Genomic DNA, 72,089 nt, shown 5'->3' on the forward strand with positions numbered 1-72,089 from the left:
AAACTCCAATAGTGATGAAAGTGGCATTTAACACCACGATATCAATAAAATCAAGCATTGTGTATTTTAGACGTTTCCTACATCGATTTTAGGTTTGGTAAACAAGAATCTTTAAACTCGAATTTTAATTTGACTGAAGAAATATTTTTTGCAACTCATACATATTACTATCTTATGGTATTGTGGCTGAAATATTTGTCGCTGGACATAAATCAGCTTCATCAAATAATACCTCTCTGTGAATACCTGGTAGAATCTATTAACTGGAACTTCAAATTGACTAAAGCAAAGTTTTACCACACATCTATGGTACTATCTTTTTATATTATGATTGATATATTTGTCGCTGTACATGACGCACCTTCATCAAATGGTAATTCTTTGTGAATGTCTTGTGGAATAGTAAAATTTATTGAGAAATATTTTAAAGTGTTACCTTACTTTGCTGTTTTAAGCAAGTGCATGACAAAGAAGTATTATAAGACTTACATACAGGATTGGAAGGGTAAATGCATGATAAATAGTGGGGCCTACGTTTTAAGGTCTTTCAGTCCAACACAATTTAAGGTTGGTGACCTTTCATGTTTAACTTATAATCAAGTTAAACTTTTAAATTAAATAATAAGTCCGTTTTCAAACTTGAGGTAGAAACTTTTATATATACCATTTGGTGTCTTTATAACAAAGGGTGTGTTTTATGTCCAAGAGTTGCTAAAATTTCTAGGACTATATCGCAAAGTCATTATTTTGATGCATTATTTCGTAGCAAGGTAAATGTGTAGTTTTGGAAGCATAGCTTTCCTGCACTGGCTGTGTCCTTTATATAATATGTGCAAAAATGACAAAAAAAGGCCAGAGTTAAGTCCCTGCTAAACTGAAGACTACAGGTTTCAGCTCTAGAGTCCCCAGTGAAGACATTTCTTTTATGCAAACACACAGTTTAAGATTTACAGTGAAAAGAAAACATTAAATCTGTAGCACATCTTGACACGTACTTGTGCATGTGTGTTTACTTATTATCATCTGCTTAGTGACAAGAAATGAAGTTATTAGACACATGTTAAAAGTCGCTCTTTTAAGGTTACGATTAATGTTAAGCTGTTTAAAAAGACAGAGTTGCCATCCATACAATTCTGACACTTAGTCCTACAATGCAATCTGTATAAGTTAATATTTTACAAGATGATGATACAAATCACTAAATAATAAATAACATAACTTACAATTTTAAGCCAAAAATGTTCCCCTAAAAGACAGTACTTCTAGTTTACAATCATAAAAATGACATGGACTATATTTGTAGATAACCGATTTACGTGCGGCCAAAGCAGGTCGGGTTTTGACGGCGAAATAAAAAAACATTTCCTTCTTTTTTCTACTTAGTCCCTTGCTCTTCTCTTCCGCATTTTCTCACTTTATAATACATAAAATAACACATGTACTGCATGTTTGAAAGTTTATAGTGTGCAGCCAAAACAATTCAGAATGTGGGGTAAAAGTCAAAGGGACAGCAACCTAGCAATCAAAATAACCAAACGACACGTGCACGCTAAAATGTGAAATAGGATATACACGTTTGCCTCAATGAGACAGCATCCCAGCGACTAAAAATATACACACGAACGAAATTTTCACTTGCCAGATGCTACCATTTGTATGAGTGGTTTTTTTTTTCGATTTGATTTTATTTTCCACATATGAAAACTGTCCGCAGTGAAAACTCCAATAGTGATGAAAGTGGCATTTAACACCACGATATCAATAAAATCAAGCATTGTGTATTTTAGACGTTTCCTACATCGATTTTAGGTTTGGTAAACAAGAATCTTTAAACTCGAATTTTAATTTGACTGAAGAAATATTTTTTGCAACTCATACATATTACTATCTTATGGTATTGTGGCTGAAATATTTGTCGCTGGACATAAATCAGCTTCATCAAATAATACCTCTCTGTGAATACCTGGTAGAATCTATTAACTGGAACTTCAAATTGACTAAAGCAAAGTTTTACCACACATCTATGGTACTATCTTTTTATATTATGATTGATATATTTGTCGCTGTACATGACGCACCTTCATCAAATGGTAATTCTTTGTGAATGTCTTGTGGAATAGTAAAATTTATTGAGAAATATTTTAAAGTGTTACCTTACTTTGCTGTTTTAAGCAAGTGCATGACAAAGAAGTATTATAAGACTTACATACAGGATTGGAAGGGTAAATGCATGATAAATAGTGGGGCCTACGTTTTAAGGTCTTTCAGTCCAACACAATTTAAGGTTGGTGACCTTTCATGTTTAACTTATAATCAAGTTAAACTTTTAAATTAAATAATAAGTCCGTTTTCAAACTTGAGGTAGAAACTTTTATATATACCATTTGGTGTCTTTATAACAAAGGGTGTGTTTTATGTCCAAGAGTTGCTAAAATTTCTAGGACTATATCGCAAAGTCATTATTTTGATGCATTATTTCGTAGCAAGGTAAATGTGTAGTTTTGGAAGCATAGCTTTCCTGCACTGGCTGTGTCCTTTATATAATATGTGCAAAAATGACAAAAAAAGGCCAGAGTTAAGTCCCTGCTAAACTGAAGACTACAGGTTTCAGCTCTAGAGTCCCCAGTGAAGACATTTCTTTTATGCAAACACACAGTTTAAGATTTACAGTGAAAAGAAAACATTAAATCTGTAGCACATCTTGACACGCACTTGTGCATGTGTGTTTACTTATTATCATCTGCTTAGTGACAAGAAATGAAGTTATTAGACACATGTTAAAAGTCGCTCTTTTAAGGTTACGATTAATGTTAAGCTGTTTAAAAAGACAGAGTTGCCATCCATACAATTCTGACACTTAGTCCCACAATGCAATCTGTATAAGTTAATATTTTACAAGATGATGATACAAATCACTAAATAATAAATAACATAACTTACAATTTTAAGCCAAAAATGTTCCCCTAAAAGACAGTACTTCTAGTTTACAATCATAAAAATGACATGGACTATATTTGTAGATAACCGATTTACGTGCGGCCAAAGCAGGTCGGGTTTCGACGGCGAAATAAAAAAACATTTCCTTCTTTTTTCTACTTAGTCCCTTGCTCTTCTCTTCCGCATTTTCTCACTTTATAATACATAAAATAACACATGTACTGCATGTTTGAAAGTTTATAGTGTGCAGCCAAAACAATTCAGAATGTGGGGTAAAAGTCAAAGGGACAGCAACCTAGCAATCAAAATAACCAAACGACACGTGCACGCTAAAATGTGAAATAGGATATACACGTTTGCCTCAATGAGACAGCATCCCAGCGACTAAAAATATACACACGAACGAAATTTTCACTTGCCAGATGCTACCATTTGTATGAGTGGTTTTTTTTTTTCGATTTGATTTTATTTTCCACATATGAAAACTGTCCGCAGTGAAAACTCCAATAGTGATGAAAGTGGCATTTAACACCACGATATCAATAAAATCAAGCATTGTGTATTTTAGACGTTTCCTACATCGATTTTAGGTTTGGTAAACAAGAATCTTTAAACTCGAATTTTAATTTGACTGAAGAAATATTTTTTGCAACTCATACATATTACTATCTTATGGTATTGTGGCTGAAATATTTGTCGCTGGACATAAATCAGCTTCATCAAATAATACCTCTCTGTGAATACCTGGTAGAATCTATTAACTGGAACTTCAAATTGACTAAAGCAAAGTTTTACCACACATCTATGGTACTATCTTTTTATATTATGATTGATATATTTGTCGCTGTACATGACGCACCTTCATCAAATGGTAATTCTTTGTGAATGTCTTGTGGAATAGTAAAATTTATTGAGAAATATTTTAAAGTGTTACCTTACTTTGCTGTTTTAAGCAAGTGCATGACAAAGAAGTATTATAAGACTTACATACAGGATTGGAAGGGTAAATGCATGATAAATAGTGGGGCCTACGTTTTAAGGTCTTTCAGTCCAACACAATTTAAGGTTGATGACCTTTCATATTTAACTTATAATCAAGTTAAACTTTTAAATTAAATAATAAGTCCGTTTTCAAACTTGAGGTAGAAACTTTTATATATACCATTTGGTGTCTTTATAACAAAGGGTGTGTTTTATGTCCAAGAGTTGCTAAAATTTCTAGGACTATATCGCAAAGTCATTATTTTGATGCATTATTTCGTAGCAAGGTAAATGTGTAGTTTTGGAAGCATAGCTTTCCTGCACTGGCTGTGTCCTTTATATAATATGTGCAAAAATGACAAAAAAAGGCCAGAGTTAAGTCCCTGCTAAACTGAAGACTACAGGTTTCAGCTCTAGAGTCCCCAGTGAAGACATTTCTTTTATGCAAACACACAGTTTAAGATTTACAGTGAAAAGAAAACATTAAATCTGTAGCACATCTTGACACGCACTTGTGCATGTGTGTTTACTTATTATCATCTGCTTAGTGACAAGAAATGAAGTTATTAGACACATGTTAAAAGTCGCTCTTTTAAGGTTACGATTAATGTTAAGCTGTTTAAAAAGACAGAGTTGCCATCCATACAATTCTGACACTTAGTCCCACAATGCAATCTGTATAAGTTAATATTTTACAAGATGATGATACAAATCACTAAATAATAAATAACATAACTTACAATTTTAAGCCAAAAATGTTCCCCTAAAAGACAGTACTTCTAGTTTACAATCATAAAAATGACATGGACTATATTTGTAGATAACCGATTTACGTGCGGCCAAAGCAGGTCGGGTTTCGACGGCGAAATAAAAAAACATTTCCTTCTTTTTTCTACTTAGTCCCTTGCTCTTCTCTTCCGCATTTTCTCACTTTATAATACATAAAATAACACATGTACTGCATGTTTGAAAGTTTATAGTGTGCAGCCAAAACAATTCAGAATGTGGGGTAAAAGTCAAAGGGACAGCAACCTAGCAATCAAAATAACCAAACGACACGTGCACGCTAAAATGTGAAATAGGATATACACGTTTGCCTCAATGAGACAGCATCCCAGCGACTAAAAATATACACACGAACGAAATTTTCACTTGCCAGATGCTACCATTTGTATGAGTGGTTTTTTTTTTCGATTTGATTTTATTTTCCACATATGAAAACTGTCCGCAGTGAAAACTCCAATAGTGATGAAAGTGGCATTTAACACCACGATATCAATAAAATCAAGCATTGTGTATTTTAGACGTTTCCTACATCGATTTTAGGTTTGGTAAACAAGAATCTTTAAACTCGAATTTTAATTTGACTGAAGAAATATTTTTTGCAACTCATACATATTACTATCTTATGGTATTGTGGCTGAAATATTTGTCGCTGGACATAAATCAGCTTCATCAAATAATACCTCTCTGTGAATACCTGGTAGAATCTATTAACTGGAACTTCAAATTGACTAAAGCAAAGTTTTACCACACATCTATGGTACTATCTTTTTATATTATGATTGATATATTTGTCGCTGTACATGACGCACCTTCATCAAATGGTAATTCTTTGTGAATGTCTTGTGGAATAGTAAAATTTATTGAGAAATATTTTAAAGTGTTACCTTACTTTGCTGTTTTAAGCAAGTGCATGACAAAGAAGTATTATAAGACTTACATACAGGATTGGAAGGGTAAATGCATGATAAATAGTGGGGCCTACGTTTTAAGGTCTTTCAGTCCAACACAATTTAAGGTTGATGACCTTTCATGTTTAACTTATAATCAAGTTAAACTTTTAAATTAAATAATAAATCCGTTTTCAAACTTGAGGTAGAAACTTTTATATATACCATTTGGTGTCTTTATAACAAAGGGTGTGTTTTATGTCCAAGAGTTGCTAAAATTTCTAGGACTATATCGCAAAGTCATTATTTTGATGCATTATTTCGTAGCAAGGTAAATGTGTAGTTTTGGAAGCATAGCTTTCCTGCACTGGCTGTGTCCTTTATATAATATGTGCAAAAATGACAAAAAAAGGCCAGAGTTAAGTCCCTGCTAAACTGAAGACTACAGGTTTCAGCTCTAGAGTCCCCAGTGAAGACATTTCTTTTATGCAAACACACAGTTTAAGATTTACAGTGAAAAGAAAACATTAAATCTGTAGCACATCTTGACACGCACTTGTGCATGTGTGTTTACTTATTATCATCTGCTTAGTGACAAGAAATGAAGTTATTAGACACATGTTAAAAGTCGCTCTTTTAAGGTTACGATTAATGTTAAGCTGTTTAAAAAGACAGAGTTGCCATCCATACAATTCTGACACTTAGTCCCACAATGCAATCTGTATAAGTTAATATTTTACAAGATGATGATACAAATCACTAAATAATAAATAACATAACTTACAATTTTAAGCCAAAAATGTTCCCCTAAAAGACAGTACTTCTAGTTTACAATCATAAAAATGACATGGACTATATTTGTAGATAACCGATTTACGTGCGGCCAAAGCAGGTCGGGTTTTGACGGCGAAATAAAAAAACATTTCCTTCTTTTTTCTACTTAGTCCCTTGCTCTTCTCTTCCGCATTTTCTCACTTTATAATACATAAAATAACACATGTACTGCATGTTTGAAAGTTTATAGTGTGCAGCCAAAACAATTCAGAATGTGGGGTAAAAGTCAAAGGGACAGCAACCTAACAATCACAACATTTTGGAAGCAAACTTTACAAACAACTGACATTGGCAATTTTGTAACTTCTTATTTCACACATTTTGATTGGTCTAACTGTATGCTATTTTGTAATACCAAAGAATTCCTCCCGCCCAGATCATTGGTGACAAAAAGTATTTTTAGCCAAAAAAGTCATATACGACATTTAAGAAGCCCAGCGACTAGACTGGTTCCCGATCGCAATAGTAAGTATGTTACTCATATAACAATATGAGAGAGTATGGCTAATAGCTAATAACTGGAACGTAGTCCAGGGAACTAGGATACCCAGCGACGAAATACCAATATAAAAAGTGATATTTTCCGGAAATTTACCTACTTTGACTTTACATTTTATACTATGATTTTAACTTCCTGGAAAAAATGTAAATAATGTTGAAACTTTGTTTTGAAGGTAATCTTAGAAACGTACTGAATACACATCAAAATTGACCAGTCAAGGTACAGAAGGATATATAATACGTTTATCCTACAATGCATGTTTTATCCATCATACATCTATTTGTAAACAAAGGTCAACATCTAGTACGAGTGTACATTTTGCGTTATTTTTAAGGGGGGGGGGGGGGGGGGGGGGGGGGGGGGGGGGGGGGCAAGGGGGGTCCCCATAACAGCTAAACAGTGAATTGATTTGGTGAATAACAGATAACAAGGAATTGAAAAGGGACAATAACAGATAACAGTAATTGATATAATTCCGCTTACTGTTTTGACAGATTCCCGTATCCCACTTACACTATGTACCTAAGCAATTCTCATTTTTTTGTAATTTTCTGGGTCCCGCTAGACTCCATTTCCCGTTTTCACGGCACAATAATCCGACTTTCACATGTCATGCTTTACCAAAAATCAGCAATCCCGTGTCACACTTAGACCCAAATGAGACCCACTGAAAATATGGTGGTCGGGGTTCTCTTTCATGTAAATGAAAAGACAGGGCGTAGCACTTATAATATAAATGCTAAAAGAAAAAGATGTATAATTCCCAAAGCCATAATTCAAACCAATACCACTTAGTAATGTAAAACAATTCAAAAAAAAAAAACTAACTGCCTAATTTATCCACAAAATAGTGAACGAGAAACTTAGTAACACAGTAACAAACTACAACCACTGAATCCAGGCTCCTGACTTGGAAATAGGTCCATACAGAATGTGCCGGACTGCGTCAACTTAAGCATGCTAGTTGGTGTCCAATTCTCCCCTAATCAGGGACAGTGGTTTAATAGTACAACATAAAGATTATTATGTGGTCATTGAATAAAAATAATCTATAGGGTGCAGACAACGGAATTTATTACAAAGGATAATAATAATATATACTGGAATGGTCCTGAGTCCAATTTATGTGATGTATGTTACTGAAATTCTTCTGCAAATACAGGGCCACCCGATATTACCAGTAGAAAGACCCCAATAGATATACATTGTAAGAGGATGTGGTAACACTATTTTCAGTTATTTTCAATTTCTACGGAAGATTGGCTGTCAAAATGCTAACATTTCAATTTTCAATAACAGTTAACAGCAAATAGATTCTCACAATAACAGATAACAAAATAGATAAAAGTCCTATAACAGCTAACAAAGAATAAGACAATAACAGCTAACAGTAAATATATTTTCAGAATAACAGATAACAAAGAATTAAAATGCCCCATAACAGCATAACAGTTAAACCCCTTGCCCCCCTTTTAAGGTGTGATGGAGAACATCCAATACAAATATATATATATATATACTTTTTAACTTTTTTTGGTCTTTTGGCAAATGTTGTTTGTGCTGTATTTAGCCCCTTCTACAACGGAATTTGTTTTACATGCACACGTATAAAAAATGCGGTTTTTATCTAGGTTTGAACGTAGTTTTCAATTTAGACTTTTTTATTATGAGCCAGTTTTGATTGGAACTGACAAACGTAAATGGTATGGCAAAATATGAGGCCATATATATATTATTTTCAATCATGTAGGTCTTCATAAGAAGTTTGCCACTCTGATACTTGTATCATTGCTATAATTGGAAATTGACATGTATCACCAAGATTGTAATTCTATTCTGAAGATTTTTTGTTGTCCTGTTTGGTTATTGACATATGCCACACACCTACTTTTATAAATAATAGTTGATAAATAAAGTTTTGTGTTCAACACTTGATACAATTCATCTTGCTTCTGGTACAAGTCTCTTCAATTTTATGTTGAACTTAAACAAACATTTGAAAGTTATGACAATGACTTCAAAATAAACATGCCAAATTAAACCCTGAATGAACATGTACCCAATATATTGAAAAGGTGGAACCAAATATTATGTAGATCAGGTTATATTTTGTGTTGGTTATTTTGTTTACACCTGACAAATTAAAAAAGACTAAAAAATGTGTATGGCAATAAATAACTACATTGTATGTCACTTTTGTATGAAATTCACCATAACCAATACATTTAAAATTCAAGAAACATAATGCAAGGAATGCAAAATTACATTTTTTTCTCTCATGCCATTGCACTGACTATAAACAGATAAACTGGTAAATTTAACTTGAACACTCCTTCATCTTCTTCTTTGCTAACGACTGGATTCTTTAAAAGAATGTTATAAGTCCACTAGACGGAGTATGAGTCATTAGTGCATTAATGTGAAGCATTACAGAACTCTCAACTCTTTACATGTGCCAATTAAAAAACAAGAAGACATACCAGGTACACTTTATAATGACTCTCATTCAATCATTACTTCTTTTTTTTCTAGATTGTATACCAAGATGAAAGATGACAAGAACATTTGAATTATTGGCTGGTTGGACACTGATCACAGTGACCTCTATAGCTTACATCTATTACACAGTTTGGATTATTGTTCTGGTAAGGCAGCAACCATTTGATTTTCTGGGGGGGGGGCTATGGTTTTTTTTGGAAAAAAAAGTTTGTTTCCAGGTTTTGGTGAAGAAGAAAAAAATTTGTTTTGGACCCTGAGAAAAAAAAATTGTTTGTTTCACCCTTAGCTGCCACTATACAACAGAATGTATGTAATGCTAAAATTGAAAGAAAAAAATTGTTTTCGGTTTGTCGCTAAAAAAATTAATTGTTCCTCGCTGAAGGCGAAAAAAAAAGTTTGCACAGAAAAAAAAACCATAGCCCCCCCCAGAAAATCAAATGGTTGCTGCCTAAGATATATTGTAAATTCTTATAATATTGAGTTTTTTTTTTAATTGTGATTAATTTGACTGGCAATACAGTTTTATTAATCTAGCATTTTTATCATCCTTTAAAAAAAAAAAAAAAAAAACACAACAAGAAATGCACCCAACAATTTCTGAATTTTCAGTATGGAAAATTTCTCAAAATTTAACGCTCCTAACATATTGATGAAAATGACAATCCTATGATATTCACAACATTGGTATCTATAAGGAAATATTTTGCTAACAGTTTAAAAAATTGTAAAAGTAAGAAAAGTTGTAAGTGAATTAACATTTTGCTAAATAAAAAGGATTGAAGTCAGTTCTTTGAGGAGTTTCTCTGTCAAACTATGTATCTCATTATGTGAACCTACTTATAACTGAGTCTAATGTTCCTTTATAAGCTAAACAAGAATTCCCAATGTTCACACATTTTTGGGTTACTGGACTTAGAAATCAATTGATTCAAAACATGGTGAAAGTGACATATTATGCGTATACAACATAACAAATACCAGTAACTATAAAAAGATCTCAAAGAAAATTGAACATTAAATTAGTAGGTGGAGCACAAAAGTTAAAACATTTTTTTTTTAACTGAATATTAAAATAAAATGGCTGTTTATAGCTATAATAATGCACATTGTTTATGTAATCATTGTTATTTTCAGCCCTTCGTTGACAAAGATCAAATCTTCCATCAAGTCTTTCCAGACCATAAATATGCATTAGGTATTCCACTGCTGATGGGTGTCATGGGATTAGCTGCTACAGGTAAATATGCATTAGGTATTCCACTGCTGATGGGTGTCATGGGATTAGCTGCTATAGGTAAATATGCATTAGGTATTCCACTGCTGATGGGTGTCACAGGATTAGCTGCTATAGGTAAATATGCATTAGGTATTCCACTGCTGATGGGTGTCATGGGATTAGCTGCTATAGGTAAATATGCATTAGGTATTCCACTGCTGATGGGTGTCACAGGATTAGCTGCTATAGGTAAATATGCATTAGGTATTCCACTGCTGATGGGTGTCATGGGATTAGCTGCTATAGGTAAATATGCATTAGGTATTCCACTGCTGATGGGTGTCATGGGATTAGCTGTTACAGGTAAATATGCATTAGGTATTCCACTGCTGATGGGTGTCACAGGATTAGCTGTTACAGGTAAATATGCATTAGGTATTCCACTGCTGATGGGTGTCATGGGATTAGCTGTTATAGGTAAATATGCATTAGGTATTCCACTGCTGATGGGTGTCATGGGATTAGCTGCTATAGGTAAATATGCACTAGGTATTCCACTGCTGATGAGTGTCATGGGATTAGCTGTTACAGGTAAATATGCATTAGGTATTCCACTGCTGATGGGTGTCATGGGATTAGCTATTACAGGTAAATATGCATTAGGTATTCCACTGCTGATGGGTGTCATGGGATTAGCTGTTACAGGTAAATATGCATTAGGTATTCCACTGCTGATGAGTGTCATGGGATTAGCTGTTACAGGTAAATATGCATTAGGTATTCCACTGCTGATGGGTGTCATGGGATTAGCTGCTATAGGTAAATATGCATAAGGTATTCCACTGCTGATGGGTGTCATGGGATTAGCTGCTATAGGTAAATATGCATTAGGTATTCCACTGCTGATGGGTGTCATGGGATTAGCTGTTATAGGTAAATATGCATTAGGTATTCCACTGCTGATGGGTGTCATGGGATTAGCTGTTATAGGTAAATATGCATTAGGTATTCCACTGCTGATGGGTGTCATGGGATTAGCTGTTATAGGTAAATATGCACTAGGTATTCCACTGCTGATGGGTGTCATGGGATTAGCTGTTATAGGTAAATATGCATTAGGTATTCCACTGCTGATGGGTGTCATGGGATTAGCTGTTATAGGTAAATATGCATTAGGTATTCCACTGCTGATGAGTGTCATGGGATTAGCTGTTACAGGTAAATATGCATTAGGTATTCCACTGCTGATGGGGGTCATGGGATTAGCTGCTACAGGTAAATATGTATTAGGTATTCCACTGCTGATGGGTGTCATGGGATTAGCTGTTATAGGTAAATATGCATTAGGTATTCCACTGCTGATGGGGGTCATGGGATTAGCTGCTATAGGTAAATATGCATTAGGTATTCCACTGCTGATGGGTGTCATGGGATTAGCTGTTATAGGTAAATATGCATTAGGTATTCCACTGCTGATGGGTGTCATGGGATTAGCTGTTATAGGTAAATATGCATTAGGTATTCCACTGCTGATGGGGGTCATGGGATTAGCTGTTATAGGTAAATATGCATTAGGTATTCCACTGCTGATGGGTGTCATGGGATTAGCTGCTATAGGTAAATATGCATTAGGTATTCCACTGCTGATGGGTGTCATGGGATTAGCTGTTATAGGTAAATATGCATTAGGTATTCCACTGCTGATGGGTGGCATGGGATTAGCTGCTATAGGTAAATATGCATTAGGTATTCCACTGCTGATGGGTGTCATGGGATTAGCTGTTATAGGTAAATATGCATTAGGTATTCCACTGCTGATGGGGGTCATGGGATTAGCTGCTATAGGTAAATATGCATTAGGTATTCCACTGCTGATGAGTGTCATGGGATTAGCTGCTATAGGTAAATATGCATTAGGTATTCCACTGCTGATGGGTGTCATGGGATTAGCTGTTATAGGTAAATATGCATTAGGTATTCCACTGCTGATGGGTGTCATGGGATTAGCTGCTATAGGTAAATATGCATAAGGTATTCCACTGCTGATGGGTGTCATGGGATTAGCTGCTATAGGTAAATATGCATTAGGTATTCCACTGCTGATGGGTGTCATGGGATTAGCTGCTATAGGTAAATATGCATTAGGTATTCCACTGCTGATGGGTGTCATGGGATTAGCTGTTATAGGTAAATATGCATTAGGTATTCCACTGCTGATGGGTGTCATGGGATTAGCTGTTATAGGTAAATATGCATTGGGTAGTCCACTGCTGATGGGTGTCATGGGATTAGCTGTTATAGGTAAATATGCATTAGGTATTCCACTGCTGATGGGTGTCATGGGATTAGCTGTTATAGGTAAATATGCATTAGGTATTCCACTGCTGATGGGTGTCATGGGATTAGCTGCTATAGGTAAATATGCATTAGGTATTCCACTGTTGATGGGTGTCATTGTATTAGCTACTATAGGTAAATATGCATTAGGTATTCCACAGCTGATGGGTGTCATGGGATTAGCTGCTATAGGTAAATGTATTTTCATTTGTTTGAAATCTAATGTCATATTCATGATATTGGTGAAAACATTTTGTTAGGTTTTTTTTGTAATTTTTCAAAAGCCCAAACAAGATATTTTGTTCTGTATGATTTTGAAGTCATTGGCACATTTCTAGATTATTTCATAATGTTTTAATCTATATTCAGCATAAAACAAAGCTACATGTAATTCTCCTCTATGAATGAATTATATATAACCATCATCAAGACATCCATTTTTATGAAACCTTGAAAGGTTTAACTTTCCATGCTTTCAGTAAAGAAATGAATGTGTGCCGTTCATACTGTTATCCTTTCCCATCAGAATTAATGAAATTTTATACAATATGAATAGAACTGTAAATTCAGAAATAATTTGGATGTTTTATTGTCTGATGGGAATAATGATAGAATGACAAATAAAATGTTCAAATATTTCTTGCTGCTTTGAAACCCATTAGTTGCCTACAGCTGTTGTCTGCTCTTTGATCTGGTTGTTTTCTCTTTGAAACATTCCATTCTCAATTTTATTATAACAAAATACGGATTCATGTTGGTGGTGATTCAATTCCTGAGTGTAACAACCCACCAAAACAATATACATTGTGTAGTATGTTTCTTCAAAGCACTATTAACAACTGGGATTAGCCCATTTTGCCTTTTTTCAATAATGTGTAAAATAAACAACTGTAAGGAGAACCTGGTTAATTTTAATTATTACTTATGTTTGTTATTGTAGGTTTATTTGTATTACTGACTTACAGAGGACAGAGAGTTAAATCAAACTGACAGATTGGTTCTTTACAAAATGTACAACAGATATTCATTGAAACATTTATGTCTCATTATAGTGCAATATTCTTTTATTTTTCCAATAAAATATTAACATAAACATGTTCACTGTATTGCTTTAAAGTGTTGAACACAAATATATATGACATTTAGAGTTGGAGCAATATTAAAATAATACACAGGTACACTTTACATGTATTGGTAAGTTAATCAACATTTCTTTCTTAAAAGTAGGTTAAAATATACAAAATGCGGCAAAATGTCTATATGAAAAACCAGATCATTTTGGTGTTGGAAAGGACAAAAGTGACTGCATAACTCGTCTTGGTGTTTCTATTGGCTGTTGTGATTCTTCTGTAAGAAAAAAAACACATTATATATGAGCTTATTTACATGAAAGTAGAACTACATAAAACTTGTTATACGTTTATGTACGAGAAGATTATTAATTATAGTAAACCCTTCCTATAGTAAATTTCAAGGTGAATGCAAGAAAATTGTCAATACAAAAATGTAGTAAAAAGAGATAAAATTGAGAATGGAAATGGGGAATATGTCAAAGAGACAACTACCCGACCAACAGCCGAAGGTCACCAACACGTTTTTAGCACACCTAGAGGTAGTCCTCAGCTGGACCATAAATAAAATTTTAAGGTATACATCAATGAGACAGCAACCTATAGACATAATCAATAGAAATATATAAAGTAACATATAATTCTGCGCAACTAAAGATTAAACTTCAAGCATCTTTTCAATTTGACATAGCATCCGTTAGCATAAATTCTTAAGTTGCCAATATCTGCCTTTTACAGAGACCTTTCTAAAGTTTACCTTGAATCTATGAAAAGTAGATGTTATTATTATCTCAACAAAATAACTATTCAACAACATAAAAGATCAAAAGATAGAGCCAATTTAAACAATAGCCAATCAATATATCTTTATTTTTTAGAATTTGTATTTCAATCTTAAAATGATTTAATGAAGGTAAATGTGACCTAATTATAGGGTGGACCCATGTCACAGATAAATGCATGACCAAATTATAGGGTGGACCCATGTCACAGAAAAATGCATGACCTAATTATAGGATGAACCCATGTCACAGATAAATGCATGACTTAATTAATGGGGGGACCCATGTCACAGATAAATGCATGACCTAACTATAGGATGGACCCATGTCACAGATAAATGCATGACCTAATTATAGGGTGGACCCATGTCACAGATAAATGCATGACCTAGTTATAGGGTGGACCCATGTCACAGATAAATGCATGACCTAATTATAGGGTGGACCCATGTCACAGATAAATGCATGACCTAATTATAGGGTGGACCCATGTCACAGAAAAATGCATGACCTTATTATAGGGTGGACCCATGTCACAGATAAATGCATGACCTAATTATAGGGTGGACCCATGTCACAGATAAATGCATGACCTAATTATAGGATGGACCCATGTCACAGATAAATGCATGACCTAATTATAGGGTGGACCCATGTCACAAATAAATGCATGACCTAATTATAGGATGGACCCATGTAACAGATACCCATGTCACAGATAAATGCATGACCTAATAAAGAACCTTAGTGAGCATGCTCACATACCCCACGTCCCCACATTGTCATTGGAGAAATTAAATAAGTGTAAGGAAAAAATTGTATAATAAAAAATATTGAATAATAATTTCCTGTCAATATCCACATCTACATGCACAGTATGTCCTTATTATCTGAAAAGGTTTCATGAAATTCTGTTGAGTAGTTTCAGAGGAGTTGGGATGACTAACTGTTGCAGTAATACATTAAAGTAAATAAGTTCAAAGGGGCGTAACTCCTAGAAAAAAAAATGAATCGCAATTTCCAGTCGATATGCACAACTGCATAGTATGTCCTTATTAACTGAAAAGGTTTCGTGAAATTCTGTTGAGTAGTTTCAGAGGAGTTGCGATGACAAACTGTTGCAGTAGTACATTAAAGTAAATAAGTTCAAAGGGGCGTAACTCCTAGAAAAAAAATTGAATCACAAAATCCCGTCAATATGCACAACTACATAGTATGTCCTTATTATTTGAAAAGGGTTTCGTGAAATTCTGTTGTGTGGTTTGAGAGGAGTTGCGATGACAAACTGTTGCAGTAGTACACTAAAGTAAATAAGTTCAAAGGGGCGTAACTCCTAGAAAAAAAATTGAATCACAATTTCCCGTAGATATGCACAACTACATAGTATGTCCTTATTATCTGAAAAGGGTTTCGTGAAATTCTGTTGTGTGGTTTGAGAGGAGTTGCAATGACAAACTGTTGCAGTAGTACACTAAAGTAAATAAGTTCAAAGAGGCGTAACTCCTAGAAAAAAAATTGAATCACAATTTCCTGTCGATATGCACAACTACATAGTATGTCCTTATTATCTGAAAAGGTTTCGTGAAATTCTGTTGAGTGGTTTGAGAGGAGTTGCGAAGACAAGAAACAGGACTGACGGACTGACGGACTGACAGACGGAGGGGTCAAAAACATTATACCTTCCGCAACTTGTTGCGTGGGGTATAATTATAGGGTGGACCCAGGTCACAGATAAATGCATCAAGTGACAAAAGATCTTTTCTACCGACCGTGCAAGGGCTGTTTAGCCAGTCAAGGTCGTTAAAAACTTCCATTTGTTGATCTTTTCTTCCATTCATTAATTGTAGTTTGTAAGATCTGGGCTTGCGTCATAGAACTTTCAAGTAAGATTATCATACTCAGACTCTGAAATCATCAAATTATAGTAGTGGATTTAAAGTTGAAAGCTTACATTTTGTAATGGAAGTACAGATTAAAGTTTTATGAGGGAAAGGCCAGATCTTTATCCATAGTCATTTTTGTGTAAAATGAAGGTCCAAGTTACCAAAATTAAGTGTGGATGCATCAACAAGTAATTCCACCATTATAGTGGATTAAATCAGGAACTTATTGCAATGGAGACGTATTGTATCTGCAAGCTTCTACTCCTAACTTTGTTTGGTGGGAGGATAACAAAACATAGTTTTATAAAATAAATGGATAACACCAAACATGAGAATTTACAATACTTACTCATGTGTAGAACTTGTTTGTTGATGACAGATGATACATGTTTAAAGGCTGTGTCTAATCTATTGACAACTCTTGTATGTTCATGCACCTGCAATTAAAAAGGTATAATACATTTGAATTTCATTATGACACCAGTAAAGTTTTTAAATAAATTTAACTTGAACCTACAAATGTATAAATGATTCAATATTTACCAGCCTATTACTCTCTACTCTAAACATTGGCCTTTATCTTCCTGTTTACTAAATACTTTTATATTTTTAACGATATGGCCTTTTATGAAATAATTGTCACATTTATCTAAGGAATTACGATCAATACTTTCCTGAAATCTGTTATCAGGCTTTATTGAACATGATTATCCATTTATCTTTAACTTTATTACAAAATTCATGTAACATATCAAATTATAGCAGTGAACCTTAACTAAAGAAGTATAAAATTCTGACACTTTATTTCTATCTTTTTATACTCAATATATGAGCTAACTTGCATTTAACTATCTGAGATTATAGTAAGTTTTAATAAAGTGTTTTCCTGGAGAGTCCAATAAGTCAAACGCTAAAAATCTATTACTGAGGTAATTAAATAAAAAGATAATCGAATGTATGAATTGACAGAATCTTTTCAGGTTTTCTATTCAAAATTCTTTGCAATCTAATTCAAAGGTATCAAAGATGTATCCCTTGGTAAAACACCTGTCATTTTATACATTACGGTGTTACTGTTAAAAATTGATGGCAATCCATCTATGAAATATATATAGTCTTAAAATTGAGAATGAAAATGGGGAATGTGTCAAAGAGACATCAACCCGACCATAGAAAATAAACAACAGCAGAAGGTCACCAACAGGTCCTGGGATAACCTCCCTTTAAAAAGACAAAATTTCGTAATATTCATCTATGACATATTGCATCTATTTGGACAAAAATTTGTCCTTCTTTGGACATTATTTCATCCAAATCATCATTAAATCATAGAATATTGTATTAGAGCCAGTATTTTATACGACAATATTTTTCTTGATACTTATACCTACCAGTAAAGATGTCTTTTGACATTTTTGATTTAAATCTGTCAGTAAACTGTTATAATCTAATCTGTGGCATAGATATTGTCCACTTTGTGCTTTCAGTGTACCAGAGATGTCTAACTCTGTTAGGTGTGGTTGTTTGGACAATCTGAAGAATAGAATACAGAACTCACACCATTGGCTTTCAATTCGTGTAAAAATTTAATTTTGAAAATAATAACGTAAACATTGTAATATGACAGTTCTGATAGGATCAATTTTATACAATTCTTTTCCCTGCTTTAAATTGGCAATACTGATTAAAATTTTCTTGAAGATTTTGTTACATTGTTGATAATTAAAATGGAACAGATCCTGATTCATGTGCTATAGCTTTTCAGGACTGCTTAATTTATTGATAAAATTTTGACATTAATATACGATCTCCCAACATTTTAATACATCTCCCTCTGATGCAGTGTTTCCCCTATTAATACTAACAGGGAGTTTGAAACATCATAGGTTTCAAGAACAAATAGCACCGCATTTTAAAAAAACAAACTAAGAAAAAATCATTGCCATGATGCCTTGGGAGAACCCTGCTGGATGCCATAATGCTCCAAGACCCTTGGGAGGACCCTGCTGGATGCCATGATGCTCCAAGACCCTTGGGAGAAGCCTGCTGGATGCCATGTATGTTTATATGGAACTTATCCAATACTGTTTTATTTAGATACTTATATACTATAGACTCCTTTTAATTTGTGTGATATCAATTTTTGTTGATTTCAAAGGTAAAGATAAACCACAAATTTAAATGTTCAGAGAAGTTCAAATTTCTATAAGAGTGTTTGCAGAATGGCAAAACTGCAAAATCAAATATACACAAAAGTACAATTTTCCTCCATCCACCAAAGAAAAATAAACGAATACACAGTAGTTGTTTCATCTGTGGTCTTGCTGGATTAGGTACTTATAATTGGAATTTCAACTAGGTGGAATTATTGTTATTTTTTAAATTAAAACAAGAATGTGTCCAAAGTACACAGATGCCCCACTTGTAATATCATTTTCCATGTTCAATGGACCGTAAAATTGGGTAAAAAATCTAATTTGGCATTAAAATTAGAAAGATAATATCATAGGGAACATGTGTTCTTAGTTTCAAGTGATTGGACTTCCACCATCAAAAACTACATTGACCAAAAACTTCAACCTGAAACTCGCACTTTCATTTTCTATGTTCAGTGGACCGTGAAATTAGGGTAAAATGTCTAATTTAGCTCTAAAATTAGAAAGCTCATATCTTAAGGAACATTTGTACTTAATTTCAAGTTGATTGGACTTCTTCATCAAAAACTACCTTGACCAAAAACTTAAACATGTTAACTTAAAGTGGGACAAACGGAGGAACAGAAAGATGCACAGAAGAGAAAACTTAATGCCCCTCTACTATCGTAGGTGGGGCATAACAAGAATGTGTCCCTAGTACACAGATCGTTTTCTATGTTCAGTGGACTGTGAAAATGGGGGGAAATCTCTAATTTGGAATTAAAGCTAAAAAGATCATATCATAGGGAACATGTGTACTAAGTTTCAAGTTGATTGGACTTCAACTTCATCAGAAACTACCTCGACCAAAAATTTTAACAACAACTTTAACCTGAAGCGGGACAGACAGACGCACAGACCAGACAACATAATGTTCATTAATGGGGCATAAAAAAGCATTTGGCATGGTACAATACAAATGATGCATCCAGTAAAGGGGCACAGCACCCAACAGAAACATTGTGACTAGCAGGGGATATTTTAACAGTATCATTTTGCAGAAAACCTGTTCAATACGCATCAGTCTATCCAACCCTTTTTTTTTTGTCTTTATCACATTAAGTATAATAATACATACTGATCACATTCAGATACTTTATTTTCTGTTTCTGTTACCAGCTGATCCCATTTGTTTGTTTCTTCTTGCAGCCTACAAAAAGAATTATCAATTTAGATTAAAAAAAAGAAAGATAATAGTCATGTCCTTTGCATTTTTTCAATTCTCTAAGGGACTTAAGTTTTCCAATCCCTTGGTTTTAATATCCCCGTTGTTTGTGTATTGTCAAATTATTTTATGTACTGTGGATAGAAATCTCAACTAAACTTTTATAGCTGACTATATGCGGTATGGGCTCTGCTCATTGTTGAAGGCTGTACTGGCCTATAATTGTTAATGTTTGTGTCATTTTGGTCTTTTGTGGATAGTTGTCTCATTGGCAATCATACCACATCTTCTTTTTTATAAACCTTACCTTTTTCATTTTTGTTTAAATAGGTCAATATGCATAATCCATGTCATGCAGATCAAAAAAGGCAAAGAAACAATGTTTTGTACATATATCTAAAGGTTTATGAAATATATAATGGCTTGTTTAGAGGCTGAGACATTTTATCATGTGTGCTAAAATTTCAGTGTACCATATAAAATCAAATTTTCTGAATTCAGGAAACACCTTTTTAATGAAGTTTTTCAAAGTCTATTTAATAATTTTTCACACATTGAAAATCTGTGGAAACAAGAGTTTTTAGCCAATTTGTAATAACAGCAAAGTTTTGCATCTTTTATTTTATGGTCCTCTTAACAGCAATAATAGCAAAGAGCAGTTATTTCTTTTAAGGTGGCTCGTGGGTACAAAAATTTTAGCAAAAAATTTAACCTTTATATTTTCATTACAAATTTTATTTATTACACTATTAGTTGTTACTTTATGATATGGTACAAAAAACAACCCAAAAAATTGATTTGGTTTGGCCCCAGATGACTGTAAAAATTGAAAAAGCTCCAAATTATCTCCCTTTGGTGCAAAAACGCCATTTTTTGGCCTTAAATTTGAAATATCTTTTTTAACTCATCGATGACCTATATTTTTTATTATTGTTTTCAAATAAGCTGTACATAAACTAAATAATTGTAAAATTTAAGCGATTTCTTATATTAGGTTATTTTTTTATTTCGATATTTCCTCCTTTTCTCCTATTAGTTCAACAGAAAAAAAGGACATTAACAAAAATGTATGATTCTTCCAGAGGCAGATTTTAGCTTAAATAAACGGTGACCCCATTTTTTTATTTCATTTTTCTTTTAAGTATATGATAAAGTTCATTTATGAAAAAATATATCGAAATCCTATGTTAGGGAAAAAAAATCATTTATACCCAGGAGCCCCCCTAAATAGCAACATGTTCTTTATAGGTATTTATTTGTTTACAATGGCCTCACTTTGAGATCTTTATGCAAAGATGGCCCAAATAATGACCCCTTACAATGCTGTTACTATTTCTTAAATTCACCTTGATATTTTTGCCTTCATTTCTTCTATAGCAGAGTCCAGTTCTGAGTTGATGGGATTTGGTAGCATACTGGAAAAGAAAACATTATCTTATTCTACAATCAATTAAATTTAATTCATTCAATAAAATAGTGGAGTTATTCTCATAACAAGAATGTGTCCATAGTACACGGATGCCCCACTGGCACTATCATTTTCTGTGTTCAGTGGACCCTGAAATTGGGGTCAAAACTTTAATTTGGAATTAAAATTAGAAAGATCATATCATATTGAACATGTGTACTAAGTTTCAAGTTGATGTAACTTTTTAACTTCATCAAAAACTACCTTGACCAAAAACTTAAAACTTTAACCTGAACTTTGCACTATCATTTTCTATGTTCAGTGGACCATGAAATTGGGGTCAAAACTATAATTTGGCAATTTATTAGAAAGATCATATCATGGGGAACATGTGTACTAAGCTTCAAGTTGATTGGACTTCAACTTCTTCAAAACTACCTTGACCAAAAACTTTAACCTAAAGCGAAAGGACGCAAAGACGGACGAACGAACAGAGGCACAGACCAGAAAACATAATGCCCCTCTACTATCGTAGGTGGGGCATAAAAATAAAGAGATGTGGTATGATTGCCAATGAGACAACTATTCATCAAAGTTCAAAATGAAGTTGATGTAAGCTATTATTCTCATGATCATCATAGTAATGTCTTACAATAGTATATTGAACTGGTCATGGACTGTAAATTACTGAAAGCACATGTGGTTTTATCAAGCATCTTAACTTTGCCATGTGTGAAAATAAGGAGAAGATTTAAGTGGTTGCGATATTATTGAGTTATATCATAATGTTGATTCATAGAACACAATATCATTTTGCCAAGTTTACCACATTTTAAATTAGGCCTAAATATAACAACAATCGACAAAAGATAAGAATTCATGAATATCTTATAGGTTTTTTGCCCAGTGAGCTGGAGCTTTTACTACTATTTCTCTTTTGCTTAGATTTCCTACATACTATTAAATCTTACTACTAAGAAAAGCTTTACATTCTATTTACCTTTCTTTTTCTGAAGCTTCTTTAAAAACACCTTTGACTTCCATGTCTGCAATCTTTCTAAGAACAGCCTCTTCCACTAAAATTATTCATATTTTAAATAGTTACATTTATTATTCAGAATAAAATACGTCCTTGTAACAAAACTGAATTATAGTTTCTACTGATATACACCTTATCTCTCAATGTAAAAATAAATATCCCTTCCTCCCTTCTTCAACAGTTTGATCTAAGGTACATGATATGCCTGTCCACGGACAACTGCATTGTATGTAGGCTTAATAAATGTTACTGAATCATCAAAACAATATGTACAAAAGTTTTTTTAAAGGATTTGTAACTATTTCTGTCTTTTTTGTTTTTTTTAATGATTATAAAGTTCTTGTAACTCAATAATGACTTACATGAAAATCCTCAAATTCATAAAGGGTAGCTTGTTTTTCTTAAAACTTATTTTGTGTAACAATCTTATATGAAGCTCAATAGTGTGCTAGGGTTCATCTCTAAAGTTCATCATAGAAAATGGTCATTATAAAATTAAGATGATGTGGTATGATTGCCAATGTGACAACTCTCCACAAGATACCAAATGATGTAGAAGATTAGCAAATATAAGTCAGCATACTGTCTTCAATAGTGAGCAAAAACATTGGGAATTATTCACTTTGCGCAGGTGAATGTCATATACAATGTCCACCAAGCCCAGCAAAAAACCTGATATAAACATTCTGAAATTATGATTTTCTTGAGAGTTACTGGCATGACTAGTATACATGGTATACGCCTCCGGGTGCGGGAACTTCTCGCTACATTGAAGACCTGTTGGTGACCTTCTGCTGTTGTTTTTTCTATGGTCGAGTTGTCTCTTTGACACATTCCCCATTTCCATTCTCAATTTTATATCATTGCCAGAAATAATCCTAGTAAAGCAGATAATAAATACCCAGTCAACTATTTATTTTATACTGGTACCTTCTCTTTTATAAGCACTGAAATCTCTACAACCAGTCATTTGATTTTCCATCTTTTTAAGAGTGTACTGAAATATAAGAATAATAATTTTTTAAAGATGATATACTTTCAAGATTAAAATACAGTGACCTATAGTTGTTAAATTTTATGTCATTTGGTCTCTTGTGAAGAGTTGTCTCACTGGCAATTAGATCATATTTTCTTTTTTATGCAAGGTTTCCTTCCAAACAAATGTAGACCAGTCATAATGACCTAATTATTACTGAATACCATTGCATTATAAAAGAAACTGAAGCAGTTAAACACTGTGAACTATTATAAGCAATGTAAGCAAAACTTCAAACTTGATCATTAACAGACCGAATTCCAAGTTTATCATGGTGATGCATAAAAGCACCATTGATGCATGAACTTTGAACTATGTATTTTCAACATTTTCATTGTTAGCAGTTTTAGTATGCATTATTCAATATGACAAAAAATCCCAAATTGAATCAAACTTTGTAATTAAAATAGTATGATAGTTATATATCATAGAATATAAAAAATTCAAACATCTTTTTGACAGGCCTCATAGATAGTGAAAATTGGCTATCATTTTTTCTATTTTGTAATGTTTTTGCATGAGGACGATATTCAACTATCTTATTATTTTTGCTTTGTAAAGTGTTGAGATTAAAATGTCCTCTTTGCATGGATAAGATATTCAGTTGTATTTTGTAAGTGGAAAACCCCTTCAGACAAGGGCAAGATGTAAATACCTCTAAGCAGACTTTTGTTAACATAATCAGTCTTTCATCTGGTGATTTGGTACTATTTATTTCTTGATACAATTCTGAAAAGAAAATGAGAAGTTAGAAACCTGATATTAGATTAAAAATTAAAATAAAGAATAATCTAGTTTTCTATAATTATTCTAAATTCCTGTGCCTCGCTATAGAATATTTATGACAGCAATTATTTGCTAAATTTTTTTAACTCACTTTATACATGAAACTGTCATGTTAGATGTGTTTAATTTTTACCAGATCAGACCAATTTTTTACGTTTTCTCTTCTCCAGATGTGCTGGGTATTTGAATAACCATAATTGTCAAGAAAAATATTTTAAAAAAATACACAAGTTCCACATGGTGTAATCATGTGCATCTGTTATAAATGTAGGTTCAATCTACAAAGAAAGATAACTGAAATTTAGATTATGTGATTTCGCTTAATGCAATACAATGAGCAGTTTTATTCAAAATTCCTCGCAAAATTAGAGCAATTTTTACCCTTCCAGGCTCACAAGCACTTTGATTTCATGTTATTAATATTAAAATTGCTACATTTTTAATCTCTCTAGATGTGGCTTTCTATCATTCCTCTGTATTATTATACTATCATCTTTTTATTGATTGTTGACATAAATATTGCTATGCTCAATACCTTCCCCAGATGTGCCTTGCTGTAGAATATTAATCCTTGAAGCAGCAAAACTAGATCGTCTTTTGCTTTTCCTACGTGGACTTTTTCTGGTGTTTTCAGCCATGATTCTGCAAGAGAAATTGCAAATTGTATGACTCAATTTATTTCTTTATAAAATGAATAGGAACTTATCTTGTATACATGGAGGATTGAGTTAATATTGGTTGTTGGAACAAGGAAGCTTAATTGTCAAACTGTATGCTAGATTAAAACTGACGAGGAAAGGTAACACATGACCACCGAAAGCTTTATTTTTGTAAAGCTCAGGTGGTCGTGTGGTCTAGCAGGACAGCTGCAAAGCAGGCGATTTGGTGTCACGTTATCTCAGTAGCATGGGTTCGAATCCAGGCGAGGGGAGAACAAAAAATTTGCGGAAGCAAATATATTTACAGATCTTACATTGTTGGGTTGCTATTAAGATGAATTGGATATAAATGTATAATATATATAACATTGTTGGGTTGATGTTTAGACGAGTTTTATATACATTATGTACACAGCCATGTATCACCATCATTGATGGCGATCCGATGGATACATCTGTTGTAAGGTTGTCACTGACTCAGACGTACTTATGAATATAATTATTTTCTGTGACTGTATCTTACATTAATTTGTAGGATCCTTTACTATAGATAATTTAGCTGATCTGTAACAATAACATCTTCATGCATTATATATCATGTACTGTAGTACGCCGCTAGATTAAAACTGACGTGGAAAGGTAACACATGCCCACCGAAAGCTCTTTTTTGAGAGCCCAGGTGGTCGTGTGGTCTAGCGGGACGGCTGCAGTGCAGGCGATTTGGTGTCACGATATCACAGTAGCATGGGTTCGAATCCCGGCGAGGGAAGACCAAAAATTTGCGAAAGCAAATTTACAGATCTAACATTGTTGGGTTGATGTTTAGACGAGTTATATGTATATAATATATATACAAGTCTAAATTGAAAACTATGTTCAGACCTATGATCATAATGATTGTGTTGGATAAAAAACACAATTTTTATACGTGTGCATGTAAAACAAATTTCGTTGTAGAAGGGTCTAAATACTGCATAAACAACATTTTCCAAAAGACCAAAAAAGTGAAAAAGTATATTTAAACAAAATGCATTTGACTAACAGGTCGAACAACTGATGTTCTTTAACCCTGCTGACTGCCATTGGCGATTGCCAAATAAAATCGATCACGAGATGTAACAAAATGGATCTTAATATAAATTTAATACTAAACAGAAAATAATGAACTTGTGACCATGAGACCAAAAGATAAAATATAAACAAGTCTAAATTGAAACTACGTTCAAACCTATGATTGTGTTGGATAAAAACCAATTTTTATACGTGTGCATGAAATACAAATTTCGTTGTTGAAGGGTCTAAATCACAGGTGCTTGAGGACAGGATCCTTATGAGCCCCATATAGTCCCTCCCCCTTTTTTTTTTTTTTTAATCATAAATCTCAAATTTTTCTATATATATATCACTTATTTGTAATTTGTACCATATAAATATACTAATATACCATATTTATACTCTAAATATGCATGTTTACTATCAACGTGAATCTCGAAGCACATTGATAGTAAATTTGAGATTAATGATTAAAAAAAAAACATCTGAACATGGTAAAATAATACAGTAAATTTAGTGGTGCAAGCAGAAACCCCAACCAGTTCAAATTTGTCCTGAATGAAAATTGATCGGGTTACAAAATTAACCCCAATATATTTGTATAAATTATATATGAATGCAACTAATGTTTACATTTTTAAAATATTACGATTTGATTTTCCCTCTTCAATCAAACAGGAAGTCAAGTTTGTCTTAATCAAACAAATGTTTTTAGTAGGCAATACGGAACAGCAATTCAAGTGTTTTTGTGACACCGATTAAGATTTGGAAGGGAAATGGAAAATGTAAACATTGTAGTCCTTTTGGTAATTTCACAATCTACAAAGTAACAAACGCAAAAGTTACAATTTAACATAGTATATATTTATACAAGGTTTCTAACATGAGTCAGGTACCCGTGCTGCTTTTGAAAGAGAACGAAGTCCGTATGAAGAAATATTTACGTTTGATTTTATTTTTAGCCGAGTCAAATCGGCACTAAAAAAAGTCAAATCGTCACCTATTTTAAGTCATTTCAGCATTTGGATTTTCAACTTATTCAAAATCTTGTTAATTCGGCACAGAAAATTTACTGTATCCGTGATCTTTGTCTCTGATGCCACTAATACTTGACTCGGATCTCCTGTAGTTGGTGATCGCAATACTGGTATACCAGTATTGTCCACAATACTGGTATAAAAATTTTGTACCAGTATTGTAACTTTTTCTAAAAAAACAACAATACTGGTATAAAAATTTTGTACCAGTATTGTAGTTGTATTGTTGACTAGACAGTAGACTATATTGAAGATCAAAGGGAGATTAAATGAACTCAAAAAGATTATAGAGGATAATTGTGAAATCAATTAACAACCAGTTTAAAGTCATTACTATACTTGCACAAATAAACAAAGGATTGAAATGAACTCATATCATCATTATTATTTAAACAAGTGCTAATAATTTTACCATAGTCTTTATTTTATTTAATTCAATATAGATAAAATAAAATAAAAGCTAATTATTATCTGAGAATTATTTAATAAATTCAAGCAAATAATTAGACTTTAATACTGTAAATTCAGCATTTACTTGTATGCCCTCACATATTTGACAGATATTTTAATACATGTGTACATTTTGTGTGTACTAAGATCACATGCATTTGTTTGTCTTTATTTTCTTATTAATCTTTCACAATTGTTCAAAAGATATCAATATTATTCATTATTTATAAAAAGTTGCTTTATATGAGAACCTGATTGTAATCAAATTAACTGGTTCTAGTTTGTCTACATGAATGTTAAGGGTTGAAGCAGTTGATTCAGTACCATGGACAATACAATTAGTAGCAGATACATGTACATGTATATATACTGCTACATGTACAAATACTAATACTAGACCAGCACTCCTATGTACAGTAAGAGAGCTGTACAGATGCTATCTGAAATAGCTTGTAATCTAGTAAGCATAAGAGAAAGTCCACATAGACTGAATACCTAAATACCAATAAAGAAAGGGGGAGGGGTTGCAGAAATCACATCTGAAGAAGAAATAGACAATACCAATGCTGATGATACAGAAGCTATATCAGCATTAATGTCAATATAAAATTCACTAAAATATACTGCATAAATCTTGGAAAGAGAGAACTGAAAGAAAACATATAAGAAAGCACACTGTGCCACAGAGTTTGTTAAAATGCTGAGACAATACGGTTCCCTTTTAAAAGAAAAAAAATCAGAAGATTTAAAACTGTATTTGATGACAATCACAGAGTACCATCTATGGCATCATCAGTTAAACACAATCATTCCCAACAAATGTCATATGTTAATTTCATTATGCATATATATATGTGACACCTTTAATAAAAGATTAATTACCTTTATTGTTTATTTAAAAAAAACACAATACTGGTACAATACTGGAATACAATACTGGTACAAAATTTTTATACCAGTATTGTAGACAATACTGGTATACCAGTATTGCGATCACCAACTACAGGAGATCCCTTGACTCACAGGGGCCTATATCATATTTGTTTGAGCGTAAATATATAACTGTTAACACAATGTATAACGCATACCTGTCGACTTGTTTATATTGTTTTTATAAATTTAGAAACATGTGAGAGGGAATTCCCCAGTTTTGATAAAAATGCAAGAGTTCTCTGAAATTCGATAAATCTATTTCTGTCATATAAGAACTGAAGTGGAGTTATTCATATATATCACCGTTATGAAACTGATATTTGATATTGTACTTCCATAAAGAAATAGAGGACCATTTAGGTTGTTTAATTAACATTTAATATACATGTATACATGTACGTTCTTGCTCCAGGGTTTGTTTTGGTAATTCTGTGCATTCGTATAGTTTTCTTGACTTCAAGGGGTATTAGATTGAATGGTTGCTCTGGATTCCCCATTCAATTGATTAATTTAAAACTCATGTGATCTGTTTTATGAATGTCTGCTATTGAGGGTTATTTTTGTTGCATAATTTTAAATCATGTGCATCATTTAAATTAAAATAAATGTAGTCCACATAGTAAAGGTGTAACTACAACACCACTTCAGGCGAAATTGAGTCTTCCATATTATCATTTCGAGTTGTCTCCCTTCCGGAAGTAACTTCCTTCAATTCTGAATTCATTCGGTTGACAAAAATTAACTCAATCTGTCGTATTATATTAAACACGATCACAATAGACAACTTTCGAGTTCGATGCATTTCCGTCAAAAACTTTGGTTTTAGTGAACGCCACTCGTGTGTTTAGGTGCGTCATGACTTCCATTTCAATGTTGAGCAAGTGGTTGAAAAACTATAAAGTTATATTGCACGAATAATTCGGCAAATCAAACTCTCATAATTGACAATCTGCACTGCTGTCATTACGGAATTGTGATTAGTTACCTATGGAACAAATATTATTTCTAGTTTACACTGCACAATGACGATCACTTAGACGTTTGATGAACGTTTAAAGTGCAGGGATACAGGCGACCCCTTCTATCTGGTAAAATGACGTCACAAAGGCGTGTATAATTAACGAGTTTTCCGGTGAAATTAATAATAAAATAATGAAAATAATATTATCCAGCTACATGTGTACATGTGTCAATGAAAACAATGGCAATCATATCCCTCAGAGCAATCTGCTCTTTCATTATAACTGTTCTATTCTATTTTATGTAGTAAAAGAATAAAGATAAATATGGCAGATAGTGATTGGCCAATAACATCAGTTGCTGTGGTAACAGACCTTACGAAAGTACCACCTGCTTTCATAGTGGTAATATGTCTTTATGTATTTAACATATATATATAGAAATAAGATTTATTGGTTAATGTTCATTATTGTAAATAAACTGTGTTTTATGATGTATAATCTGCTAGCTATTCTCTCTTATTTTTAAAGTTATGGTATGAGAACATGTTTCTTTTTATGGGAATATGAAAAAGTATAAAATATATTTGAAATGGCCACAAGTTTATCAAAGACATGGACACCCCTCTTGACTGCAGTCTACTGCATCGTTTTCATAGGTAAAGGTGAATCATGAACAAACACAAATCCTTGTTGCAATACATACAGCAGTGGCGGATCCAGAGGGGGGGTTCCGGGGGTGCGCACCCCCCCTTTATTTTTGCCGATCAATGCATTTGTATCGGGACATATGTTTTGCACCCCCCCCCCCCTTTGCCCTGGGTTAGCACCCCCCCTTTTCGAAAATTCCTGCATCCGCCCCTGTACATTTTTGTATTTCTATAAGTTTCTAAACAAAATGTTATACAGCCAATTTTGGTCCAAGATATCAAGTATCCATTAAACAATCTAAATTTCCTCAATCCATGAAAACCAGAACCAACAAATCAATGAATTCTCAGTACAGTAAAGATGAAAGAGTGAGTAATATTTTTATCATATTCATTTTATGTTGTCCTTAATAAATACAACATTGTAGATTGACAGAACATATGATAAAAGACAAGAGGCTGATTTATGGCAAGATGGTCTGTTTGGTAGGCGTGTCTTTAGATACTTGTGTGTAGAAAGATGTGCTCCATCCTCGGTAAGTTAATGACTTAAACACAGATATTATACAAGAAAGTTTTTGAAATACATTTTACATAAAATTGAGAATGGAAATGGGGAATGTGTCAAAGAGACAACAACCTGACCATAGAATAGACAACAGCAGAAGGTCACCAATAGGTCTTCAATGCAGCGAGAAAGTCTTTATCACAACTATGAAAATGAAAATATTAAAAAAAGAGAGGTTGGGAGGTTTTCTTTAGTGTGATACTGGTTGATGTATATTTTTTTTTTTTTTTTTATTTTAAAACATTGACGTATGGCATGGGTTGTGTTACAACATCATCACATGACTTTATATCTAATAATTTTGATTGGGTAAACTTATTTTAGGGTCGTGATGTACTGGTAGATGTTGCTGTAGTTAATGAAAAAGATGCAGTGCCAGCTGGTTTTACGTGTGTTGATTATACTTTAGATACAAGTAAGGTCATAGATTCTTTTTTATAGTAGTATCATAGGCAAAGGTTTCAAGCAATATGATCCTGTGTCCAATTTAACAATGCCTTGTTCTACTTTCTGTTTTAGAGATCTTTTGAAATTTTCTGTTTTTATGGTTATGTTTCACAATTTCAAAAAATTTTAAGACTGAAATTTCAATGGCTGACGTAATAATTGCCAGATCAAAAAGTTGAAAGTGAAACAGATTGTTGTCAGATCCTTGTAAGAAAAGCTTGGACAATGATCTGAATTACATTTAAACTAAGTTTTAAATGTTAAAAGGATATGTATCTAACATGTCTAAGCTTAGCTAAAGGCTTGCTGGAGCTTCTTATCATTACTTAATGTCAATCAAATTTAACTCTAAACAGGAATATATATTTTTTTGGCATTGCCATACTTTCCATTATACAATTATACTTTTAAAATTTTCAAAACTCAGACTGTTTTGGATTTGGATTGAACAAGGCCTCATTGATAAAATTTTCTCCAATCCTGTCCTTCTTAAACCACAGGTCCAGCTGAAATCAATGTCGGAATGAGGCAACAAAATTAACTTTGCAGCATGGTCTCTTTAGTTCTGTACCTGAAATCAGTTTGTCTACATCTGTTTTATATTAGAGTACATATATGTATTTACTGCTTTCCTTGTAGCTTTCACGTTATCCTAACCTTTTTCTTATCTTTTAGGAGAAAAGGCTGTGAAGAAGAAGACATTATGTATCAGAATGATGGCTTCCTCACTGACATCTGATGCTGTGTCAGAATTGATTCTTTTATCAAAAGGTCAAAGGAAACCTCCAATGGGGTATACTCTTGTAGGGTACGTATACTTTAAAGTAGGTCAAAAGATCAAAGGAAACCTCCAATGGGGTATACTCTTGTAGGGTACGTATACTTCAAAGTAGGTCAAAAGGCCAACAGAAACCTCAAATAGGATATACTCTTGTAAAGTGTATACTTCAAAGTAGGTCAAAAAGGCAACATAAACCTCCAATGGATTATGCTCTAATAAGGTACGTATACTTTAAAGTAGGTCAAAAGACCAATGGAAAACTTGGCCAACAGAAAACTCCAATGGGATATATTCTTGTAAGGTTAGTGTAATTCACATTAGGTCAAAAATCAATAAAATACTCCAATGGGATAAACAAAAGGGCAGAAAAAACCCTCTTCTAGGGTATATACACTTGGTAGGGAAAGTACATTGAAGAATACATTAAATAGTCAAAGAGTTCAAAGAAGATTATCCATGGACATAGAAAGTAGATTAATCACCAACATATATAGCTATAGACAACTTTCGAGTTTGATGCATTTCCGTCAAAAACTCTGGTTTTAGTGATCATCATTTGTGTGTTTTCAGGCATCTTCACTCCCATTCCAATGTTGAACGAGTGGTTAGAAAACTATAGTGCTGTTTTGCACATATTACTCGGCAGGATAAATTCTCATTATTGAAGATCAGCACTGCTGTCATAAGGGAATTGTAATTAAGTACTTACAAAACAAACATTATTTCGAGTTCATCCTGCACAATGACAATCACTTAGACTTTTGATGAATGTTAATAGTGCAGGGATACAGGCGATCCCCTCTATCTGGTAATTGACGTCATAAAGGAGCGCATAGTTGATGAGTTTTCTTCGGTGATGGGTGAACTCGAAAGTGGTCTATTGAGAGACCTGTATATATTGTAAACCCGTACCACATCATATTTCATACCCACCAATAATAATCTTCCCTGGGTTAGGTGCCTATTTTTATGGAACAGCCATATGGCTTACCCCTATTCTTAGATGTTCTGTTGAAATTAAGCCATTTTTTTCTAAAAGATGGAATTATAAGTAGTGACTACAGGAGAAGCGTATTACGATGTAAATTTTGAAAGAGCATACATGTATCAGTTTAAACTATAATTGATAAGTTGTTATGAGAATTTAAAGGGTATTTCATAATATTTTAATTACAATTTATTTTTGCAGTGATTTAAACAATATGGCATTATGTTATAAAATGTCAAGAATTATAGCCCCTGTACAGAGACAGGAAGTTCAAGGCTCTTCACCACCCATAAATATGTAAGTTATTACTATTGTGATACTATTTATTAAAAGATACTGTAATATGTAACTCTAATCTCGTTACTTATGTTTAGGTCTCAAAACATGGCATAGATTTTTGAAATCCATAGAACTAGCTCATGATAGTAATGAACTCAGTATTATTTTAGTCAGGCTCAATATAACCTGATTTCTTTAGAAAAATAATAATACCTTTGAATTTAATAGGGATGCAGGGTATATATGTCAATGAGACAGCAACCCAATGATAAAAATAACATGTAGAAAACAACATAAAATCTTCAACACAGACAGTTGTGTATACAATAAATTTAACTATACACAAAAGTTGGAATGATATAAACAAAAACATTGTAAGATCTTCCTTCAAAACCAGATTACCAAAAAACATAAAGATATCACACAAGGCAACCATTCAAGTGGTTCATGACTTGAAACAGACATAAAAATACTTGGTTATCTAGTTTTTTGGAGATTTCCTTCAGTTCGTCATGGATCTGAAAATCAGATAATCTTGTTTTGAAGCATAATTCCTGTGAATTAAGAATTGCATATTTTGATCAGATTCAGACTGTTTTATGTTTTTTAGGAGCAACATAGCAGCTAATTTACCTTATGCAATGCCAGGTACAGCAAGATCAACCAAAACTGGGCCACCAGAAAGAGCCTTCAGTAACTTAGGATTTGCAACTGTCACACGTATGTTACAAAATTTTATGCCCTGTCAGCTTGGCTTAAGGAGCATTAGGTGTTACCATTGAAAATTCATCCTTCTGTTCAGCACTCTAACTAACTTAACCTCATGCAAATTTAATGTATTTCATACAAAATGCTAAGAACAAAAACTCTCAGTCTGAGTGTTTCAATTTTGGCATTGAGTCACTTACAGTTCTAGAGTTATGCCCCTTTATAACTTGGAAAATTGCAAATTGTTTTGTTTCTGCCATTTTACATAATTTTGCCTCATGCAAACTTTATGAAACTCATACACAATGCTTAGAACCACAACTTGCACACAAATTTGGGCAGTAAGTCACTTATATACAACTCTAGAGTTATTCCCCTTTATAATTTACAAATGGAAAATATTTCTAATTCAGCACTCTTAATTGATTTATTTTAAGCAACTCGAGCAAGGGCATTTATGTCATTCATCTTAGATTTGATATTGTGCTTTTCATGACATAATTAAATTGAATGCATAAATTATTTACGATGGCTTTTTCTTTCATATCCTTTACTAAAGAAGTGATTGTTACAAGCAAGCCAAGAATACATTTATAGACAACGAAATAAGGTCTAATGAACTATGAAGAACTGTTAAAACAGAAATGTTTTTTAAATTGTTTTCTTTTATCAAAATTGAAATTATCCAAAAAAATTTCAAACTAGTGTCCCTTTACATAATTTTATGAAAAGAATTTTAATGATTGAAATATTTAAAAATAAGTTTAGATTTGCTTTTGACCATTATAATAGACCATCTTTTTCATACTTGAATCAAGAGAACTTTTTGTTTTTCAAATGAAGGTTTTAATTTAAAAAATCGTCTCTTGGTCCAATTTCAGCTAACTAATTTGAGGTATATGGTTTTTTGTTTACAGCAATGTCAGGAGTACCATTTAAGATCAACCCTAAAATAACAGATCTGTCTGACTTGGCTGATGTAAGTAATAATATTGTTGATTTAATGGCAGTCTAAAAAACAGTTGCATCTTAGAGGTTAGACAAAATGAAATCTGTCATAATGTTGATACTGTTGATATTAAGAATTGATTGCATTAAAAGACTAATTCAGATATTCATCTCTCATTGGAAACATTTAGAACAATAGCCTTTCTCAGTATGGAATATACTACTGTAATCACTAGCCAGTCAACACTGAGGTTGTAAGTTCGAACCCCACTCGTGTGTGTGCACTGGACTCCAATCTGTATTGACTAGGATTGTCAGTTTTCATATCAAAGGATGTGGTTTTCTCCGAGCACTCTGACTTTCTCCACCAATAAAAACTGTCCTTGAAATAGCCTAAATGTGGTGCTTAAAAGTGACCAAAATTCAATCAATAAATCAGAATGGAATATAAAATTATGGCAATGTGGTATGAGTGACAATGAAACAACTATCCACCAGAATTCAAATGAAGTGGATGTAAGTGATTGTAGGTAATCACACAGCCTTCAGGATATGAAACATATGAGACATTCAATTGATAAATCTAAAGGCCTAATTTGCAACAAAACAATTGACCAAAAAAAAAGGGGACAGACTTTTCTGATATAATCTACCATAGATTATAACACTACCACTGCAATCAATAAATGTTATTTTATCTGTTTCATTTTTTCAGATAACAATACCTGAGATTTATAATAAAACACTTGGAGATTTAGAAAGACAGGTACAATGTTATTTAGTTTAACAATGTAATATTTTCATAATTCTGGCAATTTATATACAATGGTTCATGAAATAAAGCTGGATGATGCCATATTGTTCAGGCACCTACTGGTCCATATGTAGCCTTTTAACTTTAAAACAAAAAGCCCAGACATGCACAGAAAAATTAACTTCACTCAAATTATAAAACAAAAAAGCAACAAAATACAACAAATGCAAAAAAAAATTGTTGAATTTAAAATCAGATGAAAAATATAAATTATTTTGCATTTAGTATTTACTGGTAATTGCAAAGACACCGATTTATATTGTATAATATATAATAATGATGTTTTTTATACTGTTGACTTGACACAAAATCAGTACATGCACAGCAAAATAAAAACATTTATTGCTATTCTTCATCTCGATGTCACAGTGAGGACTTCAACAAGAAACAAAACATCTCTCACCTCACTGCAGGTTTAAGACAGCCCTAAGAACCAACATGAGCCAAATTCTTTGTGAATATAATTTTGGATATATTTGTAAGTTGTAACAACACCTAATCAAGCCCAGTCAAAAAGAACATACTGGAAACGAGAAAATATTTAAAACAGTTCCTAAGCATAGGTATAAATCTAAAACTATGTTTACTTAGTAATTAAGGAATCAGATGAAAGAGAAAGGACTAGTGGTCCTTGTTGAACATATATATATATATATGTATTATTGTGAAGCTACCCTATTACAATGGGGGCAAGTGCAAGCGGGTAATGACAGTCCTGGGTCATCAAAAACATAGTATTTACAAACAACATTATATGATTGTAAGAAAAATGGCACAAGATACTTGCAAACATTTTAAAGTCAAATAAATACATTAATGATAAAATAACACAACACATAATTTACTGTTAAGCTGTTTTGTTTTTAATTGCAGTATGAGTATGACTTTGCTACAGAAAGATCAGTGAAGCCAACTCGATACTAAAACAACTTGCAGGTTATTCAAAACCAGGCAGAACAATATGGATGGAATTTATTCATGAATAGAATGTGAAGAACTTTATACTTATGTTGCAGAACAAATGTTAAAAAACAAATGATTTTTTTTATTTGTATATTATTTCCATTATAACAGATATTTACTTATGTATAACAGTACATGTTCTCATCGTTAGAATGTTTCTATACCTTGACTATTAATTGTCACTTGCCACAGATTTTAAGGCTATTGGTTTTGCAAAGAGAACCTAGCTTTCTACAAATTAACTGTGGCTTGAACTAGCAATTGTTCTATACTGAGTTGATACATGGAGGTCTGACCTTAATTGAAGATATTTGTCTCTCACTAAAGTGTATGAGTTATGAATGTACAATGATGTAACGATTTTTAAGATATGTCTTTGTTGGTGTTTGTATATCATGAATTTTAAACTTAAAATCAATTAGAATCATTGCTTTATTTTTAAACCAAATTAAGTTCGTGCATTATTATTTTAATTTATTTTCAGAGTGCTATATGTCATTTTATGTTAACATAAAGATACAAGGGATCACTAATAAGACAACTATAAACATTTACTTTTTGTATTGTAAATTATTTTTATTCACACTGATTGGAAAAGTAGACACTGAAAATCAACGAAAATTCTGTTTGTTTACAACCTTAAAAAATGTTTTATAATCACCTTGTCTACTTTTCTTTTGAATAACAGCTAACATTTTATATCCCCAGTTAACATTATACTTACAAAGTAGTTCAATTTAGATTAATGTGTTTCTGTTTTTCATTGGTTGACTTACTGACTTCTTTGATGCTAATCTTAATACATGCTTCAAAGAAGGTATTAATTTACTTTTGAACCACTTTATTACCCTTGAGTGAAATTATGTGGCAGGATTCCATGCACCAATGAAAAGAAGTGAATGTTATTTGCGTAATTTGCTGATTGTCTTCTGAAAGAATGATTTAAAAGAGAGGCCAAATTTACCAGAGGGAAATTCAAACTAATAAGTTCAATATAAACTGACAACCCATTGGCTTAAAAAAATAATCTACCAACAAACAAACAATAAGACACAAAACACACCATAGAAAACTATAAAGACTAATTAACAAGAACCTCACCCAAAAACTGGGGATGATCTCAGGTGCTCTGGAAGAGGGAGCAGCTACTGCTCCACATGTGGCACCCATCATCCTTATATGAATAAAAGAACAAGTTTACAAGAAGACCCATGGTATGTGTTTGTACATGTTCTGGACCATATGAGTATTTGAACCATATGCATATGGTCATGACCATATGCCTATACTCATATGGTCGGACTATATGAGTATATACTCGTATGGTTATTAACGGCCCAGACCATATGTGTATTTTGACCATTTAGGTATTTTTTTTCAAATATACATTACAAGGTTTCAATAATACAATAAACTTTATCTAAAAAAAACAATGATGGTAACATGACAATGTATTAATTCAAAGGCTACATTAAAATAAAATAATGATGCTAAAGTTAATTTTCATCGCTTATTACATTCTTGCATGTAGGCTTATTGTGACATTTACTTCCACATGCGCGGTAACATAACTTTTTCGAATTTGCACGTCATGGCTGTGCACGATCCTTATCAGTTACACCTTTTGTTTGCAAGTGAAAAGATAGCCTTCTTTGCAGCTGCATGCAGTGATGTCGAGGTTTTGGGTTATTCCAATGTGTCTACGGTGTTAATGAATCTCAATCTAGATTTCAAATATCGTAATATGACTACAGTACACCATATTCACAAAACAACTTAAATAAAATATGTTCTTTGGAAGTGACTTCTTGTGTAACAGTTTATTGAGCAATTTTTGGAAGTTATCTTTTCAAGTCAACATATTGCTATTCACTCGTAATAACAAATCGGTAATGGACATCGGTATACAATGTTTTATTATAGTTTTGACTAGGTAGTAAAATTAACTATGTGAAACTTCTTATTTTTATTCAGTTAATCTCTTTATTATGATATGATAATAAAATTACCTATATGATAGCGCATTTTTAAGGAACAGTCATACCATATGAAGAGTTGAGAAGTATTCAAAGTAGCCTGAAACAGAGTGTTAATTACTCAGACAATATGAGTATATACCCATATGGTCATGACCATACACGTATGGTCCAAATACTAATATGGTCCGGAACATACATACATGGTTCAATTTGACATAAGTTTTGTACCTTATTTGAAAACATCCGCTTTTAAGAAACTGCATTTCGTTTTGGTTATGAAAAATCTTGCCTTCATCACCACTGGCGATACATTAAAAGAGGGACGAAAGATACCAAAGGGACAGTCAAACTCATAAATCTAAAACAAACTGACAACGCCATGGCTAAAAATGAAAAAGACACACAGACAAACAATAGTACACATGACACAACATAGAAAACCAAAGAATAAACAACACAAATCCAAACCAAAAACTAGCGGTGATCTCAGGTGTTCCGGAAGGGTAAGCAGATCCTGCTCCACATGTGGCACCCGTCGTGTTGCTTATGTGATATCAAATCCGGTAAATAGTCTTATTCGGTAGGTCACATTCATGAAAGGGAAGGGGATTGTAGTTTCGACATAAGGAACTTTTGATATATGCATCTGTTGTAGTACTTTTGACACTAATAATGTAATAACTACCACTGATATCGCTGTTGGTGGGCTATTCCACCATTTTCTTGCCTTTACAAAGTCGGGAATATTACAGTTAATTCGTTTGATGTGTTTGCGCTTTTGATTTTGCCATTTGATTATAGACCTTCTGTTTTGAATATTCAACGGAATTCAAAAGTTTTATGATTTACTTCCTCCTTGTAGTTCCGGAATATATTACCAGCCAAGTATTAAGTACTTCATTACTGGAAGGAAAATAGGGATATATTTTATTTAAATATACACTTTTTGTATTTTACGATATAACTTTGAATTAAGGAATGCATGTCTGTAATGCATAGATCTGATCCCTCATTTGGGTTTGGCTTTTAAAACAAAATTAAGTCTTTATAAGTTTTATCAGCTCTTCAACACGAGAAGTTTGAAATTTAAAATACATTAGCCGTAAGCCTCACTGAAGAGACATTGGTTGTCTATATGCTCACTTGTTGCATTAAAATAAGTACTACCAATTCAATGTTACTGTCATTCTGTTGTATCCCCTACTCATGTAGTTGAAAATACTCATTAAGGTGAATATGTATTGTCCTTTCATTGTCCCACAAAAGTAGTATTTTTATCGTACCTTGATCATTTACTGTTCACTAAAATTCTGGTTTGTGGTAGACCTTTATTCAATGGGATTTTACTCTTTTAAAAATTGTGCAGGGCATTTTGGTTTGGATTCGTTGAAGATACCTTTTATCTTTATACTTTATACTCTTCAACTTTGTACTCGTTTGACTTTATATCTATTTTGATGTGAGCGTCACTGATGGGTCTTATTTAGACGAAACGCTCGTCTGGTATATTAAATTATAAGCCTGGTATCTTTGATAACTGTTTGTTCTTCTAGAATCTCTAGAATGAAATATTTCTTACATGAATATTTAAAACTTGCATTAAAAGTTGAAGGAGCTTAAAATCATATGCCATCGAGTATCAAGGCATTCCGTCCTTATAAATAAGGTCGAATTCTGAAATATGTCAGATGATAACAAATATTTTATAAGGGCTAGAATCTGATAACTGCTTATCGATTATGGATGATATTTTACCAAATAAACTCAAAGACAAAACGATATGATTATACTGGTATAACATTGCACAATTTATGCATATTGTATATTACACTTTGAATTTTTTTTCTACCAGCATCATATCTGTTTACAGATGTCGTTGTAATATTACAATACATGTTTTAATTTTAAACATCCCAAAATGATATAGAATGTGAACAGACAAACGACTGGGGATTGAATATTAGATAATAATTTACTGTAAAAGAAAAAGTATGAAAAGGTTATGAATATTTTAAAATATAAGCAACAACACAAATGATTTTTTACTGTAATTGTTTGCCCAGTTCATTTTTAAAGACATCTAGGTCAATGCTTGCAGAAATAAAATATTTCCTACTGTAGAAGTGTGATTTCAGCTTACTAAGCCTTATTGTACTGTTGTAATATATAATTGATGTTAAATAAAGGCAGCAGTAGAATACCACTATTGTCCCTTGCCACAGTTTTGTAGGCCAAATCAGACTTTAACCATTTTATGCATATTGTTGGGACTTATGAACACCACAACATCAGAATCATTTTCCCACAATAGATTATTTTTTCATCATGTGTAATTTATTTTGACAATTTTTGGAGATTCTGTAAGACTTTAACTATACACTTTAATGCTAATCCCGGCTGACCGCCGTCATAAGGAAAGTCATAAGTCGATTAAGAGAAAACAAACCCGGGTTACAAACTTAAACAGAGGGAAACAAATCTGTTATAAGAGGAAAACAACGAAAAAACAGAAACGCTAATTAAAAGTGCAACAAAAAACCAAACGACAATGTAACACACACAGAACCTACTATAAGATAACTGCGATTTTCTGACTTGGTACAGGATATTTTAAGCAAACATGGTGGGTTGAACCTGGTTTTGTGGCTAGACAAACCTCACACTTTTATAGCAATGTAAGAGATAACACTAAAATGACAACATCAACTGAGGTTGGTCACATTAAATGAGTAAGAATCAAATCAATAGAAGTAAATTGTACTTGGATAAAGAAATGTAAGGTTATGGCTTATAAATTGCAAATACTTAATAATTAAAATATGCCTTTGGTGTAGTAAAAAATGTTACACGTCATGTTATTGTATCGCCTCGACGAAGTCTCGAAGGTGAAACTTAGAAGTGGTGTTTCTATCGCGGCGTCAGTGATATGTTTTAGTTTGATAACGTCAGTTTAAAGGGAAATTCTACCGGCAAGTCGACGATAATCAGCTTGAGTTGTTTTAACATTAAAACTTTTAGTTTCCAAGGACAATTGTTAGTTGAATGCTTTTGGAACTTTTGCATAATTCACATTTTAAAGTTTGTAGGTTTGTTTGATGGGGATCACTTACGAAAAGCCAATGAGGTATACAGTTGTATAATCATTGACAAATCTCATTGATAATGTGCCCATTCAGGTTTATTGACTCCGAATGTTTTGCATAGTTTACACGTAACGTATTACCATTCAAAATTCAATATTTGTATTTTACTGTCATAACTACATACAGACAATGCATATCTCTGATGTATCATATAGTAACGAAGTGTTGATTATGGTTCATTGTTTAAAACATTTTCTCAGATTGTAGTGTAGATTCAGGGTTGTACCCAGCTTAATACAAAACATTGCGATAATTTTACCTAAAATTTACTGTATCTATCAGAAAAATCTTTAAAAAAAATGTCCAGCATTTTGCAATGGCAAAATGTATAAACTTTGATGAAAAAGTTATTCATTGAACTTGAACATATAGTTATGAATAACAGTTCAAAAATGTGAAACACATTTGCCAAACATTGTTATAAGTGACCACCCCCGTTAGTATAGACTGTCCCTGATCCGATGGTTTCAGTTCATCAGCCAGGCTCAATACATATTCAAGAACAAGTAAAAGTAAACAGAAATTTTCTGATTAACCTTAATCAGAAACAATTGAACCGTGTATTTGAAAGCTAGGAATGTAAAGGAACAGACGCAGATGAAGAACCAAAACACAGACACAAAACTAATAGCAAAATCCATCTAAGGTCAACTTTGCCTGTGGCAGTTGAAAAATATCCTTGTAAATAACATATCATTTGCAAACGAACAGTTTTACAAAGTATTAATAAAGCATGTCAAAACCAAAGAACTGACTCCTGAGTTAACATGTGTTTAAACGATACCAAGCAATAAATGGCATCTAGTATAGAAAAATTATGAACAAATCACACGACATGAATTGAAACGACTCTATGAAACCTCAGAAGCTTTTTGAAAAAATCAAAAAAGGAATCAATGTTTTTTTTAGGCTTCCAATAAAGGCAACAGCAGTATACCGCTGTTCCGAACTAATAAATTAATTGAGAGAAAACACATCCGGGTAACAAACTAAAACCGAGGAAAATACATCAACTGATATCACTTATCATGCGGTTCGACACACCATATATATGATCCTTTGAGACAATGATATGTAAAGGCATAGTTATAAGATCCTGGAATATATCGTGTTCACATCAATTTTATTAGACATTGATTCAAGTGCCAGCTAATTACATTGCTGCACAGCGCTTTTCTTATTGAGGTTAACTCAAAGAAACCCTTAAAGGCAACGAAGAGGGGGAGAGCAATTGTGTAGCATATTGAAAAATTACGAAAGCAAAACACCTTAAAAATACTAGAATAACGAACTGGAAACCGAAACATTTACATTAATAAAAAAATAAAAAAATATATAAATATTTTTATATTTGCTTCACAATTGGAGAGAATACTTTGACATAACAACATAATTATGAATACACAATCAAAAATATAATATAATTATCTATTGTCTGGAGCCATGAAGCTAATTAAACATATTACATGTAAATCAAAATATTTAAATTATTGATTTCCTCTTTTATGATATGAAGCTTATATAACACACCTAATGGAAATAATTATAATGGTTAAATAGATACGATTCTAGTACTGGAAAATTTTGTAGGTTACAGTTACCAGTTATATACGTTGAATATTTCTTTAGGTCCAATTTCGTCCTCGCATCCAATAATAGTACCACGGTAATCATCATTCATACACATTCGACAATCAGGTTGTGCCTCTGTTGACAATGTGTATTTACCATTTACTACTCTCGTGATGTTCCATTGACCTTCAGGGCCAGGTATGGAGTCTACAGATTCAACCCGTTTATCAGGTCTATCTGTCATGTAGACAAATCTCTGTTGTCCATTCCTGGACATAGTTATATAAAATAAAGGTTTTTCTTCGTTGATTCTCACAAATGTGAACTTGGCGTCAGCGTCAACCAAGAAGTCAAATATATAATCATTGCCATGTATTACACCATCAAGTCCCATCACCACGTACCAATCATCCCATTTAACTGGTCGTAGAGTTACCTCCCCACAACTTAGAAAGCCCAAGTCATCACTTAATACGGAACTACAAATGATAACAACGAGGAACAGTCGTATCATTATCTAAAATAAAAAAAACAACAATAAAACATTGTCTGATTTCCTTCTTTTCTGTCATTTCATTTTTTTTACATGATCAAATTCAATGCAATTGAAAAACTGTTTAGAGAAATGCGTCTGAATTTTGGAAAATGTATAATATAATAAACTCATCATAGATACCAGGACTATATTTTGTATATAAGTCAGACTCGCGTTTCGTCTACAAAAGACTCATCAGTGACGCTCGATTTCAAAAAAGTTAAAAAGGCCAAATAAAGTACGAAGTTGAAGAGCATTGAGGACAAAAATTCCTAAACGTTTTGCCAAATACAGCTAAGGTTATCTATGCCTGATATAGAAAAGCCTTAGTATTTCAAAAATTCAAAAGTTTGTGAACAGTAGATTTAAAAATATAACCATATCAATGATAATTCATGTCAGCACAATTGCTGACTACTGGGCTGGTGATACCCTCGGAAATATAAATCTCCACCAGCAGTGGGATCGACCCAGTGGTAGTAAATAAACTCATCATAGATCCAGGACTACTTTTGTATATACGCCAGACGCGCAGTTAACCATTCTGCAGGATTAGTTATTGTTCTTTTTACATGATTTTCTACCAATGATAATGTGTATACCAATTCAGGATGACATTTATATCCTTTCGTTTGATGTCTTTCCGCTTTTGATTTTGCAATTTGATTAGGAACTTTCTTTTTTGAATTTTCCTGGGGGTTCAGTATTTATGTTAGTATTTCTTTTTATGACAATACAATAAAGTATTAGTATTAATTTTTAAAATTGTTTTGTGATTTTGCCTTTGTCAATGATGGCCTCAGGACAACTTGCCATTTATTTTGATTTTTCCGTATTATATTCGAAGTTTTATTCCTCAGCTAAAAGAACGGCCTCGCTGGTCTCGAGGTAGCTTATCTTTTCCTTAAACTATGCTTCAGTATAGTCACTTTATGCACGGTTTAGTTGGCTCAAAATACTTTTAAAATATCGTATTAATGAAAAAGGGCACAATTAAGCAAAAATGTGACAAGTAATGTTTTTCGAGGATAAGCAAAAAGGGAAGTAATTGACAGAACCAAACCAATGTCTTGCTTTTAATAAAAAAAAAGAATCTTAAAAAAATGTATGCCTTATTATTAAACTAACTGAAAAGAGTATGTTAAAGAATATAAATTATCATTACATGAACAAAAGTTAATTAAATATTTACCTTATCTTAATTGGATATTCTTTTAATATTAGAGTTCAACTTCCCCTCACACAAATGCCTTCTAAATGCTGTGATAACATAGTACACATTATAAAGCTTTATGAAAGCCAATTATGAATTTATGTAGGCGAAATGAATATTCATGACGACCCGATACCATAGCTACATTTAAAGAATGAAAAAAATAAAATTGTCTTATCAGCTTTCAAAATTGAAATGTAAGAAAACCACGTGATATTAGTCTGATAATAAGTGATAGAAATGCATAAGTAAAAACTATAAAGTACATGTATATCAAATATCATAAACATTCATCGGGTTTTAACAGTGTTTACTGTTTGGTCTTATATGATCTTGCCTTATATATAAGTAAAGTTTTCTTTAATCCTAATTTTCTATATGTATATTAAATTTAAGATATAAAGCAGGTACTTCATTCATATGATTTATCTATGAACGCATCTACATGCACAGGAATCTTGTTTATACACAGTTTTGATTTAGTAGGAAAACCAACATTTCAGATATAGACAACAATACAAACGCAATCCCATTTTATTTATTTTTTAGTTTACCTGTGATGATATGAACGTCACACAAATTCGAACTTTATCTGATGGTGATTCATTCATATGACGCGCAGTTTATATTTCGTTTGTGATGTCTTGATGTGCTGTCGTAAATTCATAGAAGGTGTCTGTTGTAATTGTTTTTACTACTATCTTATTTATTTATGTGTTGTATGTGATGAGTGTTTTTGAGTTTTTTCGTACTGTATTCCTGTCACAAAGAGTTGGCATATAAGCGGTATTTTTTAGCATTGTCACGTAAGCGGAAGGTTTTGCCAGGCATTAAACAAGGTTTAACCAACTAAATTTTCTAAGAATGTCATGTACCAAGTAAGGAATATGGCATTAGTTATCTTCAGTCCGTTTCTAATGTGAGCGTTTGCTTTTTTTGTAGTTCATTGTTTCTGTTGTTCTGTTTTCCTCTTATAGTTAATTTGTCTCCATAGGTTTTAATTTGATACCCGGTTATTTTTTGGGCTAAATCGATTAATGTCTCTTGCACAGCGATATACTGCTAATACCTTTATCTGGAAGAGGAAATATGTCAAACGTTTTGCTACAATATGACGTAGAACAACAATAGGTCATCGTACGGCCATAAAGTGAAATCCATATCTTAGTTGTGCCGTATATCTGCATTTGTTATTCGAAAATATTAAAAAGGAATAAACAATGCGTTGAATTATCGAGTTTTTCAAAATCTCGATTCATTTGCACAAAGTAATTGTAAATCGATTATAATCTAGGTGATGTTTTTGTAATGAAAATCATGTCACGTTTTCCAATTTTTATTATGAATTGATGTTATTGATTTAATATTATAACAAAAGTGAAAAGTTTAATCAAAAGCAATCCTCACCGAACTATATTTTAGTTGTTGTCCATTTTTTTGATGTGTTTGAAATTTGGATTTTGTCATTTGATAAGGGACTTTCCGTTTTGAATTTTACCTCGGACTTCAGTAATTTTGTGATTTTACTTTCTACACCATTCTTATGACTGAGTAAATTTTCAAGTCTGCATTATAAATTTTAATGCCTTAAACTTTTGAGACCTAATCTATAAACACATACGTATATTATTTATTTTTTTTAATTTCATAAAATGTGTCACAGGGAGTTTTGGAATGCATAAAGTCGTGGTCTGGAATTTCAGATCTTTCTGTTACTAGTATCAGTTTTTATGTAGTTAAATATTTTGAATGCGTCAACATACTAACCACCAAAATATTTCGTATACCGTATTCAATGAAAATCGCGAAAGTTTACACCTACGAAAATAACCCGCTATACAGTATATATTACCAGAATAACGAGGCATTAAACCTGATATTAACTTATACTATGAAATAGAATAAGAAACAAATAATTTTCAAAATAATTTGAACAGTTCATAAAGGTTCCCATTTGTATAAACTAAACTGTTCATTGCATTTTAAAGCTCACTGAAGAAGAAATGTTGTGATCGGCCAAACCGGTGTATATTTTGCTCCATTTCCTGTACGATTTCGACAATCGATCATGTGAATTACAACAGATACATAAAAACACGTAAAAAATGGCGAAAGATAACAAGAATTATTTGAACAATAGATAGCATGCGTTTTATGTTTATTTAGTTTTGGCAACCGTTTGTATAGCGTGATCTGTTTTTGTTGTTGCTTAGATTCCAAAATAACACGACAAAGATCTCTAGCAGACCAGAAAGCCTTGTAAAGAAGGGTGGTTTTAAAAGAGAGATGAACGATTCCAGAGGGAAAAACAAACTGCCAATGCCATGGTCAAACAAGAAAAATACCAACAGACAAACAGCAGCAAATAAAACACAACACATAGAGTGTAAATTGTATCTACTGTAGCACGATACAAACTAACCGCTCAGAAATAGCCATCGGTGGCGTAAAAAAAACATTCTAAATGATCAGGATTTCCTCTTTTATAGAAATTTTTTCTAATGTAAAAATATTGATCATTGTGGATTTGTCTACGGGAACAACACAATCTGAATTGTCGCGAGTTTAGACAGTTGTGTGTTTCTTAAGATATATACATTATTAACTTACAATATTAAAACATGTAAAAGGAATAAATTAAAGCGGTTGACATAGTCTGTGTAACAAACCTACATTTACATTGCGTATTCACTTTTAGAAATTTGTATCATTTTTTTACCTTTATGTATGTAGCTCTTAAATCAATATCAAAACTATTTCAAACCAAAATTATTTGTAAAAAGTTTATTCTTCATGACCATTTTATATTATTTTTACAACACCTAAGCATGTTAAGGTTAAAATGATATTATTATATACAATATTGTACGATTAATGCCAACATCATTTACATTTTTCTGATTTAAAGACTAATATTAATAAAGTTCAGTCTGTTTAAAAGATGTTTATCATTCGGTATTTTAGTTTAATATTCAAATTACTTCAATTATGGACTAATGTATGGATGTGTTTTAGGTGGCACAGTAGTATTTGCATTTCATAATTTAGGTTGCTCTTTTGTGTACCCTACCTAAGTTAATTGTATCTGAACAGTGCGATTGGACAAAAATACAGTATCAACTGACAATACTTTCCCAAACTGAGGGATGAATCAGGAGTAGAAAAATAGGAAACAATTTCACAAACCGATGAAAATGAATTTTTGACATTTTTTTTCATTGTGTATTCACTGCATGATAAAAGACATAAAAACACTAGTGGTCTTAGGTTTTTAAAAATAGCATAAAAAGTAAACGGTTATGATACACATTCAAATTTATTTCTGAATAGTAAAATGAAAGTACTTCAGTTAACTGTGAACGCAGAACGTTTTGCAGTGTTAGAACTACATTGATGTAGTAAGAATTTTTCTAACATCAGAATTATGACATACCACATATAAACATTTTTAACAACGATTGTTCAAATATGGATAAGTGAAATTAAAGGCCGGAACGCCTCGAATACCATGACAATATTTCGCAAAGTGTTAAAGTATTGCCTACTATATGATTATTCAAATTGATCACTGATATATGCAGTCATAAGTTTTAGAAATGATATTCAGAAAGATGTAACCGAAGTTGTATTTTTGAATTTATGAGTAGGTCTATTCCGGATTCGAAGTGGTTTACACCAATCAGGAACATCAGACAATTTAGATAAAATGTTAAGAAAGTTCACATATTTGAAAACCTGATGATATATGTGTCCATAAGGGAGATAAGAAATAGTCAAACCCCTATAAGGTTAACTTCGCGATGATTTAAGAAAAGTATGCTATAAATCATGCCAGTTCCAAATCAGTGACTAAACTGATGATACCTTAGCAGGAAACAACACGATTTGTTTTGTTAAAGTCCGGATTTGTTTGGATACCAAGCTTTTATTTCTAACTTTGCAATACCGTGTTGAGCTTTATATTATTCATTAGTTCTTTTTACACATTTAATTTGTATTTTTCAGTGACATTTTCATATTTGAATTTTAAATACTAGTAACGTAATTTCAAATCTCCCTGTGGTAAGCATTTCTATATTACTGACACAAAATTGTAACGTTACTATCATAACGTACATAACGTTTCAAACACGGATAATAAAACATTTATTTTTATTTGATTGGATATCATAAGAGTTAATATCCATACATAAGTCGATATTTGAAGTAATTTGAATATTAAACTAAAACACCGATGTTTAACTGATATACATCTTTTAAAGAGACGAACGTTGGAAATGTAACCATTCTGACCTTTAGTAATATCAAGGAAAAATATGTAAATGTATCGTACAATATTGTATATAATAATATCCAACTAAGCTTTATTATTGTAATAAAAAATAAGATTTCAATCAAGATTTTTACAAATGTAGATTTGATAGTGATTTAGTAGCTACACATAAAATGACATCAAAAAGGAAATCGATAAGGGTTCAATTTCTTTGTTTTAATAAATGACAAACTTAAGAAATGGAACACATATTTTATTATTTTTTTACCATATTACTACTTTTCATGCACTGCATACTTCGGTATGCTCGCAAAAAATAATTCATGCCCTACTTGAGGTTATTCGAACATACCGGTTTTTGTAGTCGAACGAATTTGTAATTGAAACCCCTTTATGATTTTTTAAATAGTTTATTTTTTGCGAATAATTCTTTCAATCCATACCCGCACTTGAATCATTAAAGCATGTTGCATCTCCATATTGCCGAGAATGAGCAATGTAAATCTAAATGAGACCATAATAATTTTGTCGACAGGAATTTGTGAACGTAATGTTTCCGTACAATTTCACGCCAGAAACTCACATTACTGTCTATACAACAATTGGACAGTTTGACGGGATTCGTTTATGACCCCGATGCGCAGATCAATATGTAGTGACATCGCCACGTCAATAAATTTGATTATGCAACATCACTTGCGTGATATGTTTATTGCCGCAACGCCAACTACTAGTCGACGAATAATTTGGCAGACAGATGCGTGCCAACATGTTAACCATATACTAATATGCAAAAGAATTGGACTGAAGAAAACCTTTTCAAGCCCTGCATTTAAATCGTTTAGTTGCTCATTCACACTGTTGTGCATTGGATAGAGGCAAACTTAATAGTGCAAAACAGAACTAAAAACATGCCCATAAAGCTTTACTTATTGTTGACGTGGAAGGCCACACGGTGACATATGGTTAATGTCTGTGCCATTTGGTCTCTTGTGAAGAGTTGTCTCATTGGTAATCATACCCCTTCTTCTTTGATTATGCCGACATAATTGGTTGTTCTTACTGATAATCATACTGACGTTTGTTACAGACAGCCATTGCCTTTGATGATGATCCAATCATTGAAACGATAACAACAAGGGTTGAAGCAAACCGCATGATTTGAATATAAAAAATGGCGACATCAGTTCTACTTTTGATCTGCAAACTTTATTTAAACAATAAAGACATGACTGAAATTTATGTTTATATATTTTACCAAAGTTGCATACTAGTATTTGAAAATTTGAACAGAGCATAAATAAACTAGTATTATTTTTTTAAAGTCCGTCAGTATTTTAGGGCGACTTGTCCGTGTTTCAAAATGCTCTGATAATCATTGTTTGTTACTAAGGAAAGCTGTTACTTTCAATCCCGGAAAACGAAGGATCTTATAAAATATGTTTGTTATATTTTCTTTTATAGTCATGCTACATACGAATATTATAAGTATTTTGGCTTGTCAAGGTTGTTGGTTTAGCGTCTGAATGTATTGGATTTAATAAACAAGTTTGAAACCTTTTTGTACGGGTATATACACTATTATCAAATATCGTTGCACTATTGATATCTACAGTGTGTAAGGTCAACGTCAGTGGGTTTAGCAGACCTTGTTTTCTGTTTCATTCACTCCTTTGAATTTTTAAATGGGAACTATTGTTAGTTTTTCTGTAACTTGTATATAAGAGTCTATGATAGGGTATTTTGTTATTACTTTTTGTGTTAATCATGATCTCAATGTTTCTTTTTTTTTTTAAATTTTCGGCTTTCAATTAGAGATTGCTAATTTCTGTTCAAACCCTTTTCGGTGTTTCAAACTAAGACCGAAGAACATTTACAAATACCGGTACTCTATCAGCTATTTAAAGTAAATGAATGTTACAAAATAATTGTGGTCTGATGAAGGCAATTTTTATTGCTTAAGAAAATATAATGTTCTGCTATTATTAAGAACTATCCTTTTTTAAATGAGAAAAAGGAGTAGATCCAGTAAGACCCCTTTTTGACCCCAAAATATAGCAGTTTTACAAAATTGTTAAAATGCAAACTTTTAGGTTTTTTTTTATTGGAAAGTGGAATGCTTCTGCTACATAAATATGGGCTGTTTTTGACACTACAGTGTACAAGTATCTCCCACTTTTGTGTTCATTCTTGATATTGAACTGTAAGTTGTATTTGATGATAATACATAACATATATAAAGGTTGAGGATGAACACGGATGCGGCTTCTTTCATTTTGGACAAAAAACATCTGAAAAGTGACATTTTTTGGCATATTTGATAGATTTTTCATATCTAAGCTCGAATCGGAACATTTTATATGACTAAATCAGTTAAAATCTTTCACATACACTAATTGAAACAACTGAAATAGACACTTAAAAAGTGTCCAAAATTTTTTCGTTAGATGAACTTGAAATTTGAGGCCAAAATCGGCCCTTACCGGACCTACTCTTCCTCAGTTCGAACTTCATCACATGCAAACACGGTATAATTGTCTGCATCATCACTCATACACATTTATTTGTGTGGCCGTTTCCTTGGTGACAGAGTGTATTTCCCATTTTCCACTCGTTGGACCAGACAGTGACGTTCAGGACAACGTTTTTCATTCATGGACTCTACTTGACCATTTTGAGAGTTGGTCATATCAATAAACCAATCATCCCATCTTTCAGTAGAAATGCAAAAATAAGAAACCAGAAATTAAATCCTTTAACGTTTCCTTTTTCGTCACTTCCAACCCGAACATACCAATCTTCATAATTTACATGTTGCATTGTATAATTTCCACAACTTAAAAATCCAATGTCATCTCCAATTACAGCAGTGAAACAAGTTAGGATGGGCAAAATTCTGCAGTGGAAGAGGGTCTTCAGAAATACTGTGAAATTGTTTTCTCAGGTAGTGGTATTAACCACATGTGGATTCTAAAAAAACTCCCAAAAATCTTCTAAATAATCTTAAATCTCGAAATCTATTTGAAATGTGTTTTATCAAAACTTTTGATGTTAAAACCCTGTATAGGATTTCAAATGGTCAAACTTTTGATATTTTTGTTATTTTACTTTTTGATATTGTAATACTGTCTAAAAAAAATCAAAAATCCCTAAGCCAATGGTAAAATCAAAAGCTCATACACATCAAACGAATTGACAACAACCGTCATAATCCTGACTTGGAACAAGTATTTTTTTATTTAGAAAATGATGGATTAAATAGTTTGCCAGTCCTCACACTTGTACGACAGTAGCATAAAATTCCTTTATATTGACAATAATGTGTGAACAAAACAAACAGATATAAAAGGTAATAATGTTAAAAATAAAGAAACATCAGTCAATATTGGGTTATAATTTTAATCACTATCAAAACAGATAAATGTGTCAACAAAGAGAAACGAAAAATGTATATAGGCAAACCATATAAGCAAAAACTAAAGACAAAAATACAAAAATGAATCATTGCACAATAACACAATGAATGGATGTATACGTACCAAGATATTCCCAAAAATAGACGAAACAGTCAAAGTAATAATTATCAAAGATAAATAAAAGAATACTTTGTTTGGCTTTATAAATATTGTGACATGAGCGTCACTGATGAGCCTTATGTAGACGAACACGCGTCTGGCGTACTAAATTATAATCCCGGTACCTTTGATAACTATTAACACATTAATAAGATGACAAACAACGTCAGTACATACAATCTATATATCAAGAACATCACATACTATTTGTTAAGTTGATACGGAATATTTATCTTGGTATCTTCCAATAAACTTTTTTGTAGAAAAAGAACGAGACGTTCTTTGACATGTCCCTGGTTCATGAACTTTGGGCTCAGACACGTTTGAGTAGCAGCCACAAACTCTTGAAACACGATTGAGATGGAAAATGTATACACCATATGCAGGTGGAGTAAGTATATTGCAACCAAGGTGGGGGAATATGGTAATTTCAAAATTAAAATTGTCTCGTTTGTCATAGAATCAGCTGGTACTGAGATGACCACATATGTCAAATTAGAAATATAAGTTGGAAAATGAGGCAGGGGAAGCCATGACTGGTGTGTCTTAAATTTCTTCTTCTGGTGGATTTATTTTTTTAAAGAAACTCAATAAGAAAAGTTTTGATTGTTAATGGAAAGAACATCATCATTATATCTAAATGTAAAATTAAATGATCTGGCTATTTGATCTTCTAATTTTTGACAAGTGTCCAACAGAGTTCCACGTCATATAAAGATGTTAATTCTCATAGGAATTCCGACAATTTGCTGAAAAAGTATACCTCCAAATTAAACAAATATGTTGTCACTAAGAGACTACAGCATAGTTATCACTTGTTCCTCTGTGCAGAATGTTTCTTTTTTTTGTTAACTATAAACAACACATGCCGTATGGTTTCCCAAAGTAATGCATGTATAGCATATGCTACCGTTTTATGTTGAAAAGAATGGTGGATTATATCTTTTAGACGATTTTTCGATTTCACAGATGGAATGGTGGTTTACGTGCAGACAACAAGAACATTGGTCATTTAAAAAAAATGTCGAATTTTGAAATTGAAAAAAATATTAAAAAGTTACTTATTCAAACAACCCTCTAGATAAGCAAATCAGAACAAACAGTACTTTAAGAACAACATATTACAAGATGCAATCTTAATGATGGCAAACAAGAACATGTTGAAACATTTTTTGATTGGTGGTACATTATTTTATCTATCCTGTTACCATTTTCAAAAGAAATTTTGGGTTATTAAGAAAAGGTTTAGATAAAATGTTAAGCTTGTTTTACGTAGTCAATTAGATGGTTTTCAAGAGAATAAACTTCTATATATATTCATTCTGTAATATAATAGATTATTTGCCCATTTTCCAGGTTGCACTGAAAAATGCCTCTAAAATTGGTTTTCAAAGGTTGTAAAAATTACAACCAGTAATGCAAGTCTAAGATATCAATTCATATTGTTCGGCATCTTTTCACCCTTTCAAATAAACCCAACATCAAGTAAATCCCTCATAAGTTAGTTTACTTTTCTCTGTATTTCATTGGTAACAGGAACGTACGTTTCTGATATATCACTATATAAAAGTCTATCCTGTTACCTTTTTGTCTATCCTGTTACCGATATCAGTACTGCACCTGCGAATGCTTAATTAGGAAGATTAAGACGTTATAACTTTAAGATGAGTTCAAACAACGAAATATTTTATTCGTTTTGCACATATATTGCAAGATAAAAAAACTTAACGGCGTTTTTGTCTACAATTGTCTATCCTGTTACTGTAACCATAGCAACCATAGTAACAAGATAGACATAACAGGATAGACACATTTCATCGTTTTTGATTGCTGTTGTGAAATAACTACTCCCTTTGGTGAAGTGATTATGTTTTTCTATTGTGAATTTGGTTTCAAACACGTTATTGCACTTTTTACAAGTATACTGTTGGTGTAATTAATCAAAATTGGTAGTAACAGCATAGACATGAATTAAAGTACGCTCTTTTTTCACTTAATGTCTTGGAATTCCTTTCTCTACATGTCGTTCGAGAAACGAGGCGTTTTAAATGTAAAGATTACTTTGCACTTTTGAGATCAACACTGACTGATTCAATATTCATAGGGAGAATAATTTAACGGCTGATTTAAGTAGCGGTAACAGGAAAGACATGAACCTCCTTTACGCTGATTCAATTTAGTTTGTAGATACTATGTTACATACAATGATAAAGAAGCTACGATTTTTCGCTAGAGTAATATTTAACGTTCTTAAAAAGTCCCTTTTGCAGATATCAAGGCGATCAGATAATCGAAAAAAAAATCATTTGAAATGTGTTTTTCTGACACTGTACGCAGACAAATACCCTCAAAATCAGTCTTAAATGCAGTTTAATCTTATCAAAATAGATGTAAGGTGTGTTTATTATTAATGTTCTGAATCACAAATCCGACAAGCTTTCATTTAAACCATTACAACTGAAACTTCCATTAGAAATACAAAAAATTAGCATGGGTGTACTGAAAATATGACATTTTTTTAAAATGACCCACTGTATCATGACGTTGTTCATACAGCAGTTAGAGAGGCTTTGTGCACAAATTTGTCTTCATAATGCCGAGATATGCAATTTTATTAAGAGTTGAGCAGAGTGAAATAAAATAAGGGACAACCGATAAATGACAATGTCATACAGTTCACTGTGATCTCTTCATACGTGACACACATTGAATAGAATCCAGGGATTAAAAAAAAAAACTGAGATCGAAAATAAAAACGGCTTTTCTTTTCAAATTCATGAAATAAAATAATAAATTAAAGCTTGGACAATATAAAATCAAAGTTATTGCAAAACATGGCGTCGTACGAATAAAAGTTTAAAGCTTAATCCATTACTTGTATGCTTCAAGTTCGAATGATATCTCATTAAAACGAAGCGTTAGGTGGTAAAGAATATGACAATTTTGTCAGACATTTCGATACCCTAGAGTCATTGCACATTTCTTGTACTCGAAGGTTTTATGACTGCAAGGCCAGGTAACTAAACACATTTTTAAAATTTGAAATCATCCCTTCGTAAATTTTATACGCACGCCATCAAGAGTTGGTTGACCGTTAGGTAGCAATAAACAGTTAGGAAAAATATCAAATTTAGCCCTCATAAATTTTACCATTACCCTTTTCCTTGCTTTCTTGCAATATTAAGCTTATTATTTGTGTCATATATGTGCATATGTATGGAATCAGAATCTTCCATAGATTTTAGATCCAGTATATAAAATGGTAAAATATAGTTTCTTTTGTGTGTATTCATGGCAACAAACTGCATTCATTTGCTATAAAATATTGTACAAAGGAGGCAAAAAATGTCACATGTTTCCCCAAAATTTGGCTAAAAGTAAAATTTCAATCACCTGAAGTAATACCTTTTCTGAAGCTGTTAACATATATCTTTCAGTTAATCCAATAAAAATCATATGTCTTTCGTCTCATTTTTTTTTTAATTTTGTAAAATTGCGTCAAAAACTTCGTGTAGAAAAAAGTGTTTGTAAAAATTACATTAATTTCTGGACCGATTACCGGTCTAGCTATGAAAATATGGAGAGTCAAACAGAACATAGCCCATAAAACATGTTAAAAATAGTCTTGAGGTTCTTATAAATCGTCTTTGAAGGCTAAATTAGTACTCGGCTGTATAAAAATGAATTTTATTACACATAACTTTCATATTTAGAAAATCCACCGGGGCCAAAATGCGAAACTTAATTCATAACTGTTAAATAATAATTATTGCTACCTTATGGAATAACCGTTTCACAAATGATACTGGATATGTTTCCTTACGTCGTAACTACAATCCCCTTTCCTTTTCATAAATGTGACCTACCGAATTAAGACTATTTACCGATTTCTTTTATCACATTAGCAACACGACGGGTGCCACATGTGGAGTAGGACCTGCTTACCCTTCCGGAGCACCTGATATCATGCCTAGTTTTTATTGGGGTTCGTGTTGTCTACTTTTTTAGTTTTCTATGTTGTGTCAGTGTGCTATCGTTTGTCTGTTTGTCTTTTTCATTTTAGCTATGGGGAAACAACATTGGTCTCAATCATCTGTTTTCAAATATGATAAACGCGTATGGGTGGCATGACGACAGTAATAACGTGTTGTTTTCTTTATTTCTCCAATTCATTATTTACATTTCTTGTCAATTCCTCAATGTATGAACTATTAAATAACAACTGTGAAGTACATTAAAAATAAACAAATTCGTTCATATAATTATATATAGTATTTAGTAAAAGTAAATTGATTGAAAAAAAAGAAATAAAATACATGTGATATCAAACAAAATTAAATCCTACTAGTAATTACAAAAAAATAAATACAAATGACATATCATATACCAAATTAGCTATTTCATTACTCTAATGATTGCAATGGGGTTATATTTCGCAGTGCACATTTTCCTTTGGATTGGTTTCCTGTGACATTTTATTCATGACTTTTTTCTGTGTCTGTATCTTGTGACTTTTTCATACAATTCCTACACGATACCCATTTCCTGCTTGAATGTTAATACCAAAAAAAAAATGGAATCGTCCTTTTTGTCAAAAAGTTTTGATCTCAACCGAAGCATCGGTATGAAAAAATTATAAATGAACTTAATATTAGAGAAATTTAAAAAAAAAGGCAACGACCAGATGAAAAATGCATGCAGGAAAGTTATTTTCGCTCACTTATATAACATCATGATGATAACAGTTAAACAAGATGAGTATTATTATATACATTAACGCAACATACTGCTCATCCTGTGTTGTTTTAAGATTGATATATTAACCATAATCCACAGCATTGTGTCTGCAAAACAGTTCTTTTTGCTACCATCTTTACTTTTTAACTTTACATTTTGCTGAAAAATATAAGAACTGTTTCTTGAAGTCGAGAATTGAAGCTAAAGAATATCGTTATCTATTGATGGCGAGACAGTTTGTATGATTCATACCATGGAAGTGTCATTGGAATGAAATTGCAACTTCTTAATAATCACAATTATACTCTTTCAATGTGTTTTTTAGCCATGGGGTTGTCAGTTTATTTTTGACTTATGAGTTCGAATGTCCCTTTAGTATCTTTCGTCTCTCTTTTATACAAAAATGGCCAATTCATGCTTTTGCATTAATCTTCCAAATTGTGATAGACATTTTAACATTTTTTTTTATATTCAAACAGATCACTGTAAGCTGAGTATTCTACATAGAATTGATAGTATATATAACGGATAACATAATATCGATATTTCAATTTCATACATACCATCACCAAGAGCAATATCAATTATAACACCTTCGCAGACCTCCATTTTGGTTTGGTCAACTATTGTATTAAAGTGATCAATATTGATAAGCGTATCCATTTCAGATGCACCTACAGCTATATTTGAGTCATCAGTATACCAGCACTTGAACATATTTTTTGTAGCATCGACATGGATCAGTAAGACAGATATATCCTTTATATTGAAATCGTCAAACACTATTGCTCCTGGTTTATCAAAAGTTGAGTTTCTATATTTTCCATTTGCATAGTAATCCCGATGAATACTTTTTATTAGATCTAACGTTTTACTTCTTTCAGATGTAGCGAGAAAAGAGTTCACCTTTCTCCTTTGCTTTGCATTCAATTTATTTTTCAGATCTAGAAACATTTCATTCCCACTATTTATATTAACTGGTACATCACCATTGTAATCCGAAATATGTTTTTTTTCAAAAAGTGGGTCTACAATGACATCTTTTGAATCCCGTTTTGTTCGTGATAGAACTGCTGTATTTGATGTATCAAATGTATCTAACCGTTCTGTAATAAAAACAAGTCATTTTATGTAATTATTTACATCAATTTGAAACGGGGTTTATATAAGAATACCTCTAATTGTGCAATACATTTTGATACGACATCTGCTAAATTTCGGAGAAATAAGAGATCGTTTAATATTTAGCTGATGTATAAGCCGGTGCATAATAAATTTCGTATCTTAAAAAGAGTGGAATTTCCATCCTTTTGAATTGTGAAAAATATTCCTGTCAATTTACAAAAATGTCTGAAGTGTTTCCCAATCTGAAATTGAAACAATCAGTAGTTATTAGTTGTTTTTTTATTATTGTAAAATATGTTATGTCTAGGAAAAAGCAAAGAAAGCTTCAGGTGTAGTATATTTTCCGATTCTAGTATGGAATATGGGTATTCCCATTAAAGGAACCAACTTGAAATGAATCTTCAATTTACTTTCCTTTCAGAAGGATTTTTATTTTCTGTTTACAAAACTTTGAATTTATCGAAAAACTAAAGATTTTCTTATTCCAGAAATAGATTACCGTAGCCGTATTTAGCACAACTTTTTGGAATTTTGGATCCTCAATGCTCTTCAACTTCGTACCTTTTTGGCTTCATTAATATTTTGATATGAGCGTCATTATTGAGTCTTATGGAGACGAAACGCGCGTCTGGCCAACTAAATTATAATCCTGGTACCTTTGCTAACTATTATTTCATATGCGTTAAAAGGTTGATACTGATAACATAAACTGTACCAATTTTTACACTTTGGCAATTAATTTTTCCTCAATGATGTTCGAGGCCAAATGTTTGATAATCCGAAAATCTAATACAAAAGTTGAAAATTTGATAGGGGACGAATTGCTAGATTTTACTTTTCGTTTTTATCTTAAAATTGTGGGTTGTACAAAGTATTACGAATCTGATTTCAGAAATGGGGTTTCTTTAATTGTGTTTCACTTGTCAATAATAAATACTAAAATTTTAATCTTATTTTGTTTTCTGTCTTCTGTACAGAAAACAGTCTTTACCATTTTTTATGTGGTGTACATAAAGGCAACAGTAGTATACCGCTGTTCAAAACTCATAAATCCATGGACAAAAAACAAAATCGGGGTAACAAACCAAAACCGAGCGAAACGCATTAAATATAAGAGGAGAACAACGACACAACACCGATACACAACACACACAGAAACGGACCAAGCATCAGACAAAACACCACGAGAATAACAAATATAACATGAAAACCAAATACATGAATTTGGGATAGACAAGTACCGTGCCACGTCTTATCTCAATATCTCAAAAATAAGAGGAAACACAAACGACTCAACGTCAAAATGCAACACACAGAGAAACGAACAATAATATAACAATGACCATCTTCCTTACTTGGTACAGGACACTTTTAAAGGGGAATAAAAGTGGTGGGTTGAACCTGGTTTTATGGCATGCCAAACCTCGTATTTTAATGGCAAAGTTAAATATAACATTGAAATGACAACATAATATTACAGGACTACAATACAAATAAATAGGAGAACATATTAGAACATGATTAATAGATTAACAAAAAGCATCAGGTTTAAAATTCAATACGCCAAAACGCGCCTTGTCCACACAAGACTCACCAGTGACGCCCAGATATAAAAGATCGAAAGTGAAAAAAGTACAAAGTTGTACAAATAGTATTAGCTATGACACAGCACAAAAACAACGAACGTAAAAATGATAACAAAATAACAATATCTATTTGTAATCTGATAGTTAAAGGGAAAATTCGCAATTTTCTGCTGATCATCTTATTTTGTTCATAATACCATAAAAAAACATATTCACCAAGTTTTGTTTGGAAATGAAAACTAATAAAGAAGAACATTTGGAATCATAAAATTTATTTATTCGAAACTTCTGACTTCTGTGACGTAGTTTAAGTCTTTTTGCATGCCGGGAGTGGAATTAATCTCATTTAAGTCTTGTTGATTAACTATCTAACAACGCGATTTAAAGCGCATCGACGACTTTTGGTGTAGCTATAAACCAACAAAAAAATATGAAAGTAAGACAGCCGTAAAACTTTTAAATTAAATTGTAGGATTTATGTTTTAAGGATTTCTAATATGAATTTGAGTAATAAAGTAAATCATACAATATAACATTTTAAAGACGTTTTTCCCGACAAATACTTTAAACAAAGATATGAAACTGACATGATTGATAATGTATTAGAAATGCATGTTTGCTTCAGTCTAGCATACAAATGTCCAGCTAGTATTGTGTAAATACAATGTGTATTGTTTTGTAACACTTTAACTCAAGGAAATCAAAAGATTATCATTCTGTTTTTCTAAAGTTTTCATCTTCCCTTAGTGAATTTTAGCCGTCATGGTTCATTGTTCAAGGTGTGAACAAGTAGTATGATACACGGAAGTGAAAGTTTTAGACAAAGAAAATATAAAAAAAAGAAATAAAAGTAATTTAGGGGAGTAATAAGGTGGCACAATAACTGGATAGCCGTGGTAATTTTTTTCTATTTTGCGTAAGCTCAGTTTTAAATGAATTATGACCGCTGACTATTTTTGTAACCATGAGATACTGAATTTATTTAATTGAATACATTTATTAATAATAATAGCCTTCTTAACACGAGTGTATGAACTAAATATTGTACTACTTCAAATTAGAATCAGTAACCTTGAATATTTGCAATAGATCATTCTATTCCAATTGAAATTATATAATTTGGTCCATCAAAAGCGATGTTTATTTACATATTCAGGAATTAATGTTCTCATCAAAATATTTTTAATCTCAAGACAAAAAATACTTCAGCTATTTGAAAAAAGATACATAAAAAATTGACAGGAAATTTAAGGTCCTTCTTGGAATAGAATCGAATAAATACGAACATACTCTTCAAGGTGTGAAAAACATAAAAAAAAAAAAAAGATACATAATCGGGAATGTCCTTATTAAAATAGTTTTCGTCTCACAACGTATAATACTAAATTAGCTATTTGACCAACGATGTGTGAAAAAAAAGACAGAACCAATTCAATGTCAACTGAAGCTATTTTTGAATGGAGACAGACCGGCGGAATCAATTTTCAATGTACTTTATATCTTGTACCATTGCAAGACTTATAACGGCGTTTTTCAATAAAAACGTACTTTCTTGACCCAGCCACTTTATAAGAAATGTGTTTGATCTTTGCAAGTAATTTGTGGTGCAGTCAGTGCATTGAATTAGATATAACATTTGTAAGCAAAGGAACAGTTTATTTTTTAGAGGGAGTGATAAGATATTGATTCCTGAATGGTCCAAAAACAACCAAAATGGCATGTCCCTAGACCGCCTGTTCAACATATATACTCTAAAATAGTGTAAACAAATGTAGAAATAAATATTAATTTTACTTATTATAAGTTCTTTAATAATTCAAAAGTATGTTTAAAGCCAACATATCTTAATAAACAGCTTTTGACATAGGATATTTTATTTCCGAGTGTGTGTCCCTAACACAATGTCCACCACGAAACGAAGACATTAAGATTTGCTAATAAACAGTTTTATAAAAATCAATGTAATTTTTTGTTTCCAAGAGATATAAAAATTAGGGTCTTACAAAAGAAGTGATACTTTTATAACGGCAATTAAATTGTTGGTAAGAAAAATTGAGCACATCAAATGGACCAGAGTGATACCGTATTTTTGTAAATGTCCACCGCGAAACGGATTAAATCTCCTTCAGTATCTGGTTTTAAAATTATGAAAAAAAAATATCAGTGCGATGACTGTATAAAAAAAATTAAAAACACAAAAGTAAAAGGGGTTATATAAAATATGTTATGTTTTAATAAATTGATTGGCTTATGTGACTATATTCTATTTTGTTGCATGGTCTCTTCAATCTAAATTTTAAACGTTTCAAAAAAGTATTGAATAACTAAGTATAAAAGAAAACATAGTGTACTTGAATATAAAAAGATGTGGTATGTGTGCCAATAAAACAACTATCAACCGAAATTTAAATGAAGTTTATGTAAGCAAGTATATGCAACCGTACGGCCTTCAAAGTTTTGAAAAAAAAACCATACACAAAAGTCGGTTATAAAAGGTTCTAATAGTTATAAAAGTTACCAGGATTATAATTCAACATGAAATATATAAACATTTCTATTGAAAAAACTAGCTGCTTAACACATGACAAAACAATTTTCGAAAAACCGATTTGACCGAAATAAACAAAAGACATCTATTGATCTACAGGCTCCTGCCTTTTGACAACCACATGTATAATTTGATGGAGATAAATTAGTTTGAAGACGCCAACTCTCCTTCTACATTGTTTTAACCTGGGACAATGGTGCAACAACACAACACAAGAACAAATTATACAAAACAATAACAGCAAACATCAAACAGACAAAGCCAGACAAAGCCAGTACACAAAACACAATAATATGCATATTCTTATATTTAAAAGCTGACTTACATTTATTTTAGAAAATCAAACTAATTTATAAAGTTCAGAAAATACATCCATTTATCATATAGAATGAATTGTTTTTGTTTTTAATTAAGACTAGTTGATAACATTTAAACATTTGTCAAATTTTTATTTATACTGCATATTTTGATTTAAAAAGATGACCACATGTATGTTCGTTTACTTTTAATATATGATACACCGCTTTCGTAACCTCTAGAGACGACAGTCGACTGAAATACTGCGTATTTCTTGTTATCAAAATTAAAAAAAAAAAACTCTTATCTAAAATGTACATTCAGATAACTGTTTGATCTTCCGATGCATTCTTTTCCTAATTTCAAAATTTATAACAAAACAATTTACGAAAAGTATATATGCCAGACATGAACCAACGACAACAAATGAATAACATGTTTCTGACTTTGGACATGCACATTTTGCGGGGTTAAACTTGTTTGAAGGCGCCAACCCTATCCGAACATGGAACACTGGTGCAAAGATACGACACAAAGCCTAACAATAAAAAAGGAACAACAGCAAAACACGACAACAACTCAATGACAGACTCCTGACTTCGAACAGCGGTACACTACTATTCCCTTTATTTGGATATAGAATGTGAGGAATTTAAACTAATTTGCTGGCACTTATGTATGAATACATCATAGATCGATTAAGGGCTCATTTATAAGAGTAAGCAGACAATAGTTTTAAACAGGTGCATTAGTTTTGTATTTAGACATTTTATCAATTTCAGTTTACAAATTGTAAACTTTTACATTTACAAAAAAAATGAATTTTAGCACGGCCTTCATATGACGTATTCAGTTTTCAGGTTAATGATATTCCAGAGCGTTTGTTTTACATAACGATGTAATTAAAAACTTGATATATGCTCCTGTCCATAAGGATAAATAGAGGCGTAAAATACCAAAAGAATATTCAAACTTATGATTCGAAAATAATTTGACACCGCCATGGTAAAAATTGATTAAAAAAACAAGCAATATAGTTCGATATTTAAAATATAAGAGTACATTAAGGATTACAAATGTCGAGTTTTATGATTGGACATAGAGATGTCGGTATATATTCAGAAAACTGCCGGAGTATATAGGACGGTTTCGACCCGAAATCTTAACATCAAAAACGTCATCATAACAAGCATTGTCACCGTTTATGTTATTGCTATGTGACGTAGTCTTAAGCTATACAGAACGTTAGATGCTTACAGACGGAAAATAATGACGTTTATCCGTCAGTAACGGTTTTGATTTAAAATCATGCGTTTTACACATCAAATATTTAAAAGTCTTAAATAGTTATTACAATTTATTGCATACACGATACAATTGTTTTTACAGAAAATTGCAAAAATCTTTACGAATGCAGAAAATATACATACTGCATTAAGTAAATTTTTAGCAAAATATCTGGTACTGAAAAGACATGAAGGCAGGGATGATCGTTATCTATGTGTAATTCAGGGTTTAAATAGGGTACATAATGTGAAATCCCGGAAAAGAGTTTATATCCCCTTCGCCAATATAAACCCTGACTATATAACAATATGATCATAACCATACGCGTATGGCCCAAATACTCATATGGTCCTTAATAAATACAGGCATATCATCGGGAAAATTTGATTAAATTCACTGTATTTTAACGCTACTTCTAAGTGCTAATTCGTGGCGGACAGGTTTTATTGGTAGAGAAACCCCCGACTTTCGATACGAAACCTGATAATCCTAGTCCATTAAGATTAGAGTCGAGTGCACCTGCACGAGCAGGATTCGAATTTGTTAATTTAGAGTAGTTTACATTTGAAGATTTTCCAACGTTTTGTTTATACTGCGTATTTAGGTTTATATAGGTTTTCGCATGTTTTAAGTTTGTCTTGTATTATTAAACTACAGTTTTAGTGACTCAACATACGACAGTCGACTTCAATACTTCATATTTCTTGTTATCGAAATAAAAAAAAAAAACCTTAGATCTTAAATTTACCTTCATTCCGGGGGAAAAATTTCAAGACTGAATTTTCGGCTTTCACTTGACACCATTTCCGAGTTTGGTCTTCAGAAAACTATGATAGTCCGTCGGAAGGTGACGATTAATAGCTGATCCGTGTTAAGATAAAGCGATATCTCTTACACGTAAAAAAAAACACCCTTGTAAATTTCGAAACAAGTATTTAAATGCCGCTTCACGCCAGGACTCGTACCTGCAAAGTGTAAAATGATTAATATAAGTTGATATAACTTGTTTCCTACTCGCTTATATATAAATATGCTTAAGCTTGATTTACCTTCAGAGAATTGTTTGGTCTCACGACGCTTTCTTTTCCTGATTTCCAAATTACTAAAATTCTTTAATTCCGTGACTATTTCTCCATCTGGATCTGTTGATGTATACTCATCATTATGATACCTAAATTAAAGAATTATATGTTTTACTTAATTTGATTTGCATAGATACTTCCATATATCCAAACACCTAAAAATCCCAAATGAATATTTGTATTTGATCCACATTAAAACAACTTATAAAAAATAAGATGGTATGATTGACAATGAGATAACTACCCCCAAGAGACCAAATGACACAAAAATTTACAACTACAGGTCACCGTGCGGCCTTCAACAATGATCAAAGCCCATACCGCATAGTCAGTTATAAGACCCCGAAATGACGATATAATACATTTCAAACGAGAAAACTAACGGTTTAATTTATGTACAACACATGATCGAAAAACAAAGTTGTAATACATATACAATAAACTCATCAAAGATACCAGGATTGAAATTTCATACTTACGCAGGACGCGTTTCGTCTACAAAAGATTCATCAGTGACGCTCGAATTAAAAATGTTAAAAAGGCCAAATAAAGTACGAAGTTGAAGAGCATTGATGACCAAAATTCATAAAAGTTTTGCCACATTCAGCAAGCGACAACCACTGAATTACAGGTTCCTGACCCGTTTGAAATTTTGCTTAAAGTTTGATTTTTTTGTTATATTGCTTGTTATCATACATACATCAACAAAAAAGAAAAACAAATCACCAAACAACACAAATACGGGGGACAAACGGAAACGGCAATAACTGATTTTGTTTCAATTGTGATAACTTCACCTCAAGTGGTTTCACGAAAATGAGGCGCTGTAATTCCAAATCACAAATCATTACAGTTTTTGCGTGTTAACGCTGAAACGTAACAGAAAAGATGTCTCTTTGATTTTCCTGAAAGGTTTGAACACAAAGTCAATTTTGAGTTGCACATAAAAACATACACTTGTAACTTATTATTATTTGAGAGATATTGAAAACGCCCTGGGTAAAAAAGAAGCTTTCGAAAAGACATGTTATCACACTCAACATCGAAACACTAAAACCTAGAATAAAGAACCCTTTCAAAAACGTGGTGGTCACAAGTGCTCCGAAATAATAAACAAAAACTATTTCTAATAATATTCATAGTTGTAATTCTGGGAAGAATGCATAAATTTAATGATATGCTTGTTTTGACATTATTTAGAATTTACTTCAGAAGATTTTTCTCATAACAAAAAAAAAAAAGAATAAATTGCTCCGACAAGGTAATGAGGAACAAATGAAAAAAGCAGCACCACCATCACGAGGCTTCGATCCGTCCAATACTGGTGGTTAACCGTAACGATGTGTAGTTGTCTCAACTAGCTAGAGATATATTTTGGATCCTAGATCCTTAGATGTGTATATACTTGTGTTTGACCTCTTTTACCATCCTGACATTTTAACGAAGTCTTTGTTTGTGTATTCTAATTTGGTTTTCGAGATAAGAAACAATGATATTTATTATTTATAATCCTTTTATATTACCTTTTCACTGTGGCAGCTTTATGTAAAAATATCAACATATGTTCAATATCATATTTCTCCCCTGAGAAATCAGTCCATTGTGATTTCAAAGGCAACTTATATCTGAAAATTGAAAACAAACACCTAAGATATATGTTTTCGGAGACTTTTAGTTGACTTTTATCGTAGATATTCTTTTGAATTGGTCGGCTATTTGTATTCATTGTTTAGACCAACATTTTGTCTGAATATTATAGTTCTTACGGTCGATTTGTTCAAATCTCATATAAAGAGATTAGGAAGATTCAAATTTACGATGCTATATACGATAAGATGTAATCATTTTAAAATCCGTTATAAAAATCGGATGAAAAGGATTTGCCTTTTTAAAAATCAACAAAGCTGACAAAAAAAACAGCTCACACAAGATAAATGTACTTCATTCAATACGACTCCGCATGTATAAAGTAAAATAACAAAAATACTGAACTTTGAGGAAATTAAAAACGGAAAGTCCCTAATCAAATGGCAAATTCAAATGATAAAACACATCAATCGAATAGACAACAACTGTCATATTCCTGACTTGGTACGGGAATTCTCAAACCTCACACTTGTTTGACAGTTGCATCAAATTGCATATTATACGGACTACTTTGACAGAGTGATGAGAAGGAACACAAGAAGTCTACAAAGTTTACGATCAACATCATTAATTGGTTTTATGAAGGCAACAGAAGTATATCGGTGTACAAAAGTCATAAAATCGATTGAGAGAAAACAAATTAGGGTTACACACCAAAACCGGGAGACACACATCAACTATAAAAGGAAAACAAAGGAACAACAGGCACAATAAAGAGCAACAAAAGCAAACGCCAACGATTTGTTAAGAGACCTAAGAGACCCCTTGCATAGTCTGTCCGACGTTATAACGGTTCCAATTCACAAGCAAGTCATCAAATCCGTGATTCATAAGACACTTTTGGGCTTTTCAAATAGTTATCAAAGGTACCAGTATTAAATTTTTAATACGCGAGACTCGCGTTTCGTCTACCCCATTCTTATCAGTGACGATCATATGGAATAGTTATAAAACCAAACAAGTATAAAGTTGAAGAGCATTATTTATATAAGAAACACATTTAAATGTCAGACATTGTTTTAGAACAAAATAGTTTGTCAAAGAAATACAGAGATCAAGATTTAATTGGTTGAAACTATCCCACGTGACGTCGAACTAAACTTCACATTCCCCTTTCAATGTAGGGATTGCCTTGTGAACGTTACCGACGGCTAGTTTTGTAAAAATGGTTTGATCTTTTTTTTTTAAAGATTGATTAATAATTCCGTTATTGAAAATTGCTTCATATCTAAAAATAAAAATAAACAAATAAATAAGTATCCTTTAATTGGTACTGAGTATCAGTGTGTATGTTGTGTTTAGTTATAAAAAAAAGCAATCGGATAAGAAAACAATTATGTAAATTTACATCTTTTGTTCAGAAGTTATAACAAGTATAGGCAATGGAATAAACATTCATTTCCATTGGCGTAAGGATATTTCAAGATTTGTTCACCCTCGAAAATTCATATTTCCCTTGGTTGAACAACTCTTCATATCTCATTTTATATAAACAAATGGATAATATCAAAATAAATGAAAATTGATAGATACAAAATAACCATGTTGACCTCATATACAAATTATCATCCAATCTAGGTACATGCAGCTAAAAATTGTAAACATATTAAGGAATAAATCATCATATATAGGAAATGATTTGGTCTAAGTTTAAATGGATCTTTATTCATCTAGAACAACTAATGAAAGATTGCTTGCAGATGAACAGGGAATGGACATTAATTATATTATATAATGTTATGATACAATCCGAAGACTGAACATGAATTACCTGAATTTCCTTTTTAACGATACTTATAGATTATCGTTGATCATTTCAACGAGATTGATTTTCTAGCTTGGGACGGGACAGCGAAATTGAGAAAGGCAATCGAGTTGAGATGACCAATGATAATATGTTTATCGCTATTTTACTTATGACGATGTTGTCAATTTCGTTAGCAACGCCACGTGCCTGCTTAGTTTTTAGCGATAATTTTCCATCTCAAGCGAGAAGCATGATATAAAAAACTATCACAAAAACAGATCAAAGGAAAATTGCATAAAATAGTGATAATATTAGTTACACAGTGTGCAATTGTCCAAATACAAGACAATAAGATAATAAGGACAATATGAGCCTATCAAATTGTGAGAAATTACTCCTAATCAGGATAAATGTATTTGACTTAAATCTTTCAAATAATTTGACTCATGAACGTTTGGATTTCTTAAAATTTCACAACGTCTTACCGGTTCGTCTCGGAGGGAGATTTATTTTGATAGTTCATCGATATTTGTTGACAGCTTTTTTCAAAAATTATCTCAACCTGATTGAAAAAAAAATTAGTCAGGGGTTTAATGGACAAATTGGTGATGTGCTGTCAAGCTTTACTGATTGAGAAATCGTTATAATGTGTGGATTCGAGGGCGGTGGAGAATGCTTAGCGTGTCCATTCAGTGGATTTTTCTCCTTTCAAGTTTTATGAAATTCTCTCAGTTATGTTGTTTTATTCTTTTTTTATCTCATAAACTAGTTTATGATATTTGAACATAAGTTCATAACTGGTTTCTGTGTTAATAACGGTTATTGCTAGTGTAATGCATTTTTTTTTAAAGTCCTGTTGACTTTTTCACTTAAAAAGTAATTTTGACATTCATTATTATTCTTTAGATGCTGTGTTTATTCCTAAGAAATTTAAAAGACCGAACATAATAAGGCAAAGGATATTAAATTTGCGTCATACCTTACATATGGTGTGAAAGGTACATGTAAACTATCTGGTAACGAAGGTTCCGTGATATCCACTATAACAAAATCTAGATAATCTGTGTGAAAGCTTCTTGCTAACAAGATAAACTGTTGTCTGGCATTTTGACAAAATCTACAACCTAAACGATGAAATTCCGATAGCTAGCTTATACACAAGTAAAAATAAGCTAGACAATAGTGTTCAGCTTTAAAAAAAAAACCGTGAATATCTTTAAAAAACAACTTTGTGTATTTGTAGCAAATAATGTAAAAAAAATAATCGGAAGATACAAAAATCTTGTTGATAAATATTTCGTTTCAACTTCACAAAATATACATTTTAATCTAGAAGTATAAATTGTATGTACTGACGTTATTATCATGTTAATTATAATAAATGAAGTTAAAGTGTTCTGTATTTGTCTCTCTTTCTGGTTAACATTTACTGTTTAGTCCATTTGTGGTAATATTTTTGTTATTGGGTCGCGATATTTATAACCCCGCTATTGTGTTATTGTGATATGTTCATTTCTTTGTATTTTTGTCTTTCATTTTTGATTATGTGTTTTGTCTTTATGCAATTGCTATTTACTTTGTTTAAGTATTTGTTTGTTTTATAGTAATTAAGATTAAAACACAATGTTGACTGTAGTGCCCCCATTTCTGACATTTTACCTATAAGACCTACATTGGGTATGTCTTTTTGTTTTCTTTACAAATTGTTGTCAATAAAATGAAATTCTATGCAACACACACAGGAGGCTAAGTTAGGTATACAACAAGGTTTCAATCACTTATTTAGTTATATAGAAATGCATGTACCAAGTCAGATTATGACAGCTTTTTCATTCGTTTGATGTGTTAGAGCTTTGTTTAGCCATTTGATTGAATAATTTTCAGTTTGAATTTGCCTTTGAGTGTGGTATATTTGACATTTTACTTTTTTACAGGATTTCATCTTTTGTTTCAGAATTGGACAAAACTATTATCATATAACTATTTTGAGGCATATTGTTACATTGTCAAAAAAAAAATTAAAAATTTAAAAAAACAACCTCCGAGAAAACTTCCTTACAGAAGGTTCCTAATCAAAGTGTGAAATAAAAAGCTCAAACATATCAAACGATTGAGCAACATTCTTATAGCTTGATATATATATGCAATCTCACAAGAATAAAAAAAAATGATATCAATTAGAATGAATTTACTCTTACATTTAATGTGAAATGAAAGTATAAGCCGCCTTAAATCATCAAAATGTTTTAAAGATTATCATTTATATTCTGCTGATTTCACGGTTATTTTAGTATCTTTTCAAGTAGAATAGTCGTGTATACTCCCTTCTTCGTGTATGGAATTAAAAAAGTCAGAATATTTTTACAATTCTTAAACATATGTACTGATATACATCTTTTCGATAGATTTCTGATTTTTGAACATAAACGATAGGTACCTCTAAATTAGCAGTGCATATAACTTTGCATCAGAACACCATAAGAAGTACTTTTAAATAAGTCAAATAATAATACCTTCCTGGCAAAATAATGCAAAAACCGCCTTTCTGTTATTCAACAGGAATCTACTAACTTCTGATGATCCTTTTATCATAATTGCTAAAAGATTATAACGATTTTTAAAAACTTAAAAAAAACTTTGTTCTTTTTAAGGTGTTTTATAACTACACCTGTATACAAACATTTTTGAGTGCACCTTTTTAGTCATGCACTAACATATTTCAATAACAATTAAAAATTCATGCATCGCAGAAAGGCAAACGTTAATAACATATAAAAAAATAGAAATAATGACCAAGGTTAAAAATTTTCAGATATGAATTTTGTTTGTCTCCTATTCATTTAACCCAAATTTCAAAGCAGACTGACCTACAGTATAGCTGTATATGATATTTTTAATTGTCGTTTACTTCTGAACGTATTTGACCTCCCTAAGTAGACAAACCATCGGGTTTATTCAAACATGACCAACACGATGGGTGCCACATGTGAAGCAAGAGCTGCTTACTCTTCCGATGCAATTAAGATCATCCCCGACGTTTGATTGAGTCAATGTTTGGTTAGTTCATAGTTTATTAGTCTAGTGATTTGCATACTGTTATTTGTCTTTTATTTTGGTCTATATATATTGTTTTGTCATGGTGTTGTCAGTGTTTTTTTCCCGA

General features: G+C 32.1%; 3 protein-coding genes across 11 annotated transcripts; 2 read left to right on the plus strand and 1 right to left on the minus strand.

Moving 5' to 3' along the window:
* The first annotated feature begins 6,781 nt into the window (after positions 1-6,781).
* Positions 6,782-14,076, plus strand: LOC134708320 (uncharacterized). Of its 5 annotated transcripts, none has more exons than XM_063568767.1 (5): positions 6,782-6,890; positions 9,460-9,572; positions 10,561-10,621; positions 10,850-10,891; positions 13,920-14,076. In XM_063568767.1, exons 2-5 carry the CDS (start codon positions 9,480-9,482, stop codon positions 13,967-13,969), a joined length of 246 nt encoding a protein of 81 aa, XP_063424837.1. In that variant the 5' UTR covers positions 6,782-6,890; positions 9,460-9,479; the 3' UTR covers positions 13,970-14,076. The 5 variants fall into 5 exon arrangements, with proteins under 5 accessions (XP_063424837.1, XP_063424834.1, XP_063424833.1 ...); XM_063568764.1 differs by lacking the exons at positions 6,782-6,890; positions 10,850-10,891 and adding exons at positions 6,967-7,099; positions 10,736-10,777; XM_063568763.1 differs by lacking the exon at positions 6,782-6,890 and adding an exon at positions 6,967-7,099.
* Positions 14,069-26,804, minus strand: LOC134708319 (uncharacterized). 3 transcript variants are annotated; one of them, XM_063568762.1, is made up of 10 exons: positions 26,595-26,614; positions 24,879-24,985; positions 24,213-24,286; positions 23,452-23,518; positions 22,483-22,558; positions 21,421-21,489; positions 19,988-20,059; positions 18,106-18,247; positions 17,064-17,151; positions 14,069-14,326 (listed from the first exon to the last, which is right to left on the minus strand). In XM_063568762.1, exons 2-10 carry the CDS (start codon positions 24,979-24,981, stop codon positions 14,253-14,255), a joined length of 765 nt encoding a protein of 254 aa, XP_063424832.1. In that variant the 5' UTR covers positions 24,982-24,985; positions 26,595-26,614; the 3' UTR covers positions 14,069-14,252. The 3 variants fall into 3 exon arrangements, with proteins under 3 accessions (XP_063424832.1, XP_063424830.1, XP_063424831.1); XM_063568760.1 differs by lacking the exon at positions 26,595-26,614 and adding an exon at positions 26,689-26,804 and having other exon boundaries at positions 14,070-14,326; XM_063568761.1 differs by lacking the exon at positions 26,595-26,614 and adding an exon at positions 26,705-26,765 and having other exon boundaries at positions 14,070-14,326.
* On the plus strand, positions 26,774-37,108 carry LOC134708317 (multivesicular body subunit 12B-like). Of its 3 annotated transcripts, none has more exons than XM_063568758.1 (10): positions 26,774-26,861; positions 29,743-29,839; positions 30,513-30,620; positions 30,977-31,067; positions 31,775-31,907; positions 33,070-33,165; positions 33,758-33,867; positions 34,773-34,834; positions 35,519-35,569; positions 36,491-37,106. In XM_063568758.1, exons 2-10 carry the CDS (start codon positions 29,762-29,764, stop codon positions 36,539-36,541), a joined length of 780 nt encoding a protein of 259 aa, XP_063424828.1. In that variant the 5' UTR covers positions 26,774-26,861; positions 29,743-29,761; the 3' UTR covers positions 36,542-37,106. The 3 variants fall into 3 exon arrangements, with proteins under 3 accessions (XP_063424828.1, XP_063424829.1, XP_063424827.1); XM_063568759.1 differs by having other exon boundaries at positions 26,779-26,840; positions 36,491-37,107; XM_063568757.1 differs by having other exon boundaries at positions 26,817-26,881; positions 36,491-37,108.
* Positions 37,109-72,089: the final 34,981 nt, after the last annotated feature.

The sequence above is a fragment of the Mytilus trossulus genome, chromosome 2, assembly GCF_036588685.1.
Source record: "Mytilus trossulus isolate FHL-02 chromosome 2, PNRI_Mtr1.1.1.hap1, whole genome shotgun sequence".
In the NCBI taxonomy this organism is placed as follows: Eukaryota; Metazoa; Mollusca; class Bivalvia; order Mytilida; family Mytilidae; genus Mytilus; species Mytilus trossulus.

Excerpts from the sequence above, each read along its gene's own strand:
- LOC134708317 (XM_063568757.1), top strand. The coding sequence starts at position 26,832 with ATGGAAAATGTAAACATTGTAGTCCTTTTGGTAATTTCACAATCTACA. Across the intron at positions 33,868-34,772 it reads AGGATTTGCAACTGTCACAC|CAATGTCAGGAGTACCATTT; the intron begins GTATGTTACAAA and ends TTTTGTTTACAG. Across the intron at positions 34,835-35,518 it reads ATCTGTCTGACTTGGCTGAT|ATAACAATACCTGAGATTTA; the intron begins GTAAGTAATAAT and ends TCATTTTTTCAG.
- LOC134708319 (XM_063568762.1), bottom strand. The coding sequence starts at position 24,981 with ATGGCTGAAAACACCAGAAAAAGTCCACGTAGGAAAAGCAAAAGACGA. Across the intron at positions 22,559-23,451 it reads CAGTGCTTATAAAAGAGAAG|TGGAAGAGGCTGTTCTTAGA; the intron begins GTACCAGTATAA and ends GAATAATTTTAG. Across the intron at positions 21,490-22,482 it reads GAAGCTTCAGAAAAAGAAAG|TATGCTACCAAATCCCATCA; the intron begins GTAAATAGAATG and ends TTTCTTTTCCAG.
- LOC134708320 (XM_063568767.1), top strand. The coding sequence starts at position 9,480 with ATGACAAGAACATTTGAATTATTGGCTGGTTGGACACTGATCACAGTG. Across the intron at positions 9,573-10,560 it reads CAGTTTGGATTATTGTTCTG|CCCTTCGTTGACAAAGATCA; the intron begins GTAAGGCAGCAA and ends TGTTATTTTCAG. Across the intron at positions 10,892-13,919 it reads CACAGGATTAGCTGCTATAG|GTTTATTTGTATTACTGACT; the intron begins GTAAATATGCAT and ends TTGTTATTGTAG.